We start from the raw sequence: 72089 nt of genomic DNA, 5'->3' as shown, positions 1-72089 counted from the left end.
ATTTATTTCATTGTATTTACTCTCTTATTAGTTTATGATTTACCTTACTATGATTTCTCTCTATTAATTTACATAATAAATAAGAATCAACTATTTTGAAATTATCAAAAAGGAACAAATACATGACTAGTTCACTGTTGGCTTGCCTAGCAGCGACATTGGGCGCCATCACGGACCATAAGGTAAATTGGGCCGTGACAACTTGGTATCAGAGCACTAGGTTAATGTAGATCTCACAAGTCATGAGTAGGCCCAATAGAGTCTTGCAGATCGGTGCGACGACGTCCGTACTTATCTTTGAGAGGCTTTAGGGTGTTAGGAAACTACTCTTTTTTCATCTCCTATCGTGCAGTTGATGTTGTGCTAAGTAACTTTCTCTTATTTTTTCATAAATGGTGAGAATGCGCGCGGCAGATGTACCCGACCGTGGAGGAGCTGCTTCCCCTATTGCTAGAGGCCGAGGGAGGGCTCCAACTCGTCCTAGAGGACGAGTGCATCCTAGAGTTGCCATAGTTGTGCCACTAGTGGATCCATTGGAGGATCTTGTTATTGAGGAGCAGGGCGAGGTGCCTGCAGTGGAGCCGGTCCCAGCAAATTTCATGTCCACACTAGGATTCCAGGAGGTCATGGGCCGTATGCTGTGGTTCATGGATTCTATGACGCAGGCTGGTTTATTTCCAGCAAACCCAACCACATCTCAGGGGGAGCACAGACCCCTACCGCTCAGGCTCCAGGGCATGCAGCTGTCGTATATTAGACCCCGGGTGCACTACCCATGGGCGGAGCTCAGCCAGTTACAGTGGCTATACCAGAGCCCAGACCAGCCGCGGCCGGCGAGCCGCAGAAGCTATTGGATAGATGGACCAGGCTACTTCCTCCTGCCTTTGGAGGTGAGCGACATGAGGAACCCCATGACTTTATTGAACATTGCAGGGACAGACTACACAACATGAGGATATTAGAGTCCCACGGGGTGGACTTTACCACCTTTCAGCTGGAGGGCAGGGCCCGTAGATGGTTGCAGTCCTATCTTCTTAGCAGGTCAGCGGGTTCTCCTTCCTTGACTTGGGACCAGTTCACACGTCTCTTTTTGGAGAGAGATATTACACCCTCTCAGAGGGAAGAGTTGCAGGGTCAGTTCGAGTGGCTCCAACAGGGTCAGATGTCTGTGACCGACTATGAGGCGAGATTCTCTGAGTTATCTCACTATGCACTTATGATACTCCCCATGGATCACATAAAGAGAGGAAACTTATCGAATTACGGATCACGTATTTGCAACACCAGGTCAGGGACATAAAGTAAGCATGGAATTTACCATCAATCAATTATCCAACCAAACAACTCAAGGTATTGAGGTTCGATCTAACATGATCTCTATCAAATTCCAATTATAAGTTTTAAGTAATTAAACTAACAAATTGATTTGAAGTAATACAACTATTGCATGGTAAAATCCTAAGTCTATCCCGACATAAACATGATTCAAGCTACATACAGACTCTCTTTACTTTGTGCGTACATAGCCCCCACAACAAGTAGCACATAACAAATGCCATGACCCAAAACCCATTATAGGCCGTGATGGCGCCCAACATCGTCGTTAGGCAAGCATACGGTGAACTATCATGATAATTGTTCATTTTATTACTTTCAAAATCATAAATCCTTATTAAGTAAGGAAATTTCCACCTTTAAAATCACGGGTACGTACATAATTAGTATTGCATAAAAATAAAAAATGATAATGACATGCGAATCCGTAAGCATCAACTAGAATATCCCCAAAATCTGGTGTCACAAGTGCATGGGCATTTACTAAGGAGTACAACAATAATACAATATCTATCAAGAATGTAAATAAGACAGGATAAAATAAATAGTACGATGAAGACTCTGTGGGCTGCTATACGTAGACTGAGATCCATCTCACCATAAAGTCTCCTCGGCAGTTGTGCCTACGCGCACATATGACCACTAAATGAACTTGTCAGATCCTGCACATTTAGTGCAGAAGTGTAGCATGAGTGTGTAAATCAACGCATACCCAGTAAGTATCTAGACTAATCCCGGAGAAGTAGTGACGAGGGTTCAACATCGACACTTACTAGAGGTCCAATAAAGCAATATGCTAAATCCTAAACAGATATGAAGCACAACAGTAATAGTGGGATAAAATGGTAACCAACATAATCTTTCAAAATTTCTTTTAAAGATATAAACTTCTCAATATCGTAACCTATCTCAACAGCTCGGAAAATATCAAGTGACAATATCAAATGATTAAGGAATACCATATAAAATGCCAGGCATCAGTGGAAGGATAATCTCTTGAATATTCGGACTGCTAGCGATATAACACACGATTATGCCGAGGTAGTACGGCCCGATCCAGAATGATATGTACACTGCCGAGAGTCGACCGACACGAACCATAGATGCGTCTATTATACTACCGAGGCATTCGACCCGTTCCACAAGAAAGTAAGGAACTTGTCGAATTACGAGACACGTGCTTGCAATATAGTACATGAGCATAAAGTGAATATAACCTTTACCGTTTCTCAAATAACTTGCCAACAACTCAAGGTGATAAGGCTTGACATATATATATATATACACACACACACACACACACAGAGATCACCTAGGGGTAGTTTCCTCCTCACAAGGTTAGACAGGAGACTTACCTCGCTCCAAAGTTCCATAATAGGCTTTAATGCCTCTCTAACTCTTCAATCTAAGCCCCTCGATCTGAAACTAGTCAAACAATGTGCAAACCAATAACAATATAATGTAATACTCATAATTAATCAATTTATAACAATTCCTAACTTAGCTCAAAAAGTCAACAAAGTCAGCCCTCGGGCCCACGTGCCCGGATCCCAAAAATATTCGAAGATAAACTTTACCCATGACGCCACGAACTAAATATATGATTTATTCCAAATTACATGTCCTATTTCGTGGCCGAAATTCAAAAATACTAAATTCTAGGTTTTCTACCAAAATCCCAAATTTCTACTAATTTTCATGTTTAAATCCATATATAAATCATGTATTTAACTCACAATAAATGGGAATTACTTACCTTGACATAGATGATGAAACTCTTCCCTCCAAGAGCTCCAAAAATCGCCCAACCAAATGAAAATGTGAGAGAAATGGGCTAAGTCCCGAAATAAAAGCGCACTGCCCAGCAACTCCATTCTTCGCGATCGCAGAAAACTCCATGCGATCGTGAAGGCTAACCAAACTCACCCATGAATTTATCGTGTGCGAACGCGAGGTCATACTCACGATCGCGAAGCCCAGCCTGCCAAGGCCTCCGCGAACGCGAGCCCATTAACGTGAAAGCGAAGGCCAAACTTAGCCTCCGTAGATTCCTCTTCCGCGATCGCTTGAGTCCTTCCACGATCGCATAGCTCAACTCTCCCAAACATGCCTGCCTCCACAACCCATCGCGTTCGCGGCTCTGCCCACGCGAACACGAAGAACAGCATGCTTCATCTCTACGATCGCATCTCCCTCTACGCTATTGCGATGAACAAAAAATGCCATCAGTCTACTTAACCTTTCGCGGTCGCGTTCCTAACTTCGCGATCGCAATGCATACCAAACGCACCAGAAACCAGCAGCTGCAATCACCCAAACTTGGTCCGAAACCATCCCAAAACACACCCGAGGCCCCCATGACCCCGTCCAATCACACCAACCAGTCCCAAAATATGACACGAACCTGCTCGAGGCCTCAAATCACACCAAACAACATCAAAACTACGAATCAGCGATCGAAACCTTTCTTTAAACTTTCAAACATTCAAACTTCGACGAACGCGTCCGAATTACACTTAAACATTCCAGAATGACACAAAACTTTATGCACAATTCATAAATCACAATACAAACCTATTCCAAGGCTCAGAACCTCAAACGGGCATCGATAATATCAAAATACACTTCAAACCAAACTTATGAAATTTTAAAACTTTCAAAATGTCAACTTTCCATAATAAGTGCTAAAATGCTCCTAGACCGCTCGATACTCAACTCGAACACATGCCCAAGTCCGATATCATCATACGAACCTATTGGAACCTTTAAATCCCGATTCCGAGGTCGTTTACTCAAAAGTCAAACCTTGGTAAACTCTTCTAACCTAAAGCTTCCGAATTGAGAATTTTCCATCCGAAACAACTCTGAATTTCCCGAAATTCAAGTCCGACCACACGTACAAGTCATAAAAAATGAAGTGAAGCTACCCACGGCCACAAACCGTTGAACGACGCACTAGAGCTCAAAACGACCGGTCGGGTTGTTACATTCTCCCCCACTTAAACATACGTTCGTCCTCGAACATGCCAAGAATCGTCCAGAAGTTTTCAAAAATTACTATTTAACACCTCATGCACCTACTCGTGCCACCACAACCCACGTGAGCACATTAGCTCGAGCCAGCAAAAGATCCTCCTTATAACCTTAGCTAACAAGCCTTAGAACCAAATTCCAACATCCGAAATTCTCCACGAGACCGATTCTAACATATGAACACCGCATCAATTACTACATACTGTACCAAAACACGGTCATGCACCAATGTTGAAATCACACCATGCGCCACATAAGTCGTTTGCCTATAATAACATCCTCCGACCACAATAGCTGCGATTTCACGAATCTGATGCCCGCAACACGCCTCATAACACATGTAAGCCATGTTCCAACTCTCGCAATATTGCCACGACGAAAGAGATGTGTAGAAACTCATAACCACCTACCGAATCAATAAATCACGGAGTCTCTCCTCCTGACAAGAACTATTACCTTATTCTGAATTGAATAACGATATTTTCTCTTTAATATACCCTACATAACTCTGATCGCATTGATCTCAGGTCCAATAATCTCGTCTCACCTGCTCGGGAAATAAGTCACCTCAAACACCGTCTAAAATCTCATACAACGCCTTCAAAGCACCAACAAGCTACAACTCGAATATGACCCATAGGGAAGAACGAGCTCTGGCAAAGAACCATCCATCCCGCGTAACGAATAAAATGGCCAAACCAATATTATGGCTCTATCGCAGAGAGGGGAAACAAGGTACTCAAAATAAGTATAAGGAAATGTACTTAACACCTCATTGTTGCGGCATGCAACCTGACCCAAACATGACACTATTGTATCATGCAACTTGATCCAAACATGGCACTGTTGCAGCGTGCAACCTGATCCACACAACATACCTGTGGCGGCGTGCCACCCGATCCAAACAATGTATCTGTTGCGGCGTGCTACCCGATTCACACATAACAATCAATAAGGAAACACCCATCAAGCCGCAATGCTTATACTTACGAAATGCCCGAATATTGACCACAAGCATGCCAAGTGCATAATACAATCCCTAGGGAGACGGATAGAGCCATGCGCTACAAAACCCAAGAATGACCAAGGTGCAATAAATGACCTTTATCTCGAGAGCCATCTTACTCATATAACACCACAAGCTACACTGGATCACAACACACGTGCGTATAATCAAGTCGTCTCATAATCCACATGTCACAATAGAGTATTACATGGAATAGATGACGACGGGAATAACATCCAACCCCCGAAGACTCCCCATACGCAGCGCTATGCTGAATGAACACATTCGGCCTGATGTAGAGCACACATTCACATTAGACCCACCAATGGACCTCAAGCTAATTCCGATCATCCCATACTGGGCCAACAACCTTTAAAGGATCTGTAATGGCCCTATTCTTGACATACACGAGCAGTCGTCCAATCCGGAACAAACTCCCACAGTCCACAAACAAATGAATAGAGCACCTTTCATGCATAAACTCTCACATTAGCAATAGTACCAGAATCTCCATACTTGGTTTCAATCCTTAACAATCAAGTGACTAACATGTCACGCTCATACGATTTTCCTATGGGTTATTCTCCCACGACCTTCCGCACCAGGTAGCAAAGTTCGCACCTCCATACTACAAACCGTACTAATTCTGTAAAGAAAATCAAGAATCCACAAATCAATACATAATGACTCTTACACAAGACACCACTCTCAGGTGACACTAAAGAAAATGCCAGCTTACTCTGAACATCTAAATTCTTCCCTGCTCATCTAAGCTCTGACATTCTTATCAACACAGGGCCGCAACCTTGATCCTCAACTTCCAAATTCCCATTCTGCTCACTGCATCTATCATGCCGCTACGCGAGAATCCAAGAATTCATCATAACCCCTGAACTACTAGTAGAATAAACACTTCATTCTAGAAACTTTTCACTTAACTCATTTCAGAAGAACCATTGAAACACGCAACTAAATTCCCACGACCGTAGAAAATACAAACCTCAAGTCGTGGTCTAAAACGCCATTACTCTTTCGGGATCCATTTACACAACAAGGCAATAAGAATCGAATACCTCCCAAATCAAACAAATTATGGTGGTTGTCAAGCCCGCACGTACAACCACAAGCCACTTGTATAACTTAACACACCGAAGGAACTGATCATTGCCACAATCATGCTGATTCAAACCATTACTAAACGACCCAACTTCTTCGAATTTACTCTTGACTTGCCTTAGAAATAATAATAGCTACATTCAAAACATAACGAACTCAATCAACACTCATCCCGAGTGACCCAAATCACGAGACCACATTGTCTCAATACCTATGACCTATCTCATACCCTCCTCAATCTCACAATTGCATCTCTATCTGGTACACCCATACTGAAAGACCTTCTACGAATCCAAAGTTGTTTTCTTCCATCTCTTTAACATTGCACTGCAAACCCCCGGTACTAACATAAAAACACTCCAAGTCCCTTTCATAATCCACTGCAAAAAACTCGATCCTTAACCACACAACGGACCCCAAATCCTTAGACAGTACACTATAATTCTTGAACTTACTAGAACCATTGTCGAGAGTCACCCACTCTGACCTGGTCCCAAACATAACTAACTCCAATGCTCTATCAACACATGAACACTCTCTCAAAGAAGCAACCAGATGAATTCGTTTCCTTATACATCATATCCATAAGAAGCATAGACTCTAAGTCTTCCCAAAACCTGCACATGAATCGATAAGGCAAAATATAGCACACATTCATCAAGTTCTTTGCTCGAATTACCCCTGATGTTTTCTTTTCTTAATCATAATTAATCCACCAATACACCGATAACCAGAAACCGCACAAGCAAACAACCATGTGATCTAATCGTAGACGATGAGCTCCCCCACTTAGCTTTAAGCTACCAGCACATAAATCCAGAACCCACAATAATTCCCCCTTCTCAATTACCCTGACCTCGTATCGTCAACCCGTTTATCCCATGTTAAACGTTTCATAAAACATTTCGAATTATCAGCCACAATCTCACATTCGGCCTCTTGATTGTCGCACCATCTTCTTCAAGCGATCCAAGCACACATCTCAGTACTGCTGTGTAGAAAGTAGAACTCTTCGTAGAAACTTCATCAAGAATCACGCAACAACTAACCTGCTCACAGGAGACAAGCCATCTGTGGAATTCCATTTCGACATCTCCCAATGACATTACCCTGGTTACAATTACCACAAAATCCGCAAACTCCTCCTGAACCCATGCTTGCCCACCAGCTGTAAAAGTTTGTTCATTCCCCATTGACATCAACTGAAAGTCTGACAATACCTTCTTCAGTACACTAGCCGTCGTCCCAAATGACATTTATAGACTTAGTCATTGTCCACCATGATTTCTAAATCACTCTAAACTTTCTCAAAGTATATGGCTATCCTACCACAGAATCCATACGCTACTCTGCCACTCCTCCTTCGGTTAAACCATATCTTTAAGCAACTTCTCGGCCTATGTTGTTCATACTTGAACCTGCTAGCAATTCAACCACCGCGAGACACCTCCCACCATGTCCTTCCTCATCCTTCGCTGCCCAAATACTACCTCAAATGAAAATCCATCTCTGTAGCAACTGAACTAATAAATTGCTACCAATGTTAAGCCTCCTCGAAGGTCATCTTTCTCGAGCCATCAACATCAGAAACACCGATTCGATTATGAAACCACTGCACACCACCATCTCTAACAACCGCTTCTCATGCACCATTTCACAACACCCTGCCTCGAAGGCAAATCAAAGAAGACCATAATACCGACGAGCCTTAATGCGTTCAAACCAGGACGATGACACCACATCACATATGAGAATTTCCACCAAGTTTGAAAATATCCGATCTCGCTACTCCGTCAACCGAGGCCTGAACATCCATAGTCCAATTGCCTCTCCTCTACTGAAATTAAATGCCAAAACTCTAAACCATGAATCGAGTAGTCCTCCTTTCGAGTCATTCATTGTCGCGGCACATAAATAAGAACCTTACCATTTACACCAACACTACGCGATAACCACTCATTAACATCATAATGCACCATGCATAGCTGTAAAACCATAGGCAGCACTAACCATTGCGCTGAAATGACATAACATCCCTCCACGAGGCGATGAAAATAGCCCAATCAAATACGCAGGGAGAAACACCTTGCACCACATCTGCAGTACCGTTACAACTCCTCGATTCCCAATTGATATCAAGCGCTCCACGTCACATAAGATCAAGTAGGAAGGAAATAAAGGCATAAGCTTCAATGGAATCAAATTGCACGAAGATGAATCAAGAAGGAAAGTGCTCCTAACAGCCATGTAGCCTCTCGAAGATAAGTACAGACGTCTTTGTACCGATCCGTAAGACTCTACTAGACTCGCTCATGAATCGTGAGACCCAAGTGAACCTAGAGCTCTGATACCAAGTTGTCACGACCCAAAACCCACTATAGTCCGTGATGGCACCCAACGTCGCTGTTAGGCAAGCCAACCGTGAACTATCATGTTAATTGTTCATTTTATTACTTTCGAAGTCATAAATCTTTATTAAGTAAGGAAATTTACACCGTTAAATTCACAGGTACGTACATAATAAGTATTGCATAAAAATAAAAGGTGATAATGACATGCGAATCTGTAAGCATCAACTAGAATAACCCCAAAATCCGGCGCCACAAGTGTATGAGCATTTACTTAGGAGTACAACAATAATACAATATAGTAAATAGTACGACTGAGACTATGTGGGATGCGATACGTAGCCTAAGATCTAGCTCACCATAAAGTCTCCTCAGCAGTTGCGCCTACGCGCCCAGATGACCACCAAATGAACATGTCAGATCCTGCACATTTAGTGCAGAAGTGTAGCATGAGTACGTAAATCAACGCGTACCCAGTAAGTATCTAGCCTAACCCCGGAGAAGTAGTGATGAGGGGTCGACATCGACACTTACTAGAGGTCCAATAAAGCAGTATGCTAAATCCTAAATAGATATGAAGCACAACAGTAATAGTGGGATAAAACGATATTCGACATAATCTTTCAAAAAAATATTTAACGATATAAACTTTTCAATCTCGTATCCTATCTCAACAGCTCAAAAAATATCAAGTGCCAATATCAAATGAATAAGGAATACCATATAAAATATCAGGCATCAGTGGAAAGATAATCTTTTGAATATTCGGACTACTAGCGATATAACGCACGATTATGCCGAGGTCATACGGCCCAATCTAGAATAATATGTACACTGTCGAGGGTCGACTGACACGAACCATAAATGCATCTATTTTACCACCGAGGCATTCAGCCCGCTTCACAAGAAAGGAAGGAACTTGTCGAATTACGAGACACGTGCTTATAATATAGTACGTGAGCATAAAGTGAATATAACCTTTACCGTTTCACAAATAACTTGCCAACAACTCAAGGTGATAAGGCTCGACCTAATATATATATATATATATATATATATATAAATGAGTTCAAATAATTCAAATATTACATGATAAAGTCCCCAGTCTATCCGGACATAAACATGCTTTAGCTACGTATGGACCCTTGTCACCTCGTGCGTACGTAACACCCACAACTAGTAGCACATAACAATTACATCACTAGGGGTAGTTTCCCCCTCACAAGGTTAGACAGGAGACTTACCTCGCTCCAAAATTTTATAACCGGCTCCAATGCCTCTCTAACTCTTCAATCAAAACCCTTCGCTCCGCAACTAGTCATACAATGTGCAAACCAATAAAAATACACACTAATACTCATACTTAATCAATTTATAACAATTTCCAACTTCACTTGAAAAGTCAACAAAGTCAACCCTCGGGCCCACGTGCCCCGGATCCCGAAACCTTTTGAAGATAAACTTTACCCATGACGCCACAAACTCAAATATATGATTTATTCAAAATTTCATGTCTAATTTCGTGGTCAAAATCCAAAAATACAAAATTCTAGATTTTCTACCAAAATCCTAAATTTTTATTTATTTCCATGTTTAAATCCATATAAAAACCATGTATTTAACTCACAATATGTGGGAATTACTTATCTTGACATAGATGATGAAAATCTTTCCTCCGAGAGCTCCAAAAATTGCCCAACCAAATGAAAATGCTAGAGAAATGGGCTAAGTCCCGAAATAAAAGCTCATTGCCCAGCAACTCCCTTCTTCGCGATCGCAGAAAACTCCACGCAATCGCGAAGGCCAACCAGGCTCGCCCATGAATTTACCCCGTGCGAACGCAGTGTCCTACTCGCGATCGCGAAGCACTGCCTTCCTAGGCCTCCGCAAACGCGAGCCCATTAACGCCAAAGCGAAGGCCAAACTTAGCCTCCCCCGATTCCTCTTTCGCGATCGCGTGAGTCCTTCCGCGATCACATAGCTCAACTATCCCAAACTAGCCTGCTCCATCTCCGGGATCGCAGCTCCCTCTACGCGATCGAGATGAACAGAAAATGCCATTAGTCCGCTTAACCTGTCGTGATCGCATTCCTAACTTCGCGATCGCAATGCATACCAAACGTACTAGAAACTAGCAACTGCAAATCACCCAAACTTGGTCCGAAACCATTCCGAAACACACCTGAGGCCCCCAAGACCCCCTCCAATCATACCAACCAGTTCTAAAACATGACACGAACCTGCTCGAGGCCTCAAATCACACAAAACAACATCAAAACTATGAATCGACGATCGAAACCTTTCTTTAAACTTTCAAACATTCAAACTTCGACGAACGCGTCTGAATTACATTTAAACATTTTGGAATGACGCCAAACTTTACGCACAAGTCATAAATCACAATACGAACCTATTCCAAAGCTCGAAACCTCAAATGGACATCGATAACATCAAAATACACTTCAAACCAAACTTATGAAATTCTAAAACTTTCAAAATGCCAACTTTCTATAATAAGTGCTGAAATGCTCCCGGACCACCCAATACTCAACCCAAACACACGCCCAAGTCTAAAATCATCATACGAACCTAATGGAACCTTCAAATCCCGATTTCGAGGTAATTTACTCAAAAATCAAACCTTGGTCAACTCTTCCAACTTAAAGCTTCTGAATTGAGAATTTTCCATCCGAAATAACCTCGAACTTTTCGAAATTCAATTCCTACCACACGTACAAGTCATAAAACATGAAGTGAAGCTACCCACAGCCTCAAACCGCCGAACAACGCACTAGAGCTCAAAACGACCGGTCGGGTCGTTACAACAAATATATCACATATGGGGTAGTTTCTCCCTCACAAGGTTAGGCCGGAGACTTATCTCGCTCCGAAATCCGATAACCGGCTCCAACGCCTCTCTAACACCTCAATCCAATGCCAAACAATCTGAAACTAATCAAACAGCGTGCAAACCAATCAAAATATACTCCAATACTCATAATTTAATACTTTATAACAATTCCCAACTCCGCTTGAAAAGTCAACCCCAGGCTCACGTTCCCCGATTCCGAAAATATTTGAAGATAAATATTCCAATAGAACGAACTCAAATATATAATTTATTCTTAATTCCATGTCCAATTTCGTGGTCAAAATCCAATATTACCACTTCTAGGTTTTTCTTCCAAACTCTTACAATTTCCACAAATTTTCATGTTTAAATAAATCATATATTTAACTTACAATAAATGGGAATCACCTACCTCATGATAGATGATGAAAATGGCACTCCAAAATTGGCCCCAAGGTCAACTATAAAGAGAAAATTGACATGAAATGAGCCAAAACCCAATTTGAAACTCTTATACACTGATAGGCATCCTTCTCCGTGAACGCGACATAACCCTCGTGTTCGCAAAGCACAACCAGCTCCCGCTCCAAAAACCTTATTCGTGAATGCAAGACAGGGCTTGCGAATGCGATGCTTTACCAGGAGACCCTTTTGCGAACATGACCACAATATCGCGAACGCGAAGGCCAGAATCTCCCAGGCCCAGCTTACCCTTCGCAAACGCGACCTATATCATGAATGCGAAGAACCACTTCCCAGACCATCGCGAACGTGATGAAAAAAAAGTAGTCCTCCAGCTCAAATCCTTCTTCGCGGATGTGAGCTTTCCTCCGCGTTTGCGAAGAACAAACCCAACAACAATAAATCATCCAAACTAGGTCTGAAACCATCCTGAAAATACACCCGTGGCCCCGCGGACCCCATCTAATCACACCACAAATTTATTCAAACTTATTCAAGTCTCAATACCTTATCCAAACTTATTCAAAGGTTCGAAATGCCACAAATAACATCAAAACTACAAATCGACGATTAAAATCCTTCTTTCAACTTTCAAACATTCAAATTTCTCCAAACACGTCTGAATCACACTTAAACATTTCGGAGTGACGCCAAACTTTATGTACAAGTCACAATTCACAATACGAACCTATTTTAAGGCTCAAAATCTCAAACGGACATCGATAACACTAAAGTCAACCTCATATCAAATTTATAAAATTCTAAAACCTTCAAAATGCTAACTTTTCACATTAAGCGTCAAAACGTTCCCGGTTCACCCGAAACTCGATCCGAATATACGCCCAAGTCTAAAATCATCATACGAACCTATTGGAACCTTCAAATCCCGATTCTGAGGTCGTTTATTCAAAAATCAAACCTTGGTCAAATAGATTCATCTTAAAGCTCCTGAATTGAAAAATATTCTCCAAATCAATTCCGAATTCCTCAAAAATCGAATCCAACCACGCGTGCAAGTCATAATACATAATGTGATACTCAATGCCTCAATCGCTGAAAATGTGTTACAACTCAAAACAACCGGTCGGTTTGTTACATTCTCCTCAACTTAAATTTACGTTCGTCCTTGAACGTGCAAAGAACTGTTCCAAAGTTGCCGAAAATCACTATTTAACACCTAGTGCACCTACAATCCATATGACTACATTAGCTCAAGACAGACTGAAGATCCTTTCTGCTACCTTAGACCATAAGCCTTAGAACCAACTTTTATCATCCAGAATTCTCTACAAGGTTCGATCCTAGCATACATCCATGTATCAATATCGACAAGTTGTACCAAAACATGATCATACCCCCATGCCACAATCTCACAATGTACTACATAATTCATTTGCCCATAGTAACATCCTCCAACCACAATAGCTGCAAATTCACGAACCCGATGTCCGTAATATACCCCATAACACATATAATTCCCGTTCTAACCCTCACAATACTGCAACGATGAATGAGACATGTACAAACTCATAACTACCTACCAAATCAATAACTCATCGAGTCTCTCCGCTTGACACGAATCGTTGCCTCATTCTGAACTGATTAGTAATATTTTCCCTCTAATATACATTATATAAATCTGACTGCACTGATTTCAGGTCCAACAACCTCGTCTCACCCAATACAAGTTGCTGGGTCAATAAGCCACCTCAAACACCGTCTAAAATCTCATACGATGCCATCTATGTTCCAACAAGCTATAACTCGATTATGACAAATAAGGAAAAACAAACTATGGTAAGCAACTACCCAGCCCGCATACATTAAAATCAACCAGACAAACGCTATGAACCTACCTCAAGGGTAAGAAAAAACATACAAAGTAAGGATAAGCAATTGTACTCAACATCCCACTGTTGCGACGTGCGACCCGATCTAAACATCATACCCGTGGCGGTGTGCCACTAGATCCACGCATAATAATCAATAAGGAAATACACATCGAGCCAAAATGCTCACACCCATTAAACACACGTATACCAACCACAAGCATGCCAAGTGCATAAACATAACCCTGGGGAGATGGATAGCGTCATGCGCTACAAAAGCCAAGTACGGCTAAGGTGCATCAAACATCCAACATCTCGAGAGCCATCTCGCTCATATAATACCACAATCTACGCAGGATTACAATACACGTGTGAATAATAAAGCCGTCTCACAATCCACATGGCATATGAGAGTAACACATGAAATAGACGGCAACATGAATAACCTCAACCACGCCCGAAGACTCATCCATAAGCAATGCTATGCTGAATAAGCATATCTGATATGGTGTAGAATATACATTCACATTAGGCCTACTAAGGGGCCTCAAAGCCGATTTCGGCCATCCAAAAATAGGTCAATAACCTTCCAGAGATCCACAATGACCCTGTCCATAACACATATGATCAACCGTCAAATCCAGAACAAACTTTCATAGTTCGCATATGTCATTGATGAAGGACTACCACGAACTGAAGGTAATGTCATCCCATATATCATAAACATATATCTTTGACGTCAGGTTCACAGAAGATAGGCATATGCGTAACTGTTTTGGTGCGCTTGTCTCAGCATCGTATCGTAGTCCCTGAAGAAAAAGCACTGGGTTTAATTTTCAGCCACTAAAGAAACAAGAAAATGAGGTATCACTTTTCACCAAAAGAAATTACTGTATAACTTGGAAGCACAAGGAAACAAAATAGACATCATTAAGTAAAGCATTTGATACCATTATACCGGATAGGGAAACACATAAACTAGAGAGTAGACACGGAGACTACCCTACCCCCTAATCCCCAAACAAACATAACTCAAGAATATTGTCGTAACATGGGTTGTACACCACAAACAAGCTCAAGGAAAACACAAAGTCCTATATGAAGAGTCATTGGCTATTTGTAAACATTGTGCATCGTTTGCAAAAGTTGCAACCAATTTGGGGAAAATATTGATTTGCAATATTAGAACTAGTCAATTACGCCTTTAGAAAAATCTTTTCTTTTACGTTATATCCAATATGATAATATCATCACCAAGAAGTGGAAGCAAGTGGGGAGCCAAGAAACTGACTAAACTCAGAACTTTAGTAAATAATATGCTCTTTGACAAAGACTGCCATTGTGATTCCAAAGCATGAACTACCAAACTGGTTAATTAAAGAACTTATACCTAGAACCTTAAGGAAATCGAGGTATACAACTTTGGTGGAAATATTTATCACAGCTATACGCAAAAGGCCATCTAAAGTTCAAAATCACATCAAAAGGCACATTTCTGAAAATGAAGCATCGCTCTTTGTCAGGATGATATCTCACTACCAGGCAGCTCTGAAGAGTACAAGAATCTTCAAATCTAATTTCAATCTCTACCACTTAAATGACTGACACGTCTCACTTATACGATCATCCATGGGAGATACTCCCACACCCTTCCGCACCAGGTAGCAAAATCTGCACATCTATGGCTAACAATCATACTATTCATATAATGCAAATCAAGAATCCGCAATTCAATACACAATGCCTCTTCCGCAGAACACCATTCTCAGGCGACAATAAAATAGTGCTAGCATACTCTAAACACCTGAAATCCCCCCCCCCCCCCGAGCTTGTGACATCCCTATCAAAGCTGAACCGCAACCTTGATCCTTCAATTCCAATTCCATGTCTCTCACTGCAACTATCATGTTGTTATGCAAGAGTACAAGAATCTCATCACAACTCCTGAACTACCTATAGAATAAACTTCATCGGCTAGAAATCTTTCACGTATCTCATTTCAGAAGAAAAATTACAACACGCAGCCAAATTTCCATAATCGTATAAAACACAAACCTCAAGTTGTGGTCTAAACCTCCATAAATCTTTCGGGATCCATTCACACACAATAAAACCATCAGAATTAAATACCTCCAAATCAATCAAATTTCGGATATTGCCAAGACCACAAGTGTAGCCACGAACACCTGCATAGCATTACCATATCGAAGAAATCAATCATTTCTTTAACCATGTTGATCCAAACCATTACTAACTGACTCAACTTCTTCCGATTTACTCTTTGTAATGACCCGGCAGGTCATTTTGAGAGTTATAGCCCCATTCTCCCATTTACTGCTTATTTTATGCTTATTAGTTGCTATGTGACTTGCCGGGATAGTTGGTTCGGGTCCGGAGAGGTTTCAGAATGAGTTGAGATACTTGGTCTCAAGGTTGGAAGCTTAAGTTGAAATGGTTGACCGGATGTTGACTTGTGTGTAAACGACTCCGAAATAGAGTTTTGATGGTTCTATTAGCGCCGCTGGGTGTTTTTGGACTTAGGAGTGTATCCGGATAGAGATTTGGTGGTTCGTAGTCGGATTAGTCTTGAAATGGCAAAAGCTCGAAATTTAGAAGTTTGACCGAGAGTGGACTTTGTGGTTACCGGGCTCGGATTGGGGTCCCGGAAGTTGGAGTAGGTTCGTGGTATCATTTATCACTTGTGTGCAAAATTTGAGTTCAATCGGACGTGATTTGATAGGTTTCATCATCGAAAGTAGGAGTTAGAAGTTCAAAAGTTCTTTAGGCTTGAATCGATGCACGATTCATGGTTTTAGCATTGTTTGATGTGATTTGAAGGCCTGACTAAGTTCATATTGTGTTTTAGGACTTGTTGGTATATTTGGTTGAGGTCCCGGGGGCCTCGGGTGGAGTTCGAATGGTTAACATATCAAGTTTGGAAGTTGAGAGGTTGATGAAGCTCACTAGTTCTGGTACAATCGCACCTACGGAGTTGTGATCGCAGGTCCGAGCGGGGTAAACGTAGATGCAGTGTGGAGTTGAGCATGCAGTATTCGCAGGCATGAGGTAATTGCCGCACCTGTGTGGCCGCAGATGCAGCGAGTGGAGCGCAGAAGAGGGATTTGATTAGATTACTATAGAGCGCGGATGCGAAAGGAGTTCCGCAGGTGCAGACTCGCACCTGCGTGTGTGTGGTCACAGAAGCGGAGGCAGTGGAGCCTTGGGCAACTCGCAGAAGCGGAAGATTTCTTGCACCTACTAGACCGCAGGTACGAAACTGCTGGGATGAATATTAAGTTCGAGGGTTTCGTGATTTCCTTCATTTTGGACATTTCAAGCTCGGGATTAGGCAATTTTTTAGAGGGATTTCGAAGGGATTCTTGAGGTAAGTCACTTGTGGTTAAATTTACTCAATAATTATGTTTCCCCATTAATTTTTTCACCTAGCTTGTGCGGTTTTGAGGTGTAATTTTGGAGTTTGAAGCTAGGGATTTGGAGAGTTTAAATTAGGGATTTGAGGATTTGGTGTTGAATTTTGGAAAATTTAGTATGGTTGGACTCGTGGTTGAATGGGCTTTCGGATTTTGTGACTTTTGCTGGGTTCCGAGAAGCGAGCCCAGGGTGACTTTTGGGGCGATTTTATAATTCTTTGCTAAAATCATTATTTAAACCACTTTCCTATAGTTGTATTTATAGTATGAAATTGTTTTGGCTAGATTCGAGCCATTCGGAGTTGAAAAATTGAGGGAAAGGCCTTCTAATTGATTGATTGAGCGCGGTTTGAGGTAAGCGGCTTATCTAACCTTGTGTGGGGGAAATTCCCCTTAGGATTTGGTTGTTTGGTGATAAATTGTGATATGTGAAGGCCGTGTACGCAAGGTGACGAGTGTGTACACGGGCTATATATTGAAATTCTGGTTTTTGCTATGTAGTTCCTTTTCATGCCTTAATTGAGTTACTTTAGCACATTATAGTCATCATGTTTAGCCTAATTTTACATGTCTACTTGTCTTATCTCCTATTTGCAACTTGTATCACATGTTTAGTTGATTTACTTTCTCTTCTTGATTTTCACATTCATTACTTAACTGTGGAAGTTCTTTACTTGAAATTTCTATCCTTGGAATATCGTTTATTCAGTTCTTGTATTTGGCTTTCATGTCATTGTTGAGGTGATTGTTTGGTTGTTTGCACGAGGTTTCTTCGTGCTGTTGTTATTGTTGCATGAGGTTTCTGCCGTGCGGTTATTATTGTTTGTACGAGGTTTCTGTCGTGCGGTTGTTATTGTTGCACGAGGTTTCTACCGTGCCGTTATGATTATTGATACGCATGCGGTGGTATAAGGTCCGGGTGTTAAAACGCATGCAATGAGATAAGGTGGGCTTGATACGCGTGGCTAGTAGGAGAACTACTAGAAGCCATGTGGTGTGATAAGGTGGGCTAAAATGCGGGATGCTATTTCGGGAAAATAATTTTCAAAAACCAAATATAAAGGCTCCCGCCGTGATATAAGGAAAGACTGTGAGATATTTTACTTTTGGGACTACGAGGTGGTACCTCGAGAGTGCCCCTATTGATTTCATCTATTTGCTGTATTATTTGTTATTGTTTTCCTTAATTTGTTAGATTCTTGCTTCCTTTCATGTTGTATTTGTCTTTTTTTTCTTCCTTTTGTGTTGTTACCTTTCCTAAATTCGTATTGTTTCACTTCTCTGTCATTTTGTTATATCATTATATCTTCTGCCTTGTTTCTTATTATTTCCAGTAGGGCCCTAACCTGACCTCGTCACTACTCTACCGAGGTTAGGCTTGGCACTTACTGGGTACCGTTGTGGTATACTCATACTATGCTTCTGCACATATTTTGTGTAGATCCAGGTACATCTTATCAGCCTCGGTGTTAATGTGTGGAGTTACTTGATTATCGAAGACTTCAAGGTACACCTGCCCGCGTCTGCAGGCCTCAGAGTCCCCTTCTATCCCATTCTTTTCTTATTTCTTTACATTTTGATAGACAATGATGTATAGGATTGTTCAGTATTGTATCAAGAGCTTGTGACTTATATCTCACCGGGTTTTGGGATTGTACGCATTGAGTTTTGGTAGATTCTATTTATTAAAATGTTGGGATGTTCCAGTTTTAATTTCTTATTTAATGTTTTCGCATATCATTAGGCTTACCTAGTCTTAGAGACTAGGTGCCGTCACGATATCCTAGGAAGATAATTTAGGGTCGTTACATGTTGGTATCAGAGCTCAAGATTCATAGGTATTATGAGTCACAAGTAGGTTTAGTAGAGTCTCACAGAACAGTACAGAGACATTTGCCCTTATCTTCAGGAGGCGATGGAACTATTAAGAAAAGATTCACTTCTTTGATTCCTTATCATGCGAAATCTTTTCTTCAGATTCTAAATTTTTGTCTTTCTATTCTCTCACAGATGGTGAGGATACGTACAGCTGGATCAGATGACCAGACATTCGCGCCCCCTTCTAGAGCCGCGAGAGATCGGGGCCGAGGTAGAGTCGGAAGACATTCATATGGTGCAGCCAGAGCACCCGCAAGAGCCGCTACAGAGGAGCCACCAATAGCTCCAGTTGGAGGGAAGGAACCTGAGGCGCCTGTTACTGCACCAGCTCTCCAGGAGACTCTCGCCCAGTTTCTGAGCATGTTCGACACTTTAGCTCAGGCAAGGTTGATCACACTTGCTCCTGCCACATCTCAGGCCGGGGAGGAGCACAGACTCCCGCCGCCCATACCTCAGAGCAGTGAGTCCAGGTTGAACATGTCCCAGAGGTTATACTAGTGCAGCCGGTAGCCGCAGTTCAACCCGAGGTCAGGGCAGCAATTTCTGAAGAGGAGTAGCTCAAGCTCGAGAGGTACAAAAAGTACCACCCTTCTACTTTCAGTGGCTTGGTGTTAGAGGATGCTCAGGGTTTTCATGAGGAGTGTCACTGTATCCTCTGTACTATGAGTATTGCGGAGTCTAGTGGGGTTGCTTTCACTATGTTTCGGCTTAGGGGAGCGGCTTATTAGTGGTGGCGAGCATATGAGTTGGGTAGTCCGGCCGAGGCATCTTCACTCACTTGGACTCAGTTCTCGGATATGTTCTAGAGGGAGTTGTTCCCTAGAGTCTTAGAGATGCATGGCATGCAGAGTTTGAGTAGCTGCACCAGGGTTCTATGACTGTGTCAGAGTATGCGGTCTGGTTCAGTGATTTGGCTAGGCATGCACCATCCTTGGTTGCTACTATTAGATAGCGGGTCCGTCATTTTATCGAGGGTCTCAACCCTAGTATCAGATTTAATATGGCCCGAGAGTTGGATATGGACATCGTATACTAGCAGGTAGTGGGGATTGCTAGGAGATTGGAGGGTATACTGACTCGGGAGAGAGAAGAGCGGGAGTCCAAGAGGTCTCGAGAGTCTGGCACTTATAGTGGTACCCGTGCCCCAGCTGCAACTCGTCATGGTAGGGGCTATGTGAGTTGCCTTATTCATTCAGCACTTCTAGCTTCCAGTGGTATTCCAGCCACTCCTAGGCCTCAGGCTCCCTATTATACACCGCTAGTATCTAGCGCACCTCCTGCACGGGGTGCTTTCAGTGGCCAGTCTAGCCGATAAGGCCCGAGCCAACCACATCAGCCACGTCCTCTGAAATCTTATTTTGAGTGTGGTGACACTTGTCATATGGTGAGGGATTTCCCTAGACTCAGGAGGGGTGCACCTCCACAGACTACTTAGGCTCTGCATATTCCACCGGGCCCTCAAGCTTCTCAGTCCATGGTTGCCGCACCAGCTGCCACCCCACCTGCACAGCTAGCTAGATGTAGAGGTTGGGTAGGTAGAGGTCGCCCTAGAGGGGGAGGCCAGGCCAGATATTATGCTCTTCCTGCTAGGACGAAGGTAGTTGCATCGACTCTGTCATCACAGGTATTGTTTCGGACAGTCATAGAGATGCATCAGCCTTATTTGATCCAGGCTCCACTTATTCCTATGTGTCATATTATTTTGCTCTGTACTTGGGTGTATCCCGTGATTCCTTGGGTTCTCCTATCTATGTATCTACACCTGTGGGAAATTCTATTGATGTTAACTATGTGTATCGGTCATGTTTAGTTATTTTTGGTGGTTTTGAGACCATAGCCGATTTATTATTGCTCGGTATGGTAGAATTTGATATTATTTTGGGCATGTACTGGTTGTCACCCTATCATGCTATCCTTGATTGTGCCAAGACGGTGATGTTGGCTATGTTAGGTCTACCGTGGTTAGAGTGGAGAGGTACTTTAGATTATGTTCCTAGCAAGGTTATTTCATTTCTTAAGGCTCAGCGGATGGTTGAGAAGGGGTGTGATGAATATCTAGCATATGTGAGATATGTCAGTGTTGATACTCCTACTATCGAGTCAGTTCCGGTAGTGAGGAATTATCCAGATGTATTCCCGGTGGATCTTCTGAGCATGCCGCCCAAGAGAGATATCGACTTTGGTATTGATTTATTACCGGGCACCCAGCCCATTTCTATTCTGCCCTATCGTATGGCCCTAGCAGAGTTGAAAGAGTTAAAGGAAGAGTTGCAAGAGTTGCTTGATAAGGGCTTCATTCGGCCCAGTGTGTCGCCTTGGGGTGCTCCAGTCTTATTTGTAAAGAAGAAAGATGGTTCTATGCGTATGTGTATTGATTATCGCCAATTGAACAAGGTTACAGTGAAGAATAGGTATTCATTGCCACGTATTGATGACCTATTTGATCAGCTACAGGGTGAGGCTATCATCAGTTGAAGATTCAGGAGCCAGATATCCCGAAGACTGCTTTCAGGACTCAGTATGGACATTATGAGTTCCTAGTGATGTCTTTTGGGCTGACGAACGCCCCAGTAACATTCATGCACTTGATGAACAGTGTATTTCAGCCCTATCTTGACTCATTCATCATTGTGTTTATTGACGACATTCTGGTGTACTCCCGGAGTCGGGAGGATCATGAGCAGCACCTAAGAATCGTGCTTCAAACCTTAAGAGAAAAGAAGTTATATGCAAACATTTTGAAGTGTGAATTCTGGCTAGATTCAGTGGCATTTTTGGGTCATGTAGTGTCGAGTGAGGGGATCAAGGTAGATCCGAAGAAGATTGAAGCAGTGCAGAGTTGGACCAGACTGTCCTCAGCTACGAAGATCCAGAGTTTTCTTGATTTGGTAGGGTATTACCGTCGATTTGTAGAGGGTTTCTCGTCTATTACAAAACCTATGACCAAGCTGACCCAGAAGGGTGATCCGTTCAGGTGGACCGAGAAGTGTGAGGAGAGCTTTCAAAAGATCAAGATTGCTTTGACTGCATCCTCAGTGTTGGTATTGCCTACAGGTTAGGGGTCTTATACTCTGTATTGTGATGCATCGCGCATTGGTCTCGGTGCGGTGCTGATGCAGTACGGTAGGGTGATTGCCTACGCGTCTAGATAGCTAAAGGTACATGAGAAGAACTATCTTGTCTATGACCACGAGTTATCAACTATTGTTCATGCCTTGAAGGTCTGGCGGCACTATTTGTATGGTGTCCTTTGTGAGCTCTACACCGATCACCGGTGTTTACAGCATCTATTCAAACAGAAGGATCTTAAATTGCGGCGGCGGAGGTGGTTAGAGTTGCTTAAGGACTATGATATCACCATTTTATATCCCGGGAAGGCCAATATGGTGGCCGATGCCTTGAGTCGCAAGGCGGAGAGTTTGGGTAGCTTAGCATATCTACCGGTAGCAGAGAGGCCATTAGCCTTCGATGTTCAGGCCTTGGCCAACCAGTTTGTTAGATTGGATGTTTCTGAGCCGAGCCGAGTTTTGGCTTGTGTGGTTTCTCAATCTTCTCTTTATGATCGTATCAGAGAGCGTCAGTATGACGACCCCCATCTGTTTGTCCTCAAGGACACAGTTCAACACGGAGATGCCAAGGAGGTCACTATTGGAGATGACGGTGTATTACGGATGTAGGGAAGGCTATGTGTGCCTAATGTAGATGGCTTGCGTGAGTTGATTCTCCAGGAGGCTCATTGTTTGCGGTACTCCATTCATCCAGGTGCCGCGAAGATGTATCAGGACCTGAGGCAGCATTATTGGTGGAGAAGGATGAAGAAGGACATAGTGGAGTATGTATCTCGGTGCCTAAATTGCCAGCAGGTGACGTATGAGCATCAGCGGCCAGGTGGATTGCTTTAGAAGCTAGAGATCCCAGAGTGAAAATGGGAGCGGGTCACTATGGATTTAGTTGTTGGACTCTCACGGACTCAGAGGAAGTTCGATGTAGTTTGGGTGATTATGGATAGATTGACCAAGTTAGCTCATTTCATTCCAGTGGTGACTACTTACTCTTCGGAGCAGCTGGCTAAGATTTACATTCGCGATATTGTCAAGATTCATGGTGTGCCGGTATCTATCATCTCTGACCGGGGTATGCAGTTTATATCGCGGTTCTGGAGAGCCGTACAGATGAGTTAGGTACTCGGGTGGAGTTGAGTATAGCATTTCACCCTTAGACGGACGGACAGTCCGAGCGCACTATTCAGATATTGGAGGATATGCTTCGTGTGTGTGTGTGTGATAGAGTTTGGGGGTTCTTGGGATTAGTTCGTGTCGCTTGCAGTGTTTGCCTACAATAACAGTTATCAGTCGAGCATTCAGATGGCCTTGTATGAGGCTTTGTATGGTAGGCGGTGCCGGTCTCTAGTGGGTTGGTTTGAGCTGGGTGAGGCTATGCTATTGAGTACAGACTTGGTTCAGGATGCATTGGAAAAGGTTAAATTGATTCAGGATAAACTTCGTACATCCCAATCCAGACAAAAGAGTTATGCGGATCGGAAGGTTCGCGATGTTGCATTCATGGTTGGGGAGTGGGTCTTGCTTCGGGTTTCGCCCATGAAGGGTGTTATGAGGTTCGGGAAGAAGGGAAAGCTGAGCCCTAGGTATATCAGACCTGTTGAGATTCTTGAAAGGGTCGGAGAGATGGCCTACAGACTTGCACTACCACCTAGTCTAGCTACATTTCATCCAGTGTTCCATGTTTCGATGCTCCAGAAGTATCACGACGATCCGTCTCATGTGCTAGACTTCAGCTCAGTCCAGTTGGACAAGGATCTATGTTATGTTGAGGAGCTGGTGGCCATTTTGGACAGGTAGGTCTTAAAGTTGAGGTCGAAGAACATTGCTTCAGTTAAGGTCTAGTGGAGGGGTCAGCCGGTCGAGGAGGCGACTTGTGAGACCGAGCAGGATATGCGTAGCCCTTATCCTCATCTTTTCACCATTTCAGGTATGTCTCTATACCCATTCGAACACGAACATTTGTTTAATAGGGGGAGGATGTAATGACCCGGCCAGTCGTTTTGAGAGTTGTAGTCACGTTCCCCCATTTACTGCTCATTTTATGCTTATTAGTTATTGTGTGACTTGCCGGATAGTTGGTTCGGGTCCGGAGAGGTTTCGGAATGAGTTGAGACACTTAGTCTCAGGTTGGAAGCTTAAGCTGAAATGATTCACCGGATATTGACTTATGTGTAAACGACTTCGGAATGGAGTTTTGATGGTTCAGTTAGCTCTGTTGGGTGATTTTGGACTTAAGAGTGTGTCCAAATAGAGATTTGGTGGTCCGTAGTTGAATTAAGTTTGAAATGGAAAAAGTTGGAAATTTAGAGGTTTGACCGAGAATGGATGGCTCGGATTGGGGTCCCGAAAGTTGGAGTAGGTCTGTGGTGTCATTTGTGACTTGTGTGCAAAATTTGAGGTTAATCGGACGTGATTTGATAGGTTTCGGCATCGAAAGTAGGAGTTAGAAGTTCAAAAGCTCTTTAAGCTTGAATCGATACGTGATTCGTGGTTTTAATGTTGTTTGATGTGATTTGAAGGCTCCACTAAATTTGTATCGTGTTTTAGGACTTCTTGATATATTTGGTTGAGGTCCTGGGAGCCTCGGGTGGAGTTCGGATGGTTAACGGATCAAGTTTGGAGAGAGGTTGCTGAAGCTCACCAGCACTGGTGCAATTGCACCTGCGGAGTTATGATCACAAGTGCGATCGGGGGAAATGCAGATGCATCCTGGAGTTGAGCGTGCAGTGTTCGTAGGTGCGAGGTAATTGCCGCACCTGCGTGGCCGCAGATGCGGCGAGTGGAGCGCAGAATTGGGATTTGATTAGATTAATATGGAGCGTGGATGTGGAAGGAGTTCCGCAGGTGCGGACTCGCACCTGCACGTGTGTGGTCGCAGAAGCATAGGCAGTGGACCCTTGGGCAACCCCCAGAAGAGGAACATTTCTCGCACCTGCGGTCTAAATGAGTCGCATGTGCGAAAGTGCTGGACAGAATATTAAGTTCGAGGGCTTCATGATTTCCTTCATTTTGGATATTTCAAGCTCGGGATTAAGCAATTTTAGAGAGGGATTTCGAAGAGATTCTTGAGTTAAGTCACTTGTGGTTAAATTTACTCAATAATTATGTTTCCCCATTGATTTCTCTACCTAGATTGTACGGTTTTGAGGTGTAATTTTGGAGTTTGAAGCTAGGGATTTGGAGAGTTTAAATTGGGGATTTGATTGACGATTTGGTATCGGATTTTGGAAAATTTTGTGTGGTTGGACTCGTGGTTGAATGGGCTTCCGGATTTTGGGACTTTTGCTGGGTTTTGAGACGCGGGCCTGGGGTGACTATTGGGGTAATTATACAATTCTTTGCTATAATCATTATTAATAATGTGGTCCGGGTGTTGAAATGCATACGGTGAGATAATGTGGGCTTGATACGCGTGGCTAGTAGGGGAACTGCTATAAGCCATGCAGTGTGATAAGGTGGGCTAAAATGCGGGATGCTATTTCGGAAAAATAATTTTCAAAAATCAAATATAAAGGCTCCCGCAGTGATATAAGGAAAGGTTGTGAGATATTTTACTTTTGGGACTACGAGGTGGTACCTCGAGAGTGCCCCTATTGATTTCATCTATTTGTTGTATTGTTTGTTATTGTTTTCCTTAGCTTGTAAGATTCTTGCCTCCTTTCGTGTTGTATTTGTCTTTTTTTTTCTTCCTTTCGTGTTGTTACCTTCCGTAAATTCTTATTGTTTCACTTCTCTGTCATTTTATTATATCATTATGTCTTCTCCCTTGTTTCTTATTATTTTCAGTAGGGCTCTGACTTGATCTCGTCACTACTCTACCGAGGTTAGGCTTGGCACTTACTGGGTACCGTTGTAGTATACTCATACTATACTTCTGCACATATTTTGTCAAGATCCACGTACATCTTATTAGCCTCGGTGTTAGTGTGTGGTGTGACTTGCTTATCGGAGACTTCAAGGTACACATGCCCGTATCCGTAGGCCTCGCAATCCCCTTCTATCCCGTTCTTTTCTTATTTCTTTTCATTTTGATAGAAAGTGATGTATAGGATTGTTCGGTATTGTATCTAGAGCTTATGACTTATATCTTACCAGGTTTTGGGATTGTACGTATTGAGTTTTGGTAGATTATATTTATTAAAATGTTGGGATGTTCCAATTTTAATCTCTTATTTAATATTTTCGCATATTGTTAGGCTTACCTAGTCTTAGAGACTAAGTGTCATCACGATATCCTACAGAGCGAATTTGGGGTCGTAACACTCATGACTTGGCTTAGAAGTAATACATCATTCCCAACACATAACATACCTCAATCAACACTCATCCCCAGTGACCCCAAATCACGAGACTATATCGTCTCAATACCCATAATCTATTTCATACCCTTTTATGCGCTCAATTGTACTTCCAACTGCTACACCCGTTCAGATGAGACATCTTGCAAACCTGAAACTGTTTCTTTCATCTCTCTAACATTGTACTGCAGACTCGATGATAACACAGAAATACTCCAAGTACCCTTGTTGCAAAACCCAATCTCCAACCACATGACGAATTCGAAAATCCTTAGGCACTGCACCTTAAATCTCGAATCCACTAGGACCATTATTGAAAGTCGCCCTCTCTAATCTTGTCATGACTATATGACCAAACAACTACTGCTCCGTTAGCACACGAATACTTAAAGGAGCAACCGAATGAGATCTTGTTCAACAAAATCATCAAACAGTAAATCAACAAAGCCCAAAGTTACGTCTGTTTCACCTATGAATCTTTTCCTTTGCACATCACATTCACAAAGAGATATCCAATCTGAGTCATTTCACAATCTTCACACATCAATAATGTGAAACGTAGTGCGCATCCATCAAATTCCTTGCTCGACTTACCCATGATGTTCTCTTCCTCAGTCATAACTAATCCATCAACATACTGACAACCAAAAACTTCAAAGGCACATAACCACGTGACCCAATCGTAGATGGTAGGCTCCCCCACTTAGTTTTAAGCCGCAATCACATAAACTCAAAACCCACAATGACTCTCATTCCTCAGTTACCATGATCTCATATTGTTACTCACCTAAATTCTCATAATCTCTTGTTGCACTAATCGTGACACACCATGAATTACCAGCCCCAAACGCACACTCAACCTCCTAGGAGTCGCAACATCTTCTTCACTCAATCCAAACCCACGTCATAGTACATGCCTCCCGCCGGATAGAAAGTAGAACTCTTTATATGAACTTCACCAGAAATCACGTAACCGCTAATTTGCTCCCAGGAGATAGCACATATGTGTAATCCCATATCGACATCTTCCAATGATATTGACCCGGTTACAACCACCACGAAATTAGTCAATCCTCCTGATCCCGCACTCGCCCTCTACCTGTAAGAGTCCGTTCATTTCCATTAGCACCAACTGAAAATCAGACAATTGCATTTTCCAACTGTAATGGAATATTACTACCGAAATTACATTGTACATCCAGAATCCCAACACTCGAAGTCATGTTGCATACCAAAACTATAATCAATCTTTTACATCCCTCTACATTTCAAGCAAACTGACCCGTCACATTCAAACTTCCTAAGTACAGAAACCACTGCCCCAAACAGAATACACAGACTTAGTCATTTGTCCACCATGACCAAAATTGCTCTAAACTTCCTCAAACTATATGGCTATTGTTGACAATCAATTTTGACCATTCGTATTTTAAAATTAATTTCTGCAGGCTTCCCAATCAAAAATGATAAAAATATAGTTTTTGCACATTATTTAGTTTTGATGCAATTTATTGATAATTATTCATATTTTTAAAAAACATGGGAATTTCTATCATTTTATTGCAATTGGTTATATATTACCATTTTTGTGCATTTTTATAAATTTCAAACAATTTATTGATCATTATCCTATTTTTCAAATATTGGGATATTCTATCAATTTATTGTCCTTTTAAAAAATAAAAATAATAATATTTTAGTAGTTAAAATTTTCATATAAATACTACAAGATTTTCAAATTGAATAATTATTTTTCTAATTTATAGCACAGTCCGTTAACTATAAGAAAGCCAGTAGAATTTATTTTAAAATACGGATCAAGTCCGATTAAATTCAATGCCCCGTCAACATTCGATGTGACAAGATATTTGATGTGACTAGACATTGACGCGACATAACAGGACATCCTGATGTGACAAATCACATTGACAAGAGATGACATCTTTTACCCAATGGGTAAAGATTATTTTGTCCTACCCTAAACCTTAACCCCTGAGTTTCTACCCATATACACTATACACACCCCACTCATATTTTACATTACACATTTTTCATTTTTCAGCTTTTTAAAAGGAGGACAAAACCCTAAAGCCCTCCTAACGCCTCATTTCATTCTTACAGCCGACTTCACTATTTAGGAGAGATCTGTGTTCTGTCTCTCAAAATGTCACGGGCGACCCCTCTCGCCCCCCTTAAGCCCCTTCTTCTCCTTCGTGTTCTCCACCCAAGCACCACTGTGTTAATCGCCATGGCAGGCCCAACAACAAATCTGGCCGGATGTTCTTCCGGCAATATTGCTGTGTTGTTCTTTTGTGCGTTGTTTCGATGACCATCGCCGTTGGAGTAACGTCCTAGTGTGGGGTCGTGACATCGGGCTTGGCTTACGTAATTTGGTTTCAAGACCATGACTCAAGAATTGGTCTTTAATTACTCATTGAATGATAACTCATTTTTTAGCGCGAATATTTCCTTGTATTTATGGGATAATTTTCTATGTCATAAACATTTTGATACATTTTTCTTATACCATATTCCTTCCATTCATCAAATTAATTCTTTTGGGTTTATCCATTATCTATTAAGATAGTTCAAAGATAATTCTTTTTCATTCTTCCCAATCACTTAGTATAAATCTTTTTTTAGTTTTTCACTTAAATAGTTAATCTTTGTGCATAAAGCAAATTTTCAAAGTATATTTTTAATTAATATTCATTTAGTCAATTTATAAATATTCTACTTTTCACTACATATTATTTTCATTCCTTTAACTACTTCTTATACTTGTTCATTCATATTAAATAAAATTCTTTTCATATTTTACTCATTAAATTGAAAGTGCAAGATATAGTGTTTGTGCACCCTTCAACTTTGTCTTAAATTGTTAATTATCTTTTATTGAATTTCATACTTTAGTCAAATGCATGCATTGTCTATTTTTGTATACTTAACATATTCTTTAAAATACCAAATTCTATTCTTTGTCTTGTACCCCGATTTTCAAATGTAAATTATTTCACACTTTATTCATTTAGCTTTTACTACATGTGCATATAAGTATAAATATTTTATTTGCTTGCCAAATTAATTGTCCTTTATTTAATTTACTTTCTGATTTTTCTTGTAAATGCTAAACCAACTCTTTCTTATTCTATTCATTACATAACACTACTCAAAGGTAATTCTTTCCCACTTATGGTCGGTCACTTCAAAGTAAGTTTCTTTTTCACTTTAAAGTAAGTTTTTCTTTTCTTTTTGTCACGATCCAAAACTCACGGTAGGTCGTGATGGCGCCTAACGCCGCTATTAGGCAAGTCAACAGTGAACTAACAACTTAATTACTCATTTTATTATTTTTGAAATCATGAATCTTGTTAGGTGGAGACATAAATGCATTTAGAAATCATGAATACTTAAAATGTTAGTAATATATAAAATAAAAGATAGACATTATCAAGCTGAATCATAAATAACCACTAGAGTATCTCAAAATCCGGTATCACGAGTGAATGAGCATTTACTAAGGAGTACAATAATATACAGCATCTGTCTGGGATATAAATAAAATATGATAAGGTTAATAGTACGATGGAGACCCCGTGGGCTGCGATGCATAGCCTTGAATGCAGCTCACTATAAAGTCTCATCAGCTATTGCGCCTACGTGCCAAGATGACTACCAAATAAACCTGTCAGATCCTGCACATTTAGTGCAAAAGTGCAGCATGAGTACGTAAATAAATGCGTACCCAGTAAGTATCTAACCTAACCCCAGAGAAGTAGTAACGAGGGGTCGACATCGATACTTACTAGAGGTCAAGTACAGCAATATGATAAATCGTAAGCAAGTACGAAGCACAATAGCAATAATGGGATAAAACAATAACCAACATATTTTTTAAAATTTTCTTTTAATGATATAAACTTCTCCACCTCGTATCCTATCTCAACAGCTCAGAAAATATCAAGTGCCAATATCAAATGAATAAGAAATAACATATAAAATGTCGGGCATCAGTGGAAGGATAATCTCGTAAATATTCGGACAGCTAGCTATATATCGCATGATTATGCCGAGGTCGTACGGCTTGATCCCGAATAATATGTATACCGCCGAGGATCGACCGGCAGGAATCATAGATGCATCTATTTTACTGCCGAGGTGTTTGGCCCACTCCACAAGAAAAGAAGGAACTTATCGAATTACGAGACACGTGCTTACAAATACATTACATGAGCATAAAATGAATATAACCTTTACCGTTTCTCAAATATCTTGCCAGCAACTCAAGGTGATAAGGCTCGGCCTAATATGTATATATGTCTTTCTAAATCAAATTTTAATTATAAATTTAATTAATTAAGCCAACAAAATGAGTTCAAATAATTCAAATATCGCATGATAAAATCCTAAGTCTACCCGGACATAAACATGCTTTAGCTACGTATGGACTCTCGTCACCTCACAAGGTTAGACAGGAGACTTACCTCACTCCGAAGTTCCATAACCAGCTCTTACACCTCTCTAACACCCCAAACGAAAAGCACATCAATCAAGACTAGTTAAACAATCATGAAAATCAATAAAAATATACTCCAACATCATACTTAATTAATTTATAACACTTTCCAACTCTGGTCGAAAAGTCAAATAAAGTCAACCCTCGGGCCCACGTGCCCGGATTCCAAAAATCTTTTAAGATAAACTTTACCCATAATATTACGAACTCAAATATATGATTTATTCCTAATTCTATTTCCAAAATCATGGTCAAAATTTAAAAATATCATTTTTTAGGTTTTCTCTTAAAATTCCAAAATTTTTATAATTTTTCATGAATTTACAAGCCTAACTTCGTATATTTAACTCACAACTTGTAGAAATCACTTACCTCATGATTAACGATGAAAATTGATCTCCAGAAATTACCGAAAAATCGGCTCCTATGAGAGAAATGAGATGAAATGAGCCTAACCCACGTACTTAATCAAGCATTCTGCCCAACGACTTTCGCACCAGCGGACCATTAGCCGCACTTGCGGAAACATCTATCGCAGGTGCGGTTCTCTCCAAGCCTAGGCAAATCCACTTCTGCGGACCAAATTTAGCTCCTACGCAACCGCTTCTGCGGTCCAGCCCTCGCTCCTGCGCACTCGCACATGCGGAGACCTTCCGCTTATCGACTCCAACTGTCCAACTCGCATTCCGCTTCTGCGGAGCATTCTTCGCATCTGCGGCACAGCTCCAGTCCAAATGTCGCTTCTGCGACCACAACGTCGCACCTACGGCCAAAGTCTCGCAGGTGCGATTACACCAGAAGCCTTAAGCTTCAGAAATCCTTTCAGTCCAATATTCGATTCGATTCCAATCCAATTCGAGCCCGGGGCCCCCAGGACCCCATCCAAATATACCAATAAGTTCCAATACACAATACGGATTTAGTCGAAGCCTCAAATCACGCTAAGCAATATCAAAACTATGAATTGACGATCGAAACCTTTTTTAAAATTTTTAAACATTCATACTTCGTCGAACGCGTCCGAATCATACTTAAACATCCTGGAATGACACCAAACTTTACTCACAAGTCACAAATCATGACACAAACCTATTCCAAGGCTCAAAACCCAAAACAGACATCGATAACGCCAAATTCCACTTCAAACCCAAACTTAAGGAATTCTTAAACTTTTAAAATGCCAACTTTCCATAACAAGCGTCGAAATTCTCCCGGGCGACCGGATACTCAACCCGAACATACGCCCAAATCCGAAATTATCATACGAACCGATTGGAACCTTCAAATCCCGATTCCGATGTTGGTTACACAAAAGTCCAACATTAGTCAACTCTTCCAACTTAATACTTCCGAATTTAGAATTTTCTTTCCAAATCAACTCCGAACTTCCCAAAAATAAATCCTAACTACGCGTACAAGTCATGATACATGAAGTGAATCTACTCAAGGTCTCAAACCACCGAACGATGCACTAGAGCTCAAAACGACTGGTCGGGTCGTTATACTTTTAGCCCATCACTCAAAATAGTTTATCTCTTGATATAAATTAAATCCTTTCAATTGCATTATTTAACTACAATTCATCTAGTAAATTTACAAAACACCTCACTTGTTACTACATATTTACTTTGCAGTTCTTCAATTTATAAAATATAATTCTCACATACTTCATTCTCCTTTTGTATATAATTTATCATACATAGATATTTATATTCTACCATGTGACACTCTTGTTCAATTACTCTTCATTTCAAATCATTTTCATAATTCTTTGTAAATATTAAACTAATCATTCTTTTGAATCTTCCATTATTTGATCGAGTCTACATGAACCACATTTTGTGGATCTTGAGGGATGCCTAACACCTTCCCCTCGAGATAACTTGAACCCTTATTCAGAATCTCAACGGTTTTGTAGACCATAGTCGAAGTGTACATTATATAGTGTAATATAGGTGTCCTAATATACCTTAAACATTAGGTGGTGACTCTAAACAATAATTAACCTTATAGGGTACTATAAGTTGTACATTGTTTTGACTTGTGCAAAATAGGGTGCAACAATATGGCGACTCTGCTGGGGACACTTCAGGTTCTAACCACAGCGGATTCGATCAATTACTTAAGGGATTACAAGTTCTCTAGTACTCCAACTTCTATTCTCTCTGTCACATGCTTAAGGTCGTATATTTTCTGCTTCAATCATATACTCTTTGCTTCAAACTGTAATTTTTTTTCTTTAAGTTGTATATTCTTTGCTTCAAGTGGTATATTTTTTGTCGCATGCTTCAAGTAGTCTATTCTTTGTCATGTGCTTCAAGCGGTATGTTCTTGTTATGCTTTAAGTGGTATATTCTTTGTCATCCGCTTCAAGCAGTATATTCTCTGTCATGCTCATATTGTATATGCTTCCCACATGTCTATGTTGTATATTCTGTTACATATGATTGTGATGTATATTGTTTGCAACATGCTTTTGGTGCTGACTTATTAAATTATCATCACTTTTCCATCAAATCTTGGTCGGGCACAATCACACACAAGTCACGTGAGGGTTGTCTTTTCACCCCTCCGAAACTTCTTTCAAAAATCTCTAGTTTCAGATATTGGCATACAAGGTTAACTACGTACCATCTCGCAGTTGTAACGACCCGATCGGTCATTTTGTGTAATTGCGCCCCGTTACCCCTTTTATTGCTTCACACATGTGTGTTTATGCTTTTATGACTTGCGAGGTTGATTAGTTTTGTTTCGGGAAGCATTCGGGTTGATTTGGACCTTTGATACTTGACTTAGAAGTTTAAATTTAAAAATGTTGGCCAAACGTTGACATGTGTGAAAACGACCTCGGAACTATGTTTTTATGACTCCGATAGCTTCGTATCTGCAAACACCAAGCTTGCAAATGCGAAGGCGACAGTAGGGGACTAATGTCGCAAATGCGACCAACCATTCATATTTGCGAAGAAATCAAAATCTAGGCAGAGTTCGCAATTGTGAAGCCTCTCTCGCAATTGCGATGAACTGCAAGGTTGTTAGGTTTCGCAAATGCGACATCTGCAGTTGGTTAAAGGGTTGGGAGGCGGGATTTTTTTAACTTATTCTCTCATTTTTGAACTCTAGACTCGGTATGAGACGATTTGGAGAGGGAATTTCACCTACAAACCTTGGGTAAGTTATTCTAATATATTTCTAATCATATTCCATCAACATATCTTAGTTTTTAACATCAAAATCATGTGAATCAAAATAGAAATTGGTGAAACTTTGCCAAGATTTTGAAAAATAAGAAATTGAATTTTGAGAGTCGATTTGGACACGGATTTCAAAACTAATCACATATATGAACTCGTGGGGTCATGGCTAGACGGAATCTACCGTTGGACCTGGGTTTTGACCAGGCGAGCTCCGGATTGACTTTTGTTGACTTTTTGGAAAAAGTGTAAAGATCTTAACTTTATCTATTACAATTGAATTTTCTAGCATTGTTTGATGTTATTGAGTCAATTTTGGTTAGATTTGAGTTGTATGGAGGTAAATTGTAAGGGAAAATCTATTTCCGACTTTTGAATTGGCCTAATTGGGGTAAGTGTCTTGCCTAACTTCGTGTTTGCTTGATTTAATTGTGCTAAGTAAAATTTGTGTACGCAAGGTGACGAGTGGGTACACGGGGTGTACGTAGTATTTGACCGGTTTAGGCTACTTAGACTATTTTCATGCTTTAATTGAAAAGTCATATTATGTTCTAAATTCTCATAGTCAAATTATCCTTAATTGTGTTAGACTATCCCTAAATGCCTTATTTGACTTGTTTAGTATTTGTTCTACATCCTACTTGCTAAATTGCTCCCATCCTTTAGTTGAACTTGTTGTCTCCTTTATTGTTACATGTTATCTCTTCACTGTTAGTTATCATTGTTGAAGTAATTATTCATGTTATTCCTTTACTTGTTGATTTCCATCAATTGAGACTCATTGTTGAATATTATCTCTTTTATTGTGAAGTTAGTCTTATCTAATATTGTGGTTATATATTATTTCTCTCATGGTTGAGTTATTTGGTGTTGAAGTTGTGAAAGTTGTTAATACATTGACCGTAGGGGGAATAAAGATTTTATTATGATATGACCAAACCCATAGGGTTGCCTACGTATCCCCTTTTAAACGGGAATCGGGTCAAGCGTAGTTCAGGTTACATCAAATAGAAAGTGCAAACATAATATTGAACATATTATCTCTTAACTGCGTCTGAGTTGATAGGTTTTGGCCATATCTCTCTATCCATATCTACAAGTATAAGTGCTCCTCATGTCAGTACTCAGTGAACCATGTAAGGGCCTTGCCAATTGGGTGGATTTCCCCTTTGCTTCATACTGATGTGGGAAAATTCGTTTCAGCACCAATTGCTCTGGTGTGAATTGCCTTGATCTAACCTTTTTGTTGAAAGCCCTTGCCATTCTGTTCTGGTAGAGTTGACCATGAAACACTGCGTTCATTCTTTTACCATCAATGAGAGCTAGTTCTTCACACCAGTTCCGTACTCATTCTGTGTCGCTAAGCTCAGCTTCTTGTATGATTCTTAAGGAAGGAATCTCCACTTCGGCGGGAATAACGGCTTCAGTACCGTAGACTAATAGATAGGGAGTTGCCCCAGTTGATGTACGAATGGTGGTTCGATACCGAGCAAAGCAAACGGTAGCTTCTCATGCCATTGTTTATAGTTGTCCACCATTTTCCTCAATATCTTCTTTATGTTCTTGTTGGCGGCTTTTACGTCTCCATTCATTTGCGGCCTGTATGTTGTAGAGTTCCGATGCTTGATCTTGAAAGTTTCACACATAGCTATCATCAGGTCACTATTGAGATTTGTGGCATTGTTAGTAATGATTGACTCAGGTACTCCAAATCGACAGAAAATGTGATCCCGGACAAAATCTTCTACAACCTTCTTAGTTACAGCCTTATAGAATGCGACTTCCACCCATTTTGTGAAGTAGTCTATAGCCACCAAAATGAACCTATGTCCTTTTGAAGCAGCAGGTTCAATTGGTCTGATGACATCCATACCCCAAGCAGAGAAAGGCCTGGGTAAACTCGTTGCATTGAGTTTGTTGGGCGGCACTCGTATCATATCAGCATGTATTTGGCATTGGTGACACTTGTGAACATATTTGATGTAGTCTGTTTCCATAGTCATCCAGAAATACCCTGTTGTTAATATTTTCTTGGCCAAAACAAAACCATTTATGTGAGGTCCACAAGTTCCGGCATGTATTTCTTAGAGCAATCTAGATGCCTCCTTAGCGTCGACACATCGCAACAATCCCAAATCAGGAGTCCTTCTATACAGAATTCCTCCGCTTTGAAAGAAATGATTAGCCAATCTTCGAAGCGTGTGCTTCTAGTGTGTGTAGCGTTCTCCAGGTATTCTCCCTTTTCCAAGTATTCCTTGATACCGTGGAACCATGGATTTCTATCGAACTTTTCTTCAACATGAGCACAATAAGCTGGTTGCTTATGAATTCCTATTGGGATAGGATCGATGAAATTCTTGTCTGGATGTTGTATTATGGAAGACAAGGTGGCTAATGCATCTGCAAACTCATTCTGAATCCTTGGAACATGTTTGAATTCTATCTTTGTGAACCTCTTGATCAACTCTTGTACATAATGCAAGTATGGCAATATTTTAGTGTTCTTAGTAGCCCATTATCCTAGTACCTAGTGTACCAATAGGTCAGAATCTCCGATTACCAGAAAACTCCCGAACGTTCATGTCGATGGCCAAACTAAGTCCCAAGATGTAGGCCTCATATTCTGCCATATTGTTGGTGTATGGGAACCTGAGTTTTGCAAATACCGGTTAAAGTTGTCCGTTTTTTATATTAAGACAGCTCTGATGCCCACTCCCTTGAATTTTGCTGCTCCGTCGAAGAACATCCTCCAACCGTCGTATGCTTCGGCAATATCTTCTCCCACAAACACCACTTTCTCGTCGGGAAAATACGTCTTCAATGGTTCGTATTCTCCGTCTATGGGGTTCTCCGCCAGGTGATCAGCCAACGCTTGCCCCTTGATTACCTTCTAAGTCACATAGATGATGTCGAACTCACTTAGCAATATCTGCCACTTTACTAACATTCCCGTAGGCATGGGGTTTTGAAAGATGTATTTTAGTAGATCCATCCTTGGTATGAGATATGTAGTGTATGCACAGAAATAATGTCTCAACTTCTGGGCTTTCCTTGTCAAAGCATAGCATGTGCATTTTAACAAAGAGTACCGGGCCTCGTAAGGCGTGAACTTCTTGCTCAGATAATATATCGCTTGCTCTTTCCTCCCAGTTTCGTCATGTTGTCCCATAACGCAACCAAAGGCTCCATCCAACACGGACAAGTAAAGTAGCAGATGTCTTCATGGTTCTGGTGGGACCATCACAAGCGGTTTAGATAAATACTCCTTGATTTTATCGAAGGCTTTCTGCATTATTCAGTCCAGCTTGTTGCAGATTCCTTCCTCAACATTTTGAAGATCAGCTCATATATCACCGTTGATTGTGCTATAAAGTGGCTGATATAATTGAGGTGTCCTAGATAACTCATCTCATCCTTTTTGTTCTTCGGTGGTGGCAAATCTTGAACAGCCTTGATTTTTGATGGGTCTAGCTTAATACCCCGGCGGCTGACGATGAAACCTAGCAACTTTCTAGCAGGGACTCCGAAGGCACATTTTGTTGGGTTCAACTTCAAATTGTACTTTCAAAGTCGATCGAAAAACCTTTTCAGGTCTGCTATGTGGTTTGAACTTCTTTTGGATTTGATGATGATATCATCCACATACACCTCTATTTCTATGTGTATCATATCGTGGAAGATAGTCTCCATGTCCCTCATATAGGTGGCCCCAGTGTTCTTCAAACCAAAAGGCATCATTTTGTAACAATATATTCCCCATGGTGTGATAAAGCTGGTCTTTTAGGCATCCTCTTCATCCATCCAAATCTGCTGATATCATGTGAAGCAATCCACAAAGGATTGGATTTCATGCTTGGCGCAGTTGTCGATCAGTGTGTGTATGTTGGGAAATGAGAAATCATCCTTAGGACTTGCTCTGTTCAAATCTCGGTAATCGACACATACTCTAACTTTCCCATCTTTCTTTGGAACCGGCATAATGTTGGCTAACCAGGTTGAGTATTTGACCACTCGAAGAACCTTGGCTTTGATTTAGTTGGTGACCTCCTCTTTTATATTCAGACTCATATCTGGCTTGAATTTTCTGAGCTTCTGCTTTACCGGTGGACACATGGGATTGGTAGGTAGCTTGTGTGCTACTATGGATGTGCTTAACCCGGTCTTATCATCGTAGGACCATGCGAAAATATCCTTATATTCCTTTAGGAACCTGATATACTCTTCCTTCTCTTACAGTGAAAGATGAATGCTTATGCGAGTTTCTTTGATTGTTTTAGCATCCCTAAGTTAACGGCCTCAGTTTCCTCCAAATTAGACTTTGGTTTGTTCTCAAAATTTTGTACTTCTTTTATAATTTCCTCAATTATTATATCATCTTCCAAATCTTCCGAATCACTGTCCTTATGTTATGTTGTCTCATTACATATAACAGTCGTAGGTTCATCAGGGTATGTAATAATTATGCTGAAAAGAATGTAGAAAGATAATAATAAATACGAAAAGCAATAATGCATTAATAAAGCTTAAAACTGTCAACAAGTACGACTCAATGACTCGAGTACTTATTCCAAAACAAAATACTGAAAATGTCTTAAATACTCAAAATAATTTAAAAACAAGTCATGCTAATTTTGCCAGGCTACCTAGGTACTCGGCGAGCCCGAGATGGTGTAGCGGTCCAGTTCTTGAGAACAGCTCCTTCTCCCACTGTCTGAATGGTAAGGTCTTCCTCCTCCTGCTCCTCTTCCACAATTACACTGTAGTCCATGTCTTCCTCATCCGAAAACAACCTCCTCATACCAGCCAAAATCTCATTTTCATCAGATCCCCACATCATGTCAGCTTGACGGAATGTTTGGTGCAAAAGTGGTATGGGTTGTTCCAGCAGGTAGTAATTGGCACGCCATGGTGGTATCCAATCCTGATACTCCTGCACGGTGTATTCATACCCGAGTCCAAAGGTCGTGCCATGATACTGTGGTTGTACAGGTTTTGTGATCCTTTAAAGCTTTCGGCCAAGACCCTTGCATGGTTCATATCCCTTCCACAGCAATATGCTTTCTATCGTGTTGCTCCACCATCGATTCTTTTCAACTGCGTTAACCCTCTCAATACGATGATATGTTTCTCCACCCAACTTCCTTTTATTTTTTATGACTGGAACGGTCTGGCTGGTATAGATAGGGTTGCTTACGTCTCCATGAATGATCACCTCCTAATGATTCCATTCGAACTTCACAGCCTGGTGCACAGTATAAGCCACTACCCCAGCTGCATGTATTCATGGTCGTCCCAACAATAGGTTGTAAGCAGCAGATATATCTAGAACTTATAACTTAACAATAAACCAAGTCGGACCCATCTGTAGATCAAGGTTGATTTCTCCGATAATGGCTCTCTGAGATCCGTCGAATGCCTTCACATTCATGCTTCCCATCCGTATCTCATGCATGCCTTTACCTAATCTTTTCAGAGTGGTCAGCGTGCATATGTTCAGGCTCGAGCCTCCATCTATCAGGACCCTAGCAATGAACTTGTCCTCAAATTGCATTGTGATATGCAATGCCTTGTTGTGACGCGGGTCTTCTGGCGGTAACTCATATTCATGGAAAGTAATTATATAACTCTCCAGTACCTGTCTGACCATGTTGGCCATCTCTACACTAGTGATGTTGGCGGGTACATAAGCTTCACTTAACACTTTCATCAAGGCATTCTTGTGTGCGTCTGAATTTTGCAACATTGATAAAATGGATATCTGAGCGGGAGTCTTGTTCAGGTGGTCAACAATAGAGTATTCCCTTGCTTGTATCTTCCTCCAAAGATCGTCAGTGCATGTTTCAACAGCAGGCGATTTAGGTGCAGCTTTTTTTGCTCGTTCCTCCTAGATTTTCAGGTATGTAAACTTTGCCAGTTCTAGTCATACCTTATGCGGCACCCGTTTCTTCCATCTTGGCTTTTCCCTTTCTTCTCGCTTCCGCAACATAATCCCATGGGGCAGCAACAAACTTATAAGATGGTGTGGGAGATACCATTATAGTGAAGGGTATAGTTACCTCGACCTCAAATGGTGCCTAGGTTTGTACCACGACTGGCGTGAGGGTGACCGACGAAGTTTTAGGAGTGTCTCCCTCCCGAATGAGTCTGATGGACCCTTCCTGATCCCATTCCTCATCAGTTTCTATCATGTTCACCTCCTCACCTCTATGATCAGGGGGAGGGTTATTGTGGATATTTGGTGCGGCTTCCTTTGCTTGTAAAACCTTAGTGTCGATTAGTGTCTGAATCTTGTCTTTTAACATGCGGCACTTCTCAATGGTATGACCCTTTATGCCTGAATGATAGGCACAAGTTTTGTTGGGATTGATCCACTAGGAATGGTTCTCGACAGCAACAACATGAATAGGGGTGACGTAACCAGCGGCCTTCAGTTTCTCATACAGCTGGGCTATGGGTTCAGCAATTGGGGTGTATTATCTGGGAGTTCTACGGTCAAAGTTTGGGTGAGATTTTGGGTAGTTTTTGTGGGCGGGTGGAGGTGAATGGTAATATGCAAGCTGAGTGTTATAGGTATGGTAAGTGGTGCCAGTGTATTGGTATTTTGGGGGTGAAAGTTGATATGTGGGTGGGGTTTTTTGGTATTTAAGGGGAGTCTTAGGGTCGTGGGCTACCATCACGGCACCCACTTCTTTCTTCTTTGAAATACCTCCTGATTGTAAGGCTTTGTTTGTGGCTTGCAGTGCTTCAAAATTGGTCACCATTCAACTCTTAATTCCTTCTTCTATCCTTTCTCCTAACTTGATGATGTCTGAGGACTTGTGATTCTCGATGACCATCAACCTTTCATAATATTGCGGATCTTGAGCTCTAACAAAGAACTTGTTCATTTGTTCTTCTTCAAGTGCTGGCCTTACATTTGCGGCCTCTGATCTCCAACGAGTAGCATACTAGCGGAAGGTTTTTGTCGGCTTCTTTTTGAGATTTTGGATATAGAAAATGTCTGACATGTTTTCTGTGTTGAACCTGAATATGTCCATGAAATCTGATGCCATACTTACCCAATTTACCCACTTCTTCGGGTTTTGACTGATATACCAAGACAAGGCATCTCTTGTAAGACTTCGCATGAACAGTTTCATGCGAATTTATTCATTCTTACCCACTCCTACAAGCTTGTCACAGTAGGTTCTTAGATGCACCTTCAGATCACCAGTGCCATCGAACATCTCGAACTAAGGAGGTTTGTAACCCTTCGGCTGAATACATAATTCTTCATAGTTTAAACCTCCAATGCCTTTCCCACCTTCAACACTATAGACTCTCCTTGTAAGTTTCTTGAGTTCCTCTGCCATGTTTCGAATGAGCAGGTCCTTCTCAGTCGGCTCAGGTATGTATAGGGTTTGTTGTGGGTTATGGGGTAAGGTTTCCACATATATCGGCTTATTTTGATGAGTTCTTGGAACTTGGATATATGGATAATAGTTAGTTGAGTTTTGGGGATCAGGAGTAGGATGTGGTGCATTTTGGGAAGTGTGATAAGTAGTGGTTTGCGAGTATTGAGTTGGATGATGGAGGTGTTGTTGAGGGGTTTGCACTGGTGGTGGGTTGAGATTTTGGGGAGGTATAGGATTGTGATACTGGTGTGGTGCGGAAGGATTCGGAGCTATGGATGGTGGACTCTGGTTTTGTGCGTTTTGTGGCGGTGTTTGGTTTTGGGTATTTGGGTTTTTCTGGTTGATGTCGGGAACATTAAGAGTAAGGGAAAGGTTTGCCAGATTTTGGACTTGTTCAAGCTTACCATGTAGCTCCAGAATTTTCTGCTCCAAACGTAAGACCAACTCATTCTGCCCTGGGGTGCTTCTACCATCTGAAGTTTCAACATTCTCTTCCGCGGTAGCGTTATCTTTCTGAATACCACTTATGCCATCCATCTTCGCTTTGCCCTTGCCTTTGCTTTTCGGGTTGCTAGGTGAAGGAGGAGGTGGAGGACCTTTGGATATAGTGTGGTATGCTGATGATGCCAGTATGCACAAACCGACCTTTGGGAATGGGAATAAATAAAGAAATAAAAATAAAAGGTAACCAAGTGAGTAAGGTGAAATAAAAGAGTGTTTGCAATATTTAAACATGTTTCAAAAAATCATGCAATAATTCGCGTCCTAATTTGGGGGGACCTCCTTATGCCTGAGCAAGGCCTAAGTGACACATAGACTTGAAGAAAATTGATACCAACGTTTGCTTTATCTCATTAGTGCGAAAATAAGCCAAAACAATCTTTCACTAAATCGACAACTACAATAATAATAATAATAATAATAATAATAATAATAATAATAATAATAATAATAATAATAATAATAATAATAATAATAATAATAATAATAATAATAATATTAATAATATTAATAAAAAAAATTTTACTAATGTCATTAAGCCTTATTACTTCAAAATCTAATCTAAACTAAAAGCAGTAAAGAACATCATCTCCTAATTTATTTGGTCCCTGAAGGACCTTCTCCATGCTTGGCTCTCTTGACCCCATCAATCATGTTTCCCAGATTGTGCATGTCCAGCAATAAGTAAGCTTTTGCCATCTTACCTCCTTCATCGTCGTTCATGCCCTGACAATCCCAAACTTTTCATCTTCCCTTCCAGCTCCATCAGTCCTTGCTCCAAGTATTCTAATCTCTCCGTTGACTTAGTGGAAATCTCTTTCCATTCCCTTATTACCTCCATGTTTACTTTATGTTGCTCCAGATGCTTAGCTTCATATTTGAACACCCTTTTGCGTAGCCTCTTCTACTTCACCTGTGCCTTCGCCACTTTGTCTATGATCCTATCCTTCAGATTGATCTCTGGTTTGACATCCCCAGCTATATCGTCTTCTAACCATGATAGATAGTAGTACATACGGCCGGCGTGATATCTGTCTGGATCAATAGTTTCTCCTTCCACGATGATCTTTTGATTCCACATGTGTTGTGCTTCAAACTTGAATGGGATGACATCCTCCCCCTTGAAATTTGCCTTGTATTGAACCATGTTAGAAACCCGAGGTATGACTTGTTTTCTTCCAACTTGCCTCATTAACCTTATAGGAGCATAGTGGTAGATGTCTCGCGGCCCGATCAGTACCAAGTGAGTAGTTCCTTTTGATCTGATGATGAACTCACTACTAGGAAACCATTTAAACATCCAATGTACTTGCTCATCTTTCAGATTGTTGAAGAAACGTACCCAGCCTATAGCATTTCCAGGTTTTGCAACTCTGTCCGAAATGAATGTCATTTTCTTTGGGTGATGGTTAGCTATGTAGTCATTCGGTGGCCTTCGCAGAAGCTCTTGATGATACTCTCCCCTCTGAAAGTGTTCCAGTAGCCAAACTTATAGCAATAGATCCAAAGCATGGTACATTTCAGCTAAGATCATGGGGATGATAGTGTAAGTATGTCCTTTCATGCCATCCATTAAGGTCCTGGTAACCATGGCTAAGCGGGTATGAATCCTTCCTCCTTGCATCGGAAAGATCAACAATCCCAAGAAGAAGACAATGAAAACATAAACTCGGCGGTGCACCCATCCTAAAGAGGTAATGGCTAGTTCGTCATGATGAAGGCGATATGATTTGCTATGTCCATAACGCTCGTAGAGAAACTCAAAAGGGATATATGATTTCATTAGACATAGCAATTCATCATTCTTCTTAAAACCCAACATTTTCAGAAAATCACGGGGAGTGCGATTTTCTGGCACTAGTAGTCCCGGATTGTCCCATGGTAACTTGGCAAAACACACTATTTCTTCTAGAAGAGGAGTCATTTCTATATTGCCAAATCGAAAAACAACTCTCTTCTCATCCCAGAACATGGTAGCAACCTCAATCAGTTCCCTGTTTGGTTGAATGTTTAGCAAAGACGGCATGTTACCCAATACTCTCCTCTAGGGGTGTACAAACCGAACCGAAAAACCACACCAACCCGGAAAGTCAAACCAAACCGATTAAAAAACCCGACTAGGTTTGGTTTGGCATTGAGTAAAAAAAATCCGAACCAAACCGACATATAAATATATAATTTTAAGACTTCATATAGAATTTTATTTAAAAGATGTCTAGAAATATTTGAGATCCTCTCATGGGATATAATATTTAATAGAACTATAAAGTGCATTCATTTTTATTTTTTTTAAATAATAAATTGTATTACTTTTTTATTATGTGTTATTGAAATGCGTTAATCATCTTTTTGTTCTTTCATATTCATATGTCAAGATTTATTATATGTTTTTCGAATTTGAAGTGGTATTTCGATAATCTAAAATTACATAGAACATATCATTATTTAGCCATCATATTGATTTTTATGTTTAATTATTAAATTCGGTTAACCCTGAAAGCGTACATCAACCAAAAATTATTGGTAGACGACTAAGAAAATAAACTATTATGTGTTACTAAAAACAATTCTCCCGTAAGATAACTTTAATAGATCACATGTTTGTTATTTTTATTTTTTTTAGTAAACATATATTCACTTATCAAAATTTTATCTTTAACTTTAATAATGCAAGATTGAAATAATATTCATGTTTCAAAAAACCCGAAAAACCCGAAAAATCCGACAAAATCGAACCAATCCAAATCGATATAATTGGTTTTGTTTGGTTTTGATAAAATTTGAACCAACCCGGTCCATGTACATCCCTACTCTCCTCACATGATTATTATCACAAGGTACGAGGTCTTTCTACCAGTCAATTAGCAAAGGCGGGATATTTTGGACCATACCGAACCTGGGGACTTCATACTTCATTATCTGCAAACAAACAAAGGTTAGCCTTTTCCCCCTCCAGATTCGACTACTTACGCAATAATGATCAACATGTTGGCATATTTTCTCCAAGTAATGTACATAACATAATAGTATCCTTTGGGATTATGAAAATCTCGTCGGACTTTGGACAAGGTTTATCTAAGCAGGTTGTTACATCACTGACGCCTTAATCTGTACTAGGTTCAACATGATGCATGTACATTTCAAATTAGAGTGGGGTTTCTAGGAGGGTTTAGACCGGTACTCTCAAGTGGACAACTCGAGAGGGAAAAGCATGGGACCGTCGACTACACCGTTGATCGACTAGTCTACCACAAATAAGCTTTTCCAATTTAAAAGAGTGTTTTCAGGAAAGCGGGGACACTCATCAAGCGCCGCTATGTTGATAATGAGCACGAGTGGAATATGATGTGGAGCATGCTTTATGTAAAAATAGTAACACGTTGCCAAGTATTTGCAAGATAAATGTGCATAAAAATAGTAAATAACACGGTAAAGATGAAAAAGAAGAGAAAAGAAAAAAAGGCCAAAAGAAAGAAGTCAGTTTAACTTATGAAAATGTGCGAGAACGTAATGAAGCAAATAGGAAAATAAAGACGGGAGAGTCATGATATAGCAGTTTAAGACAAGATGAAAGGAGCGGGAGAGGGCGTACATGTCATAGCAATAAAGGGAAATAAGGGAAGGGATGTGCATGTCATAGTAATTTAGACAAATAAAGGAAAATAAGGGAAGGAATGTGCATGTCATAGTAATTTAGACAAATAAAGGGAAATAATCCACATAAGTCAAATCCGTTATGGTAAGAGCCTAAGTATATCCCCAGCAGAGTCGCCATGCTGTCGTGCCCCATTTTCTCGCAAAAACGGGTTTCGACGTGTGACAACTCTTTTAAATGGGTATTAAAAGAGAAGAGTCACCACCTAACGATTTTAAGGTGTGTTAGGGCACCTATTTGCAAATAACTCTGTTTGACTAGTCAACTCTTCCAAAGATCGGGTAAGGGATCAAATTACCTCAAAGAAAAGGTGTTAGGCACTCTTCGAGATCCACAATTGTGGGTCCCGAACAAAATTTATACTATGTGGATTAGATAATTAAGCTAGGTGATCAAATAAGCAAAGAAAGATGTAGAAGTTGAAAACTCTATTATAACATAAAAAAATTAACTATATGACTAATTGATACAAGTCTTAAAAAATCACAAATAGTACAATTGCGTCGATCTATGACTAAGTGTGAACAACAAGTATATAAAAGGATAGGGGATCCTAAGTTTTTTAGCCTAAAGGATCACCCCGTGCAATATAATTAATATTTCGCAACTCCCTTGAGGTAGGGGTTGCTCATATTATTCATCGGGCACAGACTATCATCTCATGCTACCCAATTACTATGTTGAAGTTATTACTTAGAGGCGCTCTAATTCAATTCTAAATTGTATCATATGCGTGCGCTACTCGTTCCATGCCTATAGTCCAGGGAGCTTTGGACCTACTATTAAGTGGTTCTAGACCTCACTTAGGTTGCTCAAAATGATAAAACTAGGCGACATTCAAAACAGATAGGACTGCACACAATTGCAATAAAAGGTTCAAGTTAACCTACATAAGCACAAAAGCACGCGATCAGATTCTTATATTAGGTAGTAGACAATTTTAGAATTAAGACTTAGAGTCATTAAGTCCTATAGGCATGGTCTCTAGGTGATTATGAATTCCAGTATCGTGCAAATAATGTTGTTATTTCTGAATTCACAGATTATAGGTATTACAAACCATATAGGCATGATCTCTAAATTGTTAATGCAATAAGGCAATAAAACTGTTAGAAAGCTCAGAATTAATAGCGATGATTTCATAGATATGAGTCTTAAGCAAGCGACATTGTCCTATAGGCATGATTTCTAATAGTTGCATAATTAGGCAGTGAAACAGTTTTGAGAGTCCAGCATTAACAACGTTTATTTCATAAACGGCTTTTCTAGGCGAGTGAGAGTATCCTATAGACAGGATTCCTAACATTTGATAATTAAACTTGATTTTATAACACTTCAACCCTATAGGAATGTCATCTAAGTGGGACAGTACAAAAGTAACATGAAGCAATTGACCAATTATTAAACCTCATAGTCATGCTATCTAGATTAGCGAAAATATTGCATTATTGTATCATATAGGCATATTATCTAAAAGTGTTGAATAGTAGACATGGAAACAAGTATAGCATATTTGACAAGTTAAGTGAAATGTGTGCGTGATTCCTATAGGCATGGTTCCTATTAGTGTGCAACAAATAGGGCATGCTAGACGTAATAGCAAATAGAACACATAGACCCTATAGGCATATTTTCTACCCTTTCGTGCAAGTATTAGAATACCCCAACCCCTTTTATTAAGTCCCCATCATTCGTTATACAAATTATTATAGCTCAAAATGGAATAACTACATGCCTAATCATAAATATAAAACAACTCGGCGGTGCATCTAGGCCTTCAAATGGCTTTAAAATCGGATAGGCCCATATCCCAGGCGCAGATAGTGTGCTCGAAAGCACATTACCAAGAACCAGATTCAGCAGTCCAGGCCCAACAACAAAATAATTATCTTGCCCATCCATTACCAGTTAGATAATTAAAGCACGAATGGCAACTCATACAAACCCCAAATCATTAAGATAACTCAAATTCTAAGGTGGAGCACATGCTCATTTGGACCTTAATACCACAACTAACAAAAGCAAGAATTCTACACATCCTAGGGGTAAGACACACACTTAAACATCACACAAGCACACATAAGATGTAGAGAGTATGCAGAATACATAGATTGGACATATACATGGATTTTTAGATTAACAAACAAGTTCAAGGTAACAGGTTTCTTGGGATACACATGATTTGATTACAGGAATCTAACATACAAGAATCCACAAACAGAGGAGTTAAGCATGAGATTTCAAAGCAAGCAGGGTCATGAATTAATTTCCAGAAGGTTAACAAGTAGCAACGACATGCTCGAGAGACAAAGACCAACAGTGAAATTCATAAGAAAATCTTAACATAAGCATGTCGGGCAAAACATAACTTAGATTTGTAAGTCAGTTTGGGATAAACAGAAAGTATTTATAAGAAAACCTATTAAGAAATTAAAGGTCAACAATATTAAAAACTCTGCACAACAGCTAATTAGCAGGTAGGTATCTAATTCTGAGAATGCAAGTCTATAGCAAGTTCCATTGTACATACCAAGGATAACAATAGGCATGAAACTGAGCAAACTAGCACTAGCAAGCATGGCCTATAGAATAGTGTTGTGGTAACCAAAATGGTAGTAAGACATGAAACGATAGTACAATGTTAAGGCTTGCAAGTATCATAGAAATATACAGTCTGAAAGGTTCAGGATTCACATAGGCATGATCATTTTAAAAAAGTGAGCAAGTTGAAAGTTGTATGTATGAGTGACTTAGCATGAAGAGGGAACAATACATTTGGAACAATTTCTGGGCAAATATGAATTACTAATAAGTTTTAACACCAGAATCCAAAGCAGAGTATGAAGATACACTCACATAAGGCATTGATCGGGTTTAACATTCGAACCAGGCAAACATATAAAGAGCAGGAATTACTTTAGTTAACTACTCATGATTCTTAGAGTAGAACCTATATAGAATTAGGGCATTAAAACTATAGAGAGACATTAAGGCAAACAAGATTGAAAACAAAGGTAGCACAATAGAAGGATCACAGAAGTTCAAGTAACATTTAAGAGGGCCAGAGCTTTATTGCACCTAGAAAAGAACAAGCTACCCATCTAGAAGCTTTGGACTTGGGTAATATCAGAGCACACAGAATGGTAGAAGAAACCTCATCGCGACTGACAGTCAGTATAACATGTGATAATCATACAACATTAGAAATTTCATAAATAATAGGGAAACTGAGCCAAACAATAGTGACACACACAATTCACATAAGCATCATCATATAGGGGGAAGTAATTTGAATTGTAAAGGTAAAGAACACTAACCAGTTGCAAAGATAAACGAGCGAAAGAGTGAGGAACTTAGAATATCAGTAGTGATTCAGCAGCAACAATTGAAGGAAGACAGTGAAACCACAAACCCCAGTGCTTTAGAGTTCATACGAGCCTCGAGAAGCGCTCCGAGTAGTGCTTGCACCGGAGAGGGTCGTTTAATAGTATTATGGCCTTGGCTTTCAGTCGGCCAAGAATTCAACAGTTTCAGAAAATATCTGAGCGTAACAGAGTAAGTGAATGAGTGAAAGAGGAGAATAGTGAGAGTAATAACAGTAAAAAAAATGAGGTCCGTCCAAAGGGGAAATTGGGGAGGGGTTATATAGTGGTAGAAATTGAACGATCAAACATGGAAAACAATCAATCAAACACGAATAAGGAAAGAAAATATCACATGCAATCAATAATAGAACCTATAAAGGGGAAATCGAAATTGCAAACCCTAGTTGAGTCCAATGGCCATGAATCTGGTCAAAAATGCAAGAATTGTTCATTATAGAGTATATATAGATGAAACATCGGCCAGATATTCAGAAAATTATAGTCGAATCAGGCCTATATTGAAAGGTAGCATTTACCAAAGTTAGGTAAATACTAAGTAACACCATGAACGCGTGAGTAGTAGTAGAATAAGGCAAGAGAATCACGAAAGGATTCCTTATTGAGGCCGGATTCAGAGAGGATTTAGAGATACGACGACTAGGTTTTGTAAAGAAAAAGAGAGGAATAGAGAGAGTAGAGGCGGCTGAAGTGGGGAATGGGTCTCTAGGGTTAGTGGGAAGGGATATATGGAAAGGGACCGCCTTAATTTGGGTCGTTGATCATTTGAGATCAACGACCAAGATTGAAAGGGGAGCGGGGCGGGTTAACTTGGGCAGCGACCGATTTTTGAAGAGGGTTGTTTGGTCTTGGGCTGTTGAAGAGTGAACTGGGGATGGGCCTGTTTTTGGTCCGAAAATTAGCCTAAAATTGGGCTAAGAATTAAATACACAAAATTATTTAAATAAAATAATTAATAAATAATAAAATATTAATTATGCAATAAAATGATTGAAAATAATAACTTAATATTATAAAAATATAAAAATGCTATTTTAGCATGAATAATGTAATAAATGTAATTATGCATAACATAAAGGCTATTATTGCAAAATTATGTAAATAGCTTAAAAATATCAATATAATTATATAAAATAAAGTAAAAATATTATGAAACATATATGTGGATGCAAATAATAAATTTTGATGATTAAGTCATCATAAAATAATTTAAAGGGGTAATTAATGCATATCCAAATAATTTAAATGCAAGAAAATCAATTTTAAACCTTTAAAAATAATAAAAATACTTATATGACTATTGTAAATTTGTGATAATACATGAATGATATTTTAAAAGCATATATGATATTTATAAAAATATGAGGGCAAAATTGGGTACTACACTTATCGGGAAAGAGAGCTCCATGACTTATTAATCTAATGGGTGGATATGAGTTTTTGTATGTTTCTTTCATCATTGGCAGTGTGCAAAGGTTCAGAAAAAGGTTTTAGTTGAGATGAGGTTTATTATCGGTGTCGGGTTGGTTATCAAGCAGCTATTACGGTCGAAAGTTATTGTTATGAGTATTTAAGTTATGTGGTATATCATGTGATTATGTCTTGACATATGGTTATGGATTGATACAACTTGTTCATAGTTATATGGTGCATAGATGCAAGAATCGGGTCATATAATGAGTTTCGGATGTTGGGATTAGGGTTTTAAGGTTTATGGACTAAGGTTGAAGTAAGGATCCTCTGTTAGGAGGTGTTATCGGGCTTATATGGATTGGGGTGATGTGGGATCACCCACGGTTATGTGTATGGTGAGGTTATATGGTGATTTGATGGCTTTGGAACGACTCTTGGCACGTTCGAGGACGAACGCATGTTTAAGTGGGGGAGAATGTAACGACCCGATTGGTCGTTTTGAGATTTAGCATTCCATTCAGTGGTTTGATTCTTTGAGTAGCTTCATATTATGTATTATGACTTGCATGTATGGTTGGTTTCGGTTTTCGAGCGGTTCGGGATTGATTTGGAAGAATGATTGTCGTTTTAGAAGCTTTAAGTTGGAAGAGTTTATTATGGTTTGACTTTTAGGTAAACGAACTCGGAATCGGGTTTTAATTATTCTAATATATTTGTATGATGATTTTGGACATGTTCACAAAGTTTGATTAAATTCCGATGAGTTTTGGATAAGTTTGAGTTGTATGGTAATTGTTTTTGGTTTCGACGTCAATTTGAGCATAAAGGTTACTATATTGAGCAAACGGCCTTTAATTCGTGTTTCGACTAAATCATTATATCCGTGTCATAATTTTGGAATCATAGCAACTGAAATCATCAAGTTTCGACATCGTATGAGGAATTTATGGCCATTTTACTAAGAATTGGGTTGCAGATTGTTCATATTCATTACGAAATTGCCACTGAATTCGTATTTAAAAATCTGCATTATTTTCAAATATTGAAACCAACGTATCTCCCTCATTATAAAGTCGAATAGAGTGATTCAAAATTCTAACTTGACTGAAATTTCATGAAGAATCCATGGAGGCATCAAAGGCGAGTTTCGAGATCGTTTGGCACTAAAAATGAGGCAGAACACCTGGGCGTTTTTGGCTATTATTGTTGGAGTTTTTCTCATCTTGAAAGTTTAGGGTTGTAAGAATTCAAGGATGCTATTCAAGTTTCTTCCATGGAGCAAGGTCTAAACCATAACCTAAGTATTTCTCTTTGATTCATTCCCTTGGTTTAAGCTTTAATCCATGATTTTAATTGAAAACCCATTTAATTCTTTAAATCAAGACCTAGGGTTATATCCTAAATTTTAAAAATTAAAAATGAGTTAGAGGCATTTATTTCCCGATTCCTTTGGGGTCTTGTTCTCCTATATTAGGAGAACAACATACTCGAATTTGGCGAGTTTTGGAGGAGTATTTCGCGAGATATGTGACCCAATTAGTTTGGACTCTTGGGTTATGAACACCCAATAGCGATGCCTTGACGAATTGGTTGAGCTATCAGACTCCGATTGAGTCGATTTTCGTTCGTGTGAGTTTGTATTGGTTCGTGGCTTCGCTCGGGTAAGCTTGGATTCGGAATCCAAGGGCCCGACATTGACTTTTGTTGACTTTTTGGGTAAAATATAAAGATCATAGCTTTATTTATTGTAAATAGTTTCTCTTGCATTGTTTGATGTTATTGAGTCATTTTTGGTTAGATTTGAGCTATGTGGAGGCAAATTTTAGGGAAAAAGCTATTTCAGAGGGTTGAGTTGGCCTTGTTGAGGTAAGTATCTTATCTAACTTTGTGGGGTGAGGGGGATACCCTTTAGGATATGGGTTGATTGTGCTATTTGTGTTATGTGAAAGCCGTATACGCAAGTGACGAGTGGGTACACAGACTGTATGTGTTATTTGACCGGTTTAGGTTATCTAGACTCTTTCCATATCTTTAATTGAATTGTCATAACACGTTATATCTCCCATTATTAATCTACTCTTACATGCTCTATTTGACGTAGTTAGCACTTGTTCTACCTCTTATTTGTTATTTTGCTTTTATATGCTTTAATTAAAGTTATTGCCTTCCTTATTGTCTTGTTACCTCTTAATTATTGAATCACTTTTAATCGAAGTTGTTATTTCGTGGAATATCATCTTGTTGAGTTATTGGTGTTGTAATAGCCGTTATCATATTGAGGCGAAGTTGTTAATTGTTGAGATACCTTTCCTTGTTGAGCATTCTCATTCATTTTGTTATTGTTGAAATTCTTGTACACATTATGGTTGAGCCATGAGCTATTTGTTGTGGAAATATTGGTTTTGTTGACTTTGTGGCAAGTTGTGGCATATGGATACTTGTTGTGCGAGTTGTAATATTGATACACATATAGTGGTATAAGGCTAGGGGTTGATACGCATGCGGTGAAATAAGGTGGGCTAAAACGCGTGTAACTATTTCGGAAAAAATAATTTTCAAAACTGAATGTAAGATTCACGCGATAATATAAGAAAAAATTATGATTGAAATTGTGAAATATGAATACAAAGCGGTGCCTCATGATTTTCACTTTACATTCCACGTTGCAACAATTTGTTGATTTGAAGTCATTGTTCCTTCAATACATACTGCTCACAGAAGCAAGTAACATGGTACGACTAGAAGTCCAAAAGAACGAAGCTTCGGTCTTTCCTTAAACACTTCAACATCTCAAGAAAAAAAAGTACACTCAACTTCCCTCCTCTTACCACCCCCCCCCCCTCCAACACACACCAAACATTAAACGACGACGTTGAAAGTGGAGGAACGTGATTTACACGCCCATGACCCATCGTTGGGGTCCACTTACACTATAGTATTTGCTAAGGTATGTACCCACTACGCCCCACCAGAAAGAAGAAGGGGTTAGGAATCACGATTATAAAAAGCAGCAGCAGCTGCTCACACCAAAAGAGAAAGGTAAAGCAAACAAAAATTGAATCTACAAAAGCATTAAAGTTATAAAAATGATGAACAGCAGATGGAGGAGCATAAGCTGAAACTTCGTTATTATGTACATTTTCCTCATCGTCACTGGCTCTACTGAACTCAGTTTCCCTTTCTCCCCTTCTCTAGGGTTTTGTACAAATTACAGCAAAACAGTTCACGATTCTCAAGAAAAAACCCTAACACTACTCTAATACCTTAATTTCGCTTCCAGATTTGATTTGAAACCCTAAAAGGACATGGACAGATCAAGATCTAAGAGATACTATTACGACCAAGACTACGATTCCGAGAACAACTTACCCAGGACTAAACAGAGGTACAACAACAATCCTCACGGTAATAATCACCATTATGCTCCTACTCACCACCGCCGTTCCCTCACCGGAGGCGGCGGAGGAGGAGCCCGGAAAATGCAGGACCCTTCCTTAATGGTTACTACTAGTTACCGGATTTTGTGCCATGATGTTAAGGCGGGTGGTGTTATTGGGAAATCAGGTAGCATTATTAAGGCGATTAGGCAACACACTGGGGCATGGGTGAATGTGCATGAACTGATACCGGGAGACGATGAACGGATCATTGAGATTTCGGATACTCGGAGGCGGGACCCGGACGGTAGAATGCCTGCGTTTTCACCAGCTCAGGAAGCTTTGCTGTTGATACATGAGAGGATTTTGGATAGTGATGGAGGGTACAGTGGTGGTGGTGGTGTTGAAGTGGAAGAGGAGTTTAGGATGAGGGGACTTAGTGGGAATAATCGTGCGGTGACGAGGCTCGTGGTGTCAAGAATGCATGTGGGGTGTTTGCTTGGGAAAGGAGGGAAAATTATTGAGCAAATGAGGATGGAGACTAAGACTCATATTAGAATTTTGCCCAGAGATCACACTTTGCCCCGTTGCGTTTCGATGTCAGAGGAGATTGTTCAGGTTAGAATACCAAATACCTCAGTTTCATGTACTGCTCCTGGAGTTTTCTAAAGTCTCCATATGGATTTGTCTTGGTTAATTTGAATTGGACCGTGACTTTGTGCATCTTTGTCGATAAAGTGACCAGAACCATACCATTAATTGAAGCACTGATATAGTTGCTGAAACAAAGAAAAAACTAATGACAAAGATAACTTTTTTTTAAAAATACTCTTACCATTGGGAACTAGAACTGATTTGTATGATAGTTTGTTGGAACTGAAAAAGGTTAGCTGATACTGCATAAGAAGTTGGAGAACGAACATGCATCTTAAGTAGAAATGAACACTAGGTCACTTGTCACTCAGGAAGTTGGAGAACGAACATGTATCTTAAGTAGAAATGAACACTAGTTCAGTTGACAATGAGACTCGATGATACCTGAGTCCAGATAGGATACAAGAATGAAGATATTCTGAATTGAAATGGATCGGATAACTAATATCTAATGATATTTTAATGAATGGCTAATGTTTTATGCCATAATTTTTGAGCACCTATATTTATTTTCCCGAGTTCGGTTAATATTGGGGTGAGATTGATACACGTGACAACCCAAATTGCTTTCTGCTATATGCTGACTAGTGTATCTACAAACAACAAGTAGTTGTACTACTATGACGCCTCAATCCCAAGCAAGTTGGGGTCGGCTATATGAATCCTCACTATCCATGTCACTCCATTAAGCTCATCTCAGTACAATATTGCTGAGTAGTTCAATCTAAAAAGGCCTTGAATGGGTATTTCAGATGAAGTGTTTGATGTCAGGTATTTACCTATTGTTTGGAGGTCAATATACATTGAAAAATGAGCTTTTATTCAATGATTCAGTTGAGAGACCCGCAAGGTGTCAATTAACTCTGATTTTTCACTAATGAATTTTGCTTTAAAAGCCATTAGAGCAAATTTACTGTTGATTCCCTTCAGGAACTTGTAGGTCCAGGTAATCATGCAGATATCTGCTGAAACTCTTGGGTCATATGTTTAAGCATAGCACTTTATGTTTTGATGGCTAAACATTTCTATATTGGACCATATCCTGCTTGTGTTTCCTCCCGAAGTCATCAAAACATTTGCATATCGCATTGTTTTTCCTCTTGAAGTCCAAGTAATGATTTTGAAAAAAATATTTCAAAGAACATGGATACATTAATGCAGTTCATTGCCTTCATATGATCTAAAGGGATCATTTCACTTGCAATTATTTTTGCCTTCCTTATAGTTGATTTGATATAATTACTGACATTAAAGTAATTCTTAGACAATGCTCTTAAAGTTACCTTTGTGATTATAAAGAGGAGATTTCTAATTAAAGAGTGGTAAAATACTGCTGCTACTGATTTATAATCTCTTGTGCCTGATGATTCTGAGCCTTTCATATAAATCTTGATATTTATGTATAACGTTATCCGGACGTTGTGGCAAATGTAATAATGTGGTGGATTTTATTAGATAGCTAATGCATGCCTGAAAAGCAATCATTAGTAGTGCGGCGTAGCGTTATGCATTGTGTATGTCTGAATCCTGTTTGTGTGCAGGTAGTTGGGGAAATGAATGCTGTGAAAAAGGCCATAGAAATTATCTCCTCACGCTTGAGGGAGAGCCAGCATCGTGATCGTAGTCACTTTCCTGGTCGGCTACATTCTCCTGAGCGGTTCGTTCCTCCTGATGACGAATTTATTCCTCACATGAACAATACAACCCGCAGGGCGCCTGAAAATGGGTCTAGTTTTGGATCAAGGCTACCTGCTGGTATGAGTAGTGGTCGAAGCAACAACTATTCCTCATCCTCGTCTGGATATGCCATTGAATCTGGAAACGCTCCTGGCAATGAGAATGGGCAGGTCATGTATGTTGAAGATCTTGTGTTCCGAATTCTATGTCCAGTTGACAAGGTTGATACTGTTGCTGGGGAATCAGATGGAATTATAGAGTTGCTTCAGAATGAGATTGGTGTGGATGTCAAGATTTTGAATCCTGTTGCCAGCTCAAACGAACAGGTCATAATCATTATGTCTGATGAGGTACTCCTCCTTTTTCTTTTTCACATCACAGTAAGTTATTGCTGCTTTTGGCTGTTAGAGTTTTAATTTTTAGTTTGCTGTATGGGAGAAGAGGATTCCACTAGCTTTCTTCCCCCTTAGCCATGTTTCTGAATTTGTTAACTTTATCAAGCATAGACCTCATAAAATTATCTTTTATAAAATGATGTTTAAAAATTTCTGAAAGATCTCTGGTTTATATTTGTCTTTTAGGGTCCAGATGATGAGCTGTTTCCTGCTCAGGAAGCTCTTTTGCATATACAAACCCGCATTGTTGATCTTGTTCCAGAGAAGGAAAATGTTATTACAACTCGTTTAGTTGTGCACACAGATGAAGTTGAATGCTTGGGAGGAAGAGATGGACCATTATCTGACATGCAGAAATTAACTGGTGCTACTGTCCAGATTCTACCAAAGGACGAACTTCCACCATGTGTCTCAGGGACTGATGAAATTATACAGGTAATGCCAATCTTCTTTTAATCTTCTGATATGATGGTACCAATGTAGCTAATTTGATTCTCACGTTGTTTAGTTGATATATGCACCAGAGATGGTGCATAATTGGGCAGTGCATTCCTTTTGCAAGATACATGTGTTGTGCAACGAAGGAATCTTGTATCTGCAGTTTTATCAGCTGCCACTAAATTTCCTAAATGTCTTAGTATAGCATAGGTTACTGTTGTGTAGAAGAGATTTTAAGAGAATTCAGATTATTGGTTAGAGCAGTAATCTACCTCCCCAGGGTAGGGGCAAGGTCTGCGTACACAGTACCCTCCCCAGACCCCACTTGTGGGATTTCACTGGGTTTGTTGTTGTTGGTTAGAGCAGTACTGGTGTCCAGTTGTTGGACTCATTGTTTTTTCTGGACGTGGTATGTAATTCTTCAAATCTCCAGATTGTTGGAGAGATAAAAGCAGCTAGAGAAGCACTTGTTGAAGTGACATCGAGGCTTCGGATTTACACTTATCGGGAGTTCTTTCAAAAGGATATACCCTCACCAGCAGTACCTGCCTCAAGTCCAGCTAGGAGTAATATTGGAGTAGACAAAGTTTCCGTCAACAACACATCTCCTTCTCAACAAAACTACAATGTGAATGATGTTCAGACTTCAATCTATCAAAATGCACCAGCCAAACTGATGACACAGCCAGTAAAAGTGAGTTAATTGCCAGTCCTTCTTGTTTCCGGATGAATCTAATTTTTCTTATCCCCAGCCTTTGCTGTTACATCCTAATGAGCTTGGATAATACCTAATAGCTTGTCAAATAGCCTTAGTTGTCTCAGGAGATGTCTAATAGCTCCTTATCAAAAAAAGGAAATGTCTAATAGCTGGATTCATAGGTGTTGGATCTCCCTATTATATTCCATTAAAAGGTGTTTTCTCTGTAGGAAACTGGGGCATCTGCCAGTGAAATAGCCAAGCAAAATGAAAATGAGCGTCGCGAAGATATTCCAAGCGGATTGAATAGGTAACAATTCTCTGTTTTATCTTAAACCATGGTAGTTTGCTGTCTTTGAACCTAAATTTCTCTTTTCCAGAATGCATGTACCATTGGTCACGAGAAGTACATTGGAAGTTGTCATACCTCCACACGCAGTGCCCAAACTGATAACAAAATCAAGAAATAAGCTTGCTCAGATTAGTGAGGTCAGTTTGGCTTCTTCATTGCACCCACTTTCCTTAAGAATCACATTTGCCTACAGCAAGTATCATTGTAACATTATTTTTATTGCTGACAGTTGTCAGGAGCAAATGTTAAATTGATTGAGGATAGACCTGAGGAAACAGAGAAGATCATACAAATATCAGGCACTCCGGAGCAAGCAGAGAGAGCTCAGAGCCTGCTTCAAGGGTTTATTTTAAGTAGTAAGTATCTTTCTTCTCTGTTCATCTCAACCTTAAACTGGGATTAGAGAGAGAACAAAAAGAGTGTGCCAGTACAAACCAAACCCACCCCACCCCCCACCCCCAAAAAAAAAAAGAACAAAAGAGAAAAATAGTGACTAGCATGGCAATGTTCCTTATGTAATCTAATTCTTTGCTTTATTATTCAGCCCTAGAAGATGGCCCCTGAAGAACTGTGACATATGTGGCAAATAATGCTCCGAGCCTGTAGGTGCCTTGCAAATTTTCCTCTGTAGTCCGTTATAGTAGGGTATCCTAGGCCATCGCGAGGCACTGACAAGTAAGAATGTACAATATTAGAACTCAGTGCTAATGTAATTTGTAATGCTTTATTCCCTCAAGTTGTCGTTTTGTATTTTGGAATGTACTATCAACACTCCTGCACTGTACAGGAATGAAGTGTTTTGTGCAAAATCAGGTTCAAATGCTGGTGCTTAATTTTCCCTCAAGTTGTCGTCTTGTAGTTTGGAATGTACTATCAACACTCTTGCAATGTACAGGAATGGAGTTACGCATTTTGTGCAAAATTGGGTTCATGCTAGTGCTTATTTTTCCGCTAAAAGGGAATACCTTTATTTGGGGTTTTTTTCTTTTTATTTTGTACCTGTAAACGGATATATGATGCGCTGGAGGTGGGGGAGTAAAACAACCTTTATGTTGACATCCCTGTTGTGTATAGTTGATACAATGGTTTATGAGCTTCAAACTTGCATAACTTGTTGTGGGGTGGCTCTTCTGGCCAGGATTGCTAGCTCTTCCGCCTTATCTGAACCCTCTTTTGCCACTTGCCACTTTCTTTTCCACCCGTCCTTCCTAAGAATTTCTGCATATGTAGTATGCCAGTCTAGAGGGATGAAGAATGCATTTGTTTTCGACATGTAAAATTACACGCCATATTTGAGTGGATGGTTTGAGGTACATGGTACTTGGCAGCCAAAAAACACGGGTGTGTTTGTATGATGCGAGTCATTTTTCTATGTTTTTCATGACTCTTGTTATATGGAACATTTTCCTCTAGAGATGTCCTGATGGAGGTCATAGTTTTGTTAGATAAGGGGCTACATAAGCCAAGTCAATTGGACAGATTTTATTTGACATGTTAAAACCTGGACTGTTGGAGAAGTTTTGTGCTCTCTAGCTATTTGAATTTTCCAAGTCCTTTTATTTCTTATCATCCACTGCTGGAGTGGCTGCTAGTAAACAGATTGGTTGGAAAGAGAACTAAGAGAAAGAAAGAAGCTCTATTATAGCATGTTTGACCGTGCTTCTTTTTTACAAAAGTGTTTTTTCTAAAGTTGGTCCGGTCATTGATCTCCCCCATTGCGTTTTTTACGCACTTTATCCTTTTTTAATTATTATTTTAAAAAAATAGCATCATTTATTCTTTATTCCATAAAGAGCACTTTTTTTTTCATTATTAGCATATTACAAAAATTAAGCCCAACATTCATCTTCTTTACTCCATTTTTTAAAATCTGATGCATATGTGAATGGCACCTAAATTCAAGATGTATTGATTTATACGTCTTTTATACTTTGTATATCAAGTATCACTTTAATTCAAAATGTATTTTTATGTATATAATTTTTGTATATTTATTTGTGAAGTGCCATCTTATTTTAAGATATATTTTTAATGTATATTTTAAATATATTTTATATGTCAAGTGTCATTTTAATTAGGGTATATTTTTTATATATATGTTTTTGGTATATTTATATGCCATCTTAATTAAATTTAAGATATATTTTTTATGTATATTTCACATGTTTAAGTGTCATCTTAATTGAAGATGTATTTTTTATGTATATTTTTTGTATAATTTATATGTGTTAATTCAATATATATTTTTTTATATACATTTTGTATATATTAACGTATTTTATTATCGAAGTAAGAACCTTATGTTAAAGAAAGGAAGAAAGAAGGAAGAGAAAAAATTTAAGAAAGATAATTAAAAAAAAATGAACGGAACAAATTTAGAAAATATATTGGCTTCGGCAGAAAATAAAATTAAGAAGATGAAGAAAAAGAAGGAAAGCTAATAGATAAAGAAAAAAAAAGGAATGATTTTTATACAAAGAATTATTGACTTTCCATTCAAATTGCTTATGTTTAGAGATTAATAATTAATATTCCTTTTTTAATGGAACTATGTGCTACAAATATAAATATTTTCATGCCACAACTGTAATATTGGATTTCATGCTACGAATTTGTTATATTTCTTTTAAATTGTGACAGATATGTAAAGTTTCTCTTCTCGTTTGTTGAACTCAGTTCATCTTGACCCAACTCATTTCAGCCCAATGGACTGATTTTTAGCCCAAATTGATCCATGAGTAACTTTACTAAAATATCTTTAAAGTAATTTTGTTTTGATATGTTATACGTGACCGTAACAAATGACAAAAAGTCTTATTCGATAATTTAACAGTACATAAGAAAATAACACACATTAATTAAAGCTTGACAAGAGTTGGGCTATGACCCGAATTTTAGCCTAACTTGACCCAGCCCATCTCTACCCAAGCTACTTTTGGGCAGGTCAATTGACCCGCCTATTTATTGACTCAATCCATTTTGATCCGCCCAAAATTAGCTCATCCCCACCAATTTGACACCCCTATGTGTGACCAAACTTTTAGAAAAAAAAATACTTTTGAGTTGAAGTAGTAGTTTTTTTAGAAGTCGAAAAAAGTATTTATGAGAAAAATATACTTATAAGTATTTTTTAAAAGTTTCGCTAAATATTAATTGCTATTCAAAAGTATTTTTTTCAAATTGATTTAGCCAAATATAAATTGCTTCTCATTAAAAGTATATTTTAAAAAATAATTTTGAGAAAAGTATTTTTCAAAATAAAGTGATTTTAGAAGCGCCAAACATGCTATTAAAACAAGTGCATTTAAGTTGGGCTTTAAATAATCTATCTATATAGAATTGGAGAAGCAAATCAATGTGATGATGCCAAGTGCCACAACAAAAATTCAACAAGTGACAAATTTTATGACAAAATTAGTTAGGTTTGTTAGAAATTGGTTAATCTTTTTGAATGTGAATCTTAAATAATTAAATATTTATATATTTTTAAGAAAACTATCTATCTATATAGAATAGGAGAAGGAATTCAATGTGATAATGCCAAGTGTCACAACAAAAATTCAACAAGTGTCAAATTTTAGGACAAAATTAATTAGGTTTGTTAGAAATTGGTTAATCTTTTTGAATGTGAATCTTAAATAATTAAATATTTATATATTTTTAAGGAAACTATTATAAGAAAATATAAAAATATATAACTTCAATTTAGAGATATATAAAATGATAAGACTAATCTTTTTTTTATTATGGAATTTTTTTAAATAATAATTCATATGGTCATGCTATATGCTATGGATAAGATAAAACTAAAGATAAAAAAAACATAAACAATAATTTCAGGAAATAAATAAAATAGATAAATATATAATTTAATTTATTATGTAATAATATTAATAAAAAGTGAAACTTTCATATTAAATACAAACGGGAAGAAGACTTCAATTTAATTTCTTATTAAAAATAATATAGAAATAATAAATATTACAATTATTAGTAGATTTATGACATCTATTAAAAGAACGTTTTTGTTTACCCTTTGAGCTAATTCAATACCATCCATTACAAAAATAATGCAAAAATATTCGTATTATAGATAAACACAAAGTATAAAAAGTCAAAATATTATAGAACAAAAACTAATGTATAAAGAGGAGGATATATATATTGTGATTCTATCCACACTTTAAATTTATTTAATAAAATTAAGTAAATAAATAATACTCTAAAATATTATTAATGAATATAAATATCAAAATAATTATGAGAAAGTCATATAAGATAAAGACAAGTTAAATCTCAAGAGTAATACAAATATATTCATTGTTTTATATTAAACTTGTAATTTATTAAAAATTCATATGACAATTTAAAAATATTAAGTAATTAATAATATAATTAGATAAGCAAGGAATAAAAAGAAATACAATATAAATTTGTTGGAAAGTATAAAAATATAAGACTTATAATTAAAATTATGATGAGAAAAGTTGTATATATACAAATAACTAAAATCATAATACACAAATAGTTATAAATGAAGAATACTAAAAAAAGAATTTCAAACGATAACGCAAAAATGTATATACTACTCCCTCCGTTCTAATTTATGTGAACTTGTTTGACTGGACATGAAGTTTAAAAAAAAATAAAGACTTTTGGAATTTATGGTCTTAAACAAGTCAAAAAGGGGTATAGAGTATTTGTGTGGTTATAAAAGCTTCTCGTTAATGGTAGAATTGAAAGTTTAAGCTAAATTATTTTCAAATTTAGAAAGGAGTCATTCTTTTTGGAACGGACCAAAAAAGAAATAGGTTCACATAAACTGAAACTGATGGAGCAATTAAATTTCTCATGTAGGAAATCTTAGTTAATAAATAGAACTCATAATTTTATAATAAAAAATACATAAATAAGAAGATACTATTAGGATATTATACATAAGATACACATATTATATATATATATAACACAAATTAATAATTATTAAATATTGGTAGATTTTTATAAAAATAATAAAAGGCTTATTTCTTTATACTTTTGATGAATTAAGAATTATAATTTAGAAAAAAATATTACATTATTTAAATTTTCAGTAAATTACAAAATGAGAAAACTAATCAAATATTACAGTAGAAAAGAATGTACGAAAAGAGGGGGATAAAGATAATTTTATGATATTTATATTTTGAATTAATTAAAAAAAATAAAAGATAAATAAATAATACCCAAAAGAATATTGATAAATTTGAAAATTGAAGTATTTTGAACAATATAACATAAGCTTAAATGTAATAATATATATATATAATATATATATATATATATATGTTATATTAAAGGAGAAGTAGTATCAAAATATTAAGCCAATTGATAAGTTAATAAAAAGTCACATTAGTAAATGTACAAGACTAAGTACTTGTTAATTTAATAAAAAATAAATAAGAAACAAATAATTTATTTGATTAATATATAACGTGTATTCTTTGATTTTGTATAGATTTTATTATATTTTTGTACACTATATTAAATAATAAAATAATGACTACAGTAATATTTATTAAAGTAATATTTGATACATTAAATCATAGTTGTGGATAATCTCTCCTTTCTATCTGTCTCCCTTGATTTCTCCTGTGCTTCTGCAGCAGCAAAATGTCTACTTCTCCAGCCTCTCCTACTCCTCGCATCTTTTGCTCACTCACCAATTCCTGCAGGTATCTCAAACCCATTTCGTACTTCATTTCCTTTGTATATGCTTATGTTTGTCAATTCAATGAGTTTTTTTTTCCCGGGTTGCATTTTCCAGGACGAGTCTTGTATCTTTAAATACCCATAATAATATTGGCCGACTACCCAAAGGCATATTGTCTGTCACCTTTTATCACCGTCCATCTCAAAGTTGCAATTTTAAGCTTTGCTTTCCTACTGGTGGGCTGTTTTTCCCTTTTTGCAAAAGGGGTTGTGTTGTGTCAGCTGCTTCACCCAAATTGTACGGAAACAAACGGTATCAACTTAATTCAAGTCTTGGTTCTCAGAGGTATGGATTTGCTTGCTTCTGATCAAATGCAGGTTTATTCACATTATGTGTCAAATCTTTGATAACTTCGTTGCTTTTCTTGTGTAAAAAAGTGATTTTTAATAAGTATCCTACCGTGGTAACCATTACTTACACCTAATATATACAATAACAACAACAACAAACCCAGTGTATTTCCACAAGTGGGGTCTGGGGGACTATAGTGTGTACGTAGACCTTACTTTTACCTTTTAAAAAGTTAGAGAGGCTGTTTCCGGTAGACCTTTAAAAACTAAAACTATCGGTCTCATTACCCCTTAATGTAGATAGGACAACATTGTTAATTGTTATTAGAATTTCACTTAGAACTTTAATGGCTCCAGTTTAAGTTGCAAAGAACTTCATCTAGGTTTTTGAAATCATGAGGAGGCTTTTGAGGAGTTAAGGGTTATAATAGTTGAGGAATTTTGAGGGTCAATAGAGCTAATTGTGCTTGTTGCACACCATTGGCAGAAAAACTGTTAGGCGAGCTTGGGACAGCGCAGCAAGCTCATACCTAGGTAATTGAGGCACATGTCTCATGACGGAACTCAGGCAAGCACCTCACTACTGACTCATAACCTTTTAAAGGTGAGACAAATTCCAAAAATGCCTTTTCATGCACTAGCTGTGCTAGGTCTACTACCTTAAGTTAAGATCACAATCCAGTTGCTTATCTGGTTGACAATATTATCAGTAGAGCATGCAACTATTTGCCTTGGCAGACCTACATGCCACCTACCACCCCTCCACCCATACAACTATTTCCATATTCTTGTCTTAATTATAGATTTTAAGAGGATAATATAATTCATTCTATTTGAATCATGGAAAACATCAAGTATGAGAAAGTAGAAAATACGAAGTTTGGGAGGGAGAACCAAAGTTCTGAAAGCTGAAGCGTTTTATAAGCTGTTACTTTTTATTAACTAATGAACCATCTGTCTTTATAAAAAAAACTAACGAGCGTCTGTTTGTACGGTGCAACTTTAGCACCTATTTGACATCTACTTGGCTCCACCATTGCTTCTGCAAAAATTCACTTGTGAAGAGGTGTAATGATGTCCGTCAAATGGACGATAATCTACCAGCACTATCTATAAGTTTGATGTTACTGGCTAAACCCATTAGTTGGTAAATAGATTAGAAATCCTGATGAATTCTAAACTTTTCAACAGTTTGAAAGTATAGAAATTTAGAGACTTGAGTTCTTTTTTATATCCATTGAGAACTACTGTGACAGCATGTGTTTTCAGCAGTTACACGGATTTAAAGGACAATGTGCCTAGCAGTCTGCATATTCTCGAGGAGCAGCTGAGGGATTTATTTAATGAAGTCCATGCCATGATAAGAATAGGGAAGGAAAATGAGGCCAGAGATCTGCTTCTAGCGAATTATGAAGCTGTCAAAGAACAGATAGATGCAGGTAACAAGGGTATAGAAGAAGCTGCTATTCTTGATGTAACAGCCTTGGGATACATGGCTCTTGGGGATACAAGTTCTGTCAAACCCCTGTTGGATGCGGTAATTCTTTCTCTTCACATATATGCTAATTCCTGATTCTTGTTTTTCTATCATCATCCATGAAAGGATCAAGTGACCTTTCAAGGGGCAGATGTACGGTGTAAAAATTCATTAGGAGAACCAGAGCATGGAGGCATGATCTCAAACATCTTCCTTGGAAGTTTCAATTACAACTATCTCTGAGAAAGACAAATCTTTTATTGACATAAAGAACTTTCGCTTTTCATGCAATACTATAACGTCCTTGTTACTTGTCCTCATTTTGGTCACCCTTTTCTGTATGTGGGCGGTTGGGATGATGTACTGGCAGTTGGGCGAGATTGTTGATGACTTGAAAGATGAGGAGCCTCTTCTGGACTCGATACTCACACATATGGGTAATATGTATGAAAAATTGGAAAATTTTGAGATGTCCATTTGTCTCTATGGAAGAGCTGTCAAAGTTATTGAGAGACTCTATGGTACGTCGGTTTTCTTTTCCACTTTTCTTGTGTTGCTTATTTTATGTATGCATATATTTGTGTTAGATGGTGGTGCTGCTCATGTTTCTAAAATATGAATTCTATTCATCTACTATGGGGTTGGATTTTGTTTGCCATACAACTGTATAGAAATAAAAGGTCCAGGTTGATAAAAGTTTTAAGTTTGTAGCGTTAGTTACTGTTATCAAGCTAGTGCTTCTTCTTCTAGATGGCTGATATGTGGCTGAAAGCAGTTCGCGGCGCTTTTATTTTACATTACAGGAAATACCAGTTCTTTTATCGTCACTCCATTGTTAGGGATGGCAAAAGTCCTGGGTTCTCATCGAAAGACCACAAAAGCAATAGAGGCATACCATCGTGTGGTTAAAATACTCGAATCTAGCAGGGGTGAAGAAAGTGAAGAATTGGTAGTTCCTTTATTTGCGATGGGCAATCTTCTTCTGAAGGAAGGGAGAGTGGCTGATGCAGAAAATGCTTTTAATAGGTGATCACTGATCCTACATGTATCTTGGTTCTTGACCATTGTGTTTCTATAATCACCATACTAACATGTTCTCCCTTTTATTTTCATATCATATAGAATTTTGACCACATACATGAAGTTATATGGAGAAAATGATGGCAGAGTTGGACTGTCTATGAGTTATCTTGCACGTGCAAAATGTGCAAAAGGTGAATTTAATGATTTCCTACTTCTCGTGATTAATGTCTCTTTTAGTTTGCTGTTCCTGGCGTCTCACATAATGTTTTCCTTATCTATGGTTGTCATTACTTAAGTAAATGAAGAAAGCAACGAAAAGGCCGAACAATGAAGTAACTTCCTCAATAGCAATTATGAGATAGGGCCAATGCTTGAACAGCTAACTAAATTTGAATACCTATTGGTGATTTGGCATTCTTGTGTTCTGGAGATTCCAGTTTCTTGTAACTTTCAGCTTCCTGCAAGTGCTAGAGCATAATGCACTGGTTTCATTCCAAATTAGGAGGATGACAAATTATTATGCTTTCTAGGCTCTCTGTCCATTATATTATTCCTATTTTGACATTTATTCCCCAAAAAAGAGCCGTGTTCATACATGTGGTGTTTTATAGGAGACGTGAATGAAGCCATTGAGCTGTATAAAGAGGCTCTTCGTAGGCTGAAAGATTCTGATTATATAGCCATAGATGATCAAATAATGGAGAAGATGAGAGTAGACTTGGCTGAATTGCTTCATGTGGTTGGAAGGTAAGGATCATGTTTTAATTAAACATAGGGTTAGTTTCGTAAACAAGCTTAACGAAAACTTTTTTTTCACATAAACTTCCTATTTACTCCTAAGGCACATAATTTTCCCGTGGTTTCCAAAATTATGGAATCACCCCAATTTTTAAATTGTTTGATAAAAGCTTTTTATCCCGCCAATTTCCTCTTTAGCAAGTATCAAATTTTGGCTTCTTTTTTATTCTAACTTACCATCTATTTTTAATAAATTCATTTTCTTAATTGCATTTAGTAAAGTTGTTTTCCTATTTACAACTCAGTATTTCCATGAAGAGGCCTTTGGAATCGGGATAGACCTTAGGGACATTCACGTTTAAACAAATTTTAACTTCTTTTTTATTCTAACTTACCATCTATTTTTAATAAATTCATTTTCTTAATTGCATTTAGTAAAGTTGTTTTCCTATTTACAACTCAGTATTTCCATGAAGAGGCCTTTGGAATCGGGATAGACCTTAGGGACATTCACGTTTAAACAATATGCACTTTTGACAGAAAATAAGTACGGTTTCTTACGGAGGTTGAGATTTTTCTTGCCACTAATTTTATTTTATTTTTGATGAGTAACGTATTGATATTACAGATGTAAAACACAGCATTAAGGGAATGTTGTAAAGGAGTATAACCCCCCCCCCCCCCCCCCGGCCCAAAAAAAAAAAAATCCAGCTCAAGTCTCTTAACACATTGGCACTACCCTGTTGCACCAATATCTAAGCAAAAATAGACACTTGTGTTTAAAGTTAATAACACTGTCCCTTTTTGTCTTCATAAACTTTCTCTCCACAGTGAGGATTTAAGTATATCCTATTTGAGAACTGCTTTAACACTCATTTATCTTTCAGAGGTGAAGAAGGCCGCCTGCTACTGGAGGAATGCTTGTTGATAACTGAGAAGTTCAAGGGAGAGGGGCATCCCAGTTCAGTCTCCCATTTAGTGAATCTAGCCACTTCTTATTCACAGTCCAAAAGATTTGCAGAAGCTGAGCGCATGCTGAGGATGAGTTTGCAGATTATGTTGAAGAATGTTTCACCTGATGATCAATCCATTACTTTCCCAATGCTGCATCTTGCAGTTACTCTCTACAATCTAAACCGTAGCGAGGAAGCCGAAAAATATGCATTAGAGGTTCTGCAAATCCGTGAGAAGGCATTTGGGAAAGATTCTCTACCAGTTGGTGCGCTTATCCTTTTTCCTAATGTTTAACGTTAAGCACTATGTTTCTATCTGCTAGTTCCTAATGTTTTGCAAATTTTGTTCATTCATGTTATTTCTGCTTGCCCTCTTTATACATGTGTATGAAAGTAGTAGCTGGTTACGTGTTTAAGGTTTCTCACTTCTTCTCTTTCTTTTCTCCCATTTTGGTTAAAGAGTTTCTATATGCAGGGGAGGCTCTTGACTGTTTGGTCTCCATTCAGACCCAGCTGGGAAAGGATGACGGTGAATTGCTAGAGTTGCTCAAGAGAGTACTGAAAATTCAAGAGAAAGCTTTTGGTACTGATAGCGAGGAAGTCATGGAAACACTTAAAAAGATTGTATATTACTTGGAGAAGATGGGGAGGAGACATGACAAACTCCCTCTGCAAAGAAGATTATCAAAGCTCAGAAGTAAATATAACCAAATGGTTCAATATTAAGGATCCTGCAAAGCCACATGTCAGATGTGTACCTGCTTTCATGCCATTAGTGATGTCAAATCGCTTACGGTTCTGCAGCAAGAAACTTCTCTTTCTATTGGAAGTTCGAGTGTCTAAGTAGGAAAAGAGATTACTGGAGTATAGCAGATGATCGGTTTTTCTTGCTGCCATGGTGAACAAGGTAGGCAGTCAAAATAACAAAGATAAAATGACAGGCATATGAAAGAAATTCTCCTTTGCTATATCTATCCAAGAGTGTAAATGCAATTTCAGAGAACGTGAAGAAGCAGTTTGATATGAAAGTTTAGGGGACAGTGTTGTCGACAAAAGGTATCATACGTTGTTGATGCATCTTATGAAGTGTTAAAGTGTTCTTTGCCAGAGATTTTCGGGTCCTAATTAGCTTCATGACATCAATAGCAAAACAGCAATGAGAATGTTCTGCAATCGTGCTCAAGATTTCATATCAATAAGATAATTCGTCACTCCCATTTTCCAGAGTTAATAATGTTCGAGGAAATTCCCCCACGTCTGCAGTGGATGCTGTGGATTTATTTAACTGCATTTATGGATTCCATATTGGTTGCTTTCATGAATTCCGCTTCCTTGGTTTTTCTTTTCCTTTCCTTTCTTGCTTATCCTTTTTGATTTTGTTCAATCTTCTTCAGGCGTTAAAGCCTTGCTGCACAGAGTAACATCTACTCATCCTGCTACCTCTTTGCTTCTAATAGGTGTGGAGATGCATGCAAGACGTCGACCCAAATGGGACAGTTTCCATATTTACAATCTGATTGAACTATATTGTGCAATGGGTTTGAACACTGGAATATGATAGCATGCTTACCTGGAAGATTAGTCCTTGTTCATATGCAAGTGGTATCGACTGGTGCTAACTTGGTTTAGATGATAACATTACTGCATTTTCATGGAGCCTGGTCGTCTGTTGAAGAAAAATGTTACTGCTGAATCCCTTTACATGAGACATCCCCATTGAGCAATTTAGTGGTAGTTCAATTGGTACTACATAGAGAAGCTACAGACAGACTCCAGCTGCAAGTCCAATACATATCTGGTTAATCTGAAGGTTGAAGAAGCGTAGCTGTTTTCAATACGGAATGGAAATACATGAAATGGTGCTTGCATAGAGAAGCTTCATAGACAGACTCCAGCTGCAAGTCTGCATTATAACTGGATTATCTGAAGGTTGAAGAAGAATATATATGATCTTTCTCTTCAATGTGAATGTTGTAAAGAGTAGCAAATGACATCATTTTACTTGATGATTTCGGGTGGCAAAGACAGCAATATTGTGGTACCCAATGTCCAGATTCTTGAAATAATTGTTAGCTTATGAAACAATGCTTTTGGTCAAACTGTCTTTATACATTTGTTAATCTTCGCTTTGATGGGATCACAATTTATATTTGTAGGGGTTTTCATAAGCCAAGAATGGCAAAATATTCATTTTCTGTCAGGACTTCAGTCTAAGTGCCCAACAAATTGTCACTTTATGCTTTTCCTTTTAGAGTAAGATAAAACTGTTTCTTGTAAGATCAAACTGTTTCTTAAGTACTTGACAACTACAGTATTCATATACAAGTATCTTCTCAAGTAGTTTTTAGATATAAGTATTATGTTCAAACGATAAATTTATCCAACTTAGTTTACTACTAGAAAGCGTAATTGACAACTATTAATACGAAGGGGGTAGAGAAATGTCACGTAGAGAGTAAGGAAATAGGAGAAAAGTCCAAGTAGGTAGACCAATGCAGGAGCCTTAATCTAAAAGTTATGTAGTGAGGATATTGGTGAAATTGTGGTAAATATGCATTTACTAGTGATTACCAATAAGAATTATGATGTCGTGATAAATATTTCATCATCTTGAGGTTTTAGATTCCAATCTTGAGTATGGAATCGCCTTTGGTAGGGATTATACCTAATGTGGGACTTTATAATGTGAATATAAATTTAATCGGTCCCAATACGAGGGAAAAAAAGAGAGACTAAGGTGATGAAGGAGTCGGTGCTTTATTTAATCATAGGGACTAGAATTGTGCCCACACTCTATGCATGTACATAATTTTTAGATCGTTTAGTTTTTACTTTAAATGTAAATTCTAAAATCCAGCATTAACTAAAGTAGAATTTTATATGTAAAAAAGGATGGTGTAATTAAAAGCATTACGATGCCCTGATATTATAGCAGTGTAGTTACCATTTTATTAAGTTACTGATTAATGTTTATCAAGAGTTTGTAAGTTAATTGAATAAATACTTTTTTTTAAGTCTTGTTCAACTTGAAATTAATATAAAAATCTTAAGATAAGTATGTGAAATAGATCAAGTTATTTACTCTACGAGAATGTGGTTTTATTACATACGGAGAAGGTCCAAATATACCCATGTACTTTCGAAAATGGTCTAAGAATACCCTTCGTTATACTATTGGGTTATCTATACCCCTGCAGTCATACTTTGGGTTCAAATAAACCCCTATTTAAACGGAAGGACACGTGTCATCGTCTTATTGGCCAATTCTAAATATCTCCTAATTAATTAAAAATACTCATTATCCATACCCGAAAAGCAATTTTTTGTTGTTGTAAAAACTGGAAAAAAACTGATTTTATTTTTACTAAAAACTGAAAAAAACAAAAATATTTTTTTTCCAGTTTTTACAAAAAAACTGCTTTAAAAAAACTGAAAAATACTTTCTAAAACAATGTTTTTGTAAAAACTGAAAAATAATTTTCTAAAGCAATTAAAAACGGGAAAAAACTGATTTGTTTTTACTAAAAACTGGAAAAATCGAAAGTATAGGGGTATATTTGG

General features: G+C 38.7%; 2 protein-coding genes across 5 annotated transcripts; both read left to right on the top strand.

Moving 5' to 3' along the window:
• Nucleotides 1–53742: 53742 nt before the first annotated feature.
• On the top strand, nucleotides 53743–59217 carry LOC104117071 (RNA-binding KH domain-containing protein RCF3). The gene is made up of 8 exons (XM_009628054.4): nucleotides 53743–54700; nucleotides 56278–56763; nucleotides 56995–57243; nucleotides 57680–57940; nucleotides 58174–58253; nucleotides 58324–58432; nucleotides 58525–58651; nucleotides 58840–59217. The coding sequence occupies exons 1-8, from the start codon at nucleotides 54011–54013 to the stop codon at nucleotides 58857–58859; spliced, it is 2022 nt and encodes a 673-aa protein (XP_009626349.1). The 5' UTR covers nucleotides 53743–54010; the 3' UTR covers nucleotides 58860–59217.
• A 4654-nt stretch (nucleotides 59218–63871) lies between these two features.
• On the top strand, nucleotides 63872–70731 carry LOC104117080 (uncharacterized). 4 transcript variants are annotated; one of them, XR_691010.4, is made up of 10 exons: nucleotides 63872–64009; nucleotides 64102–64332; nucleotides 65607–65874; nucleotides 66185–66335; nucleotides 66618–66840; nucleotides 66937–67028; nucleotides 67449–67584; nucleotides 68463–68794; nucleotides 69004–69435; nucleotides 69986–70731. XR_691010.4 is itself a non-coding variant. In XM_009628076.4 (9 exons), the coding sequence occupies exons 1-9, from the start codon at nucleotides 63948–63950 to the stop codon at nucleotides 69252–69254; spliced, it is 1743 nt and encodes a 580-aa protein (XP_009626371.1). In that variant the 5' UTR covers nucleotides 63872–63947; the 3' UTR covers nucleotides 69255–70731. The 4 variants fall into 4 exon arrangements, 2 of the variants coding, with proteins under 2 accessions (XP_009626371.1, XP_009626360.1); XR_691009.4 differs by having other exon boundaries at nucleotides 69004–69584; XM_009628076.4 differs by having other exon boundaries at nucleotides 65610–65874; nucleotides 69004–70731.
• The last annotated feature ends 1358 nt before the right edge of the window (nucleotides 70732–72089 follow it).

Source organism: Nicotiana tomentosiformis, chromosome 3 (assembly GCF_000390325.3).
Source record: "Nicotiana tomentosiformis chromosome 3, ASM39032v3, whole genome shotgun sequence".
Classification (NCBI taxonomy): domain Eukaryota; kingdom Viridiplantae; phylum Streptophyta; class Magnoliopsida; order Solanales; family Solanaceae; genus Nicotiana; species Nicotiana tomentosiformis.
This window is presented reverse-complemented; position numbering and strand designations above follow the sequence as displayed.

Bases quoted from the DNA above. Each gene is read 5' to 3' on its own strand.
- LOC104117071 (XM_009628054.4), top strand. From the start codon at position 54,011: ATGGACAGATCAAGATCTAAGAGATACTATTACGACCAAGACTACGAT. The intron at 54,701-56,277 runs GTTAGAATACCA...GTTTGTGTGCAG, and splicing joins TGTCAGAGGAGATTGTTCAG to GTAGTTGGGGAAATGAATGC. The intron at 56,764-56,994 runs GTACTCCTCCTT...TTTGTCTTTTAG, and splicing joins TAATCATTATGTCTGATGAG to GGTCCAGATGATGAGCTGTT.
- LOC104117080 (XM_009628065.4), top strand. From the start codon at position 63,948: ATGTCTACTTCTCCAGCCTCTCCTACTCCTCGCATCTTTTGCTCACTC. The intron at 66,336-66,617 runs GTACGTCGGTTT...TTTACATTACAG, and splicing joins AGTTATTGAGAGACTCTATG to GAAATACCAGTTCTTTTATC. The intron at 66,841-66,936 runs GTGATCACTGAT...CATATCATATAG, and splicing joins GCAGAAAATGCTTTTAATAG to AATTTTGACCACATACATGA.